Consider the following 72,089-nt stretch of genomic DNA (forward strand, 5'->3'; position numbering starts at 1 on the left):
AATCTAATTTTCTCCCCCTCTCTCTCTCATTTGCACCTCTCTCCCACTCCCCCCTCTAGCAACAAGAACTGTTCTATCATTTATAATGGCACTGACATAAGGAAAGCTAGTAGAACTTCTATTAAAACTTGGGCTGAAATCCTGCCCAAGCTGAACAGCTTCAAAATATAGAACAGATACTTGTATTCGTTAGGTCACCTTGGGTCTGATCCCAAGCCCTGGACCTTCAGGATCTAGTGCTGAGTCAGGCTTATCCTCTTTGGTAAACACAAGTAACAATTCAGAGGTAGTGTTTTTTCTACCAAAGAGGTGATCATATTTTTCTGCTAATGCAGTAAAGCATATGAAACATGACTAAACAAAATTAAGGCCCTGATCCTGCAAAGAGAGGCAGGTAGGTGCACCAGAGTGGCAATGTGCATTGTTCCCAGGATCAGGCCTTAAAATTGGATGTAAATGTTATAAAGATCAAACAAAGTGCATTCTCTTATTTATATTAGGACCTACATCTCATGCCAAATTAGGAGATTAGATTTCACACTACATGTCATGTCATGTTTTACTTCTTAATGAAAGAGTTATTTAAATGTTTTCTTAAACATTTATTTTCTTTCTGGTGGTAAAGATAATTTAAGTGTTGAAGGTGTACAGATCCATTTGATGCTGAGAAAATAAAAGATTTGAGATATGAAGAATTTTAAATAAAAATATATCCCCAGCAGTACTGAACTCAGTACACTATCCTTTGATATGTTATCCATGATTCCGCAAAGTCTTTAGTTAACAGCCGTGCATATTTATATGGTGTAAATTAGCTAGTGGCCTCTCATATTGTTCTGGGAATGCAACAGAAACACACAAAAGAAAAAAAAGAAAAATTTGAATATAAGATTATCAGTTCAAAGTCTATTCCTTAGTTCATACCAAGAACTAAGTGCATGCAAAATGTCATGCAAATTATAGTGCTCCAGATGTGTTCCTATTTCAACAACAACAAAAAAGTGAGATAATGAAAAATGAGAATTTTCCTTTTGCTTTGTTGTAAGTTTCTATGTAGCCAAATTACTTTGTTTTATAAGAGGGATAAAAGAGGGATTTGGACTGTGCAGAAATAGAATCAGAATAAAGGCTCAGTGGTTGGTATTTCCAGAGCAATCAGATATCTATTATAACTGCTAATGCAGCAAATGACTTAAGTAAGCACTTCCTTAACTTTAAGTACAGACTGAAGTCCCGTTGAAATCCATGGGAGCAGGATAGTGCTTAGATGCTTTGCTGAATTGGAGCCTATGTTAGATAATGTTTACGAGAGATGATCATGATTTTTTTCATCTGGCTCATTGCTTTTATCCTCAATAAATGTATATCACAATTACTTCGACTGGGACAGGGACTGTCTTTTTCTTCTCTGTTTGTACAGCGCCTAGCCCAATGGCATCCTGGTCTATGACTAGGGTTCCTAGGTGCTATGGTAATACTAATAATAAATAATAAGGCCAGGCTACAAACTTTTTCAAACCTCTGAGCAACATAGTTTTAGCAACCTAGCCCCAGGTGTGGACAGCGCTATGTTGATAGCAGGCTTCTCCTGTCCACATAGCTACCACCTTTCGCAGAGATGGATTAACTACGGTGATGGGAGAAGCTCTCCCACCGGTGTAGTAGCGTCTTCCCTAAAGCACTACAATGGGGCCGCTGCAGCTTTTTAAGTGTAGACAGGCCCTAATACTATACACAGTAATAATATATGTATGTTCCACTATGGCACAGATGATTATGTTCTCAACAGGCAAAATCCCACTGATGTACATATTATGTACTCTGAAATAGAAATGGGTGAACTTTTTAAAGCAGAAATTTTTGCAAACATCTCAAACAATTTTTTTTTTGGCTCAGAATACTAGTTCTCAGCCTCTGAAATCTTCCATTTTTTTATTCCACTGTCTCTCTAAAGAGAAGACGGGTCCAGTAACGTGTGTTTAACTTTCTAACCTACAAAGCTGAGTGGGTTTAAAATTAGGCAAAATGTGTTAGTCCAGTCCCAAAGGCAGGCAGCAGGAGTTACCTGACAAAATGTGAGCTCCTACTTTTCTTAGATGTTTCCTTTCATTTCTTTCACTCTTATTCACATACATGCATGCAGACAGAGTTGTGAAGTCATATTCAAACCTAGTGGAAATCAGGAAACTATCATTGTCATAGTTATTTTCAAAATTCAGAGAATTGATTTGTGCACTTGTAACAGGAAGGGGTGATGGGTTGAGCCCTGGAAATGCACGACTATCCGCTTTATATCTGCGGATATGTGCATCCATGGATGAGGATGTGATTGTATTGTTTCCCATCTTTGCGGATTGTTTGCAGCAGTTCTCAGTGAGGATCCTCAGCCCCCTGGGGGGCTGCAAGCCTTTTTCAGGGGCTTAGTGGGACTGAAGCCCAGAGCCCTGCAGTGGGGACGGTGGCGGGGAGAGGAAACAACCCAGGCTCAGAACGCAAGCCTTTTTCAGGGGCTTGGTGGGACTGAAGCCCAGAGCCCTGCAGTGGGGACGGTGGCGGGGAGAGGAAACAACCCAGGCTCAGGACTCTGGGCTTTAGCCCTGCTTGGGGTGCTGGAGTTCAGGACTTCAGCCATCATTGAGGGTGCTGGAGCTTGGGGCTTCAGATCCACAGGGGGGCACCAGAGCACAGGGCTTCAGCCCCACATGGGGGTGCCAGAACTTGGGGCTTCAGCCCCGTGGAGCCCTGTGGTCCCCCTGAAACTGGGGGGGGCATGGACCCCCAGTTGAGAACCACTGCCCTAGATGGTGTTGGTGTGGGTGCACATGTGGATACATAGCAAAGGTGGAGTGCAGATCGCAGGTCGGATACAAGTTAATTATCGTGGATGCAGATTGGATGCGGATCAAAATTTTTGTATCTGCGCCGGGCTCAAGAGATGGGTGTAAATTTTGAAGCTCATAATCAGAAATTCAGTATTTTGTGGTGATACATGAAAAAGTAGGATATAACTGACCAGTGGTTTTGTCAGAATTTTTTCAAACCACAAGAATTACAGTGAGTTTCAGTAACAAATCTCCTTCAACCTGTACAGTTTACAAACTCATAATTTCCATCCTAATTTGGACGGCGTTAAAGCAACAACAATAGATTCATTCCCACTATCACAGACTCCTCCCATGATCACAGCCGAGCCTAATCATAATCTCAAATGCTCAGGTGCTTGCACATCACCACTCATCTGATAAAACTGGCCATGGCACATGCGCAGTGTATTTGTCACAGCCAATGTATCTGAGATTAGAAGCAAGCTGAATACTCTTAGCTACACAGGTTTAACTGTCAAGTTCATAGAGGGTTCATTTACTTACATGAAAATCTATTTTTGGGGAAAGGTCTTCACAGATCCCTTGTCTGTAGTAGAATCCCTATATCTTTCCTTTTCTCCATGTTCCGTATTCTCGTTTATTATTATTTATATTGCGGTAGCACCATTGGCCCCTTTTCTACAAACACAAAATCATGGTCCCCAAAGAGTTTACAGTCTAAGGGCCTAGTACTTCTGTGAATTCTGCATGAACAGACACCTGCACCTGTATGGAGCTCCTTCGAAGCCAATGGGTTCAGGGGTCCACCTGCACCTCATCGCAGAATTACGGATTTAGATGTAGCTTAGACCCCTGCATATAAAACCAATACAACATAATTACATGGGTGTTTCAAGACATTATAGCTTCTGGGTGGAGATATTATGGAGCCCAACTCTTCATTCTTTGCTCCGGCAAAACTCCCATTGGAGCCCAGGGTCCTCATTTCCACGAATGCCCTAGCACTGGTGTGTATGCTATAAAAACCTCCTCATTCATGGGATTGAATCAAGCCTTGGCTCATGGGAACAATCAGGGCATGCAGTAATCAATCACATTAAAAAACTTTTAAGGAAGAGAAAGTTATAATTTGTAACTAATGCCAGAAGTGAAGGAGACAAATCGATAGCAGAATATTAGCAATTTTAGGCAAGAGGCACCAATGCAATATTAACAATGGGATAAACACAAAAGCTATAAGAATGATCCCATGCTTACAAAAAATAAAACACAAAGCTAAATTATCTCTGGAGAATATATACCCACAGGACAGATATATACCCATAGGAAGAAAAAAACTAACCACCACTACCACAAAAATCTGAAAGAAGAGATAACAGAAACACTTTCTTTTTACAGCCAGGCTGTAAATGGTGAAAAATAATTTGTTTTGTATATTATATTTGCTTGATCTCTCTCTAGCTCAAGGTATTCCTCTTCACTGCTCAGGAGATGTGTGGGTACACAAAGGAGGCAGCTGCACACAGAACCTACTGCTAAAGGAGAGCAAAAACACCCAGCACCCTGGGAAAAGCGTTTAATTCTATCTGTTGAATTAATCTCCACAAATTGGTGTAATGAAGAACAGCTGAAAATCCAGTATTTCAGAATTCTTTTTTTGGTTGTTTTTCTCATTTCAGTTAATTGTCTAGCAGCACAGTCAATGTAGCAGGCTGCCTTTAGAAATTCCTTCACCATGGTGCTGTACCACAAAGCAGACAGTTTAACTAGATGATTTTATTAGGGATGCAATTAACACTCAGAACCCAGCCTCCCCTTTCACCCTCTTAACTAATCCATCTTTTTATTCAGCCCAAATAAGCAAATTCTACATCAGACTTCTGCAGTAAAGTCTCTGTTACTCTTAGTGGATTTCTGACAAGCACTTCAGGTTTTTAAAAGCACATAATAAACCTGTTTAGAAGAGCGGTGACATCCATGATCTACTTCTTCCTAATATGGAGGAACTGAATGAGAAAGTGTAAAGTACAAACGACCTTGGAACTTGAATTCAACATAGTGAGAAATGGGTTCACAGGAGAGCTGTGCCAATAACTGATATTTCAGTTCATTGCCACATTAGGAAAAAAAAAGGAATATGATTTCAGGTTGAACTGAAACCAATTTTTCTCAGAATTTTCAGCCAATTGAAAAAGTCAGAAATATTTCCTTTGAGGTTGAACAAAAAATAAAATATTTCATTTAGTTTCTTGGCATTTTAATCTTTTTCTTAAAAAATTAGGAGCAGAGGAAATCAAAGGCTAGTTTCACAAAACTGAGGAGGAAGATGGTTTCCCCAGTACCCAATGGTCAGGGCACTCATTGGGGATGTGGGAGACCAGTGTTCAAATCCCTGCTCTGGAGTGCTAGGCTGCAGAGTCATTCTCTTTCTGGCACAGTCACAGGTATTTTCTAGAAAGTGGCCTGGCTTCAACGGGAGAGACTGAGGCAGTCCTCCACCCACTAGCCTGGTGGTTAGGGCATTCCTATGGGAGGAAAGAGAGACTTGGTGTCAAGTCCCTGATGAAGAGCAGGGATTCTAACACACGTCTTCCACATCCCAGTTAAGGGCTCAAACCATGGGGCTACTGTATAAGAGAGACATCTACTCATTGATTTTGTGACTGGAGAGTAAAGCCCCTCACGACTCTAGCCTGAAAAATCAAAACATTTCATTTTCACATTTCCGGTTTTTTTCCTTTTTTTTAAATTTTGTTTTGATTGAAACAATTTGACAAAATCAATCCAAATTCACAAAACAAATTTGTTGACCCAAGTCAGCTTTTTTTCAGCCCAAAAAAGTTTTGGCTAAAAAGTTTTGCCCAGCTCTAGGTCAGTTTGTTATAGGAAATTTTGCCTGAACTATGTCATTAGAGCTTGTAAAAAATATTTTGTTTGTTTTTCCTGCTGAAATTTTTTATTTTTCATTAAAAACAAGAGCAACTTTTTGTCTGAAACCCCAGATCTTTGTGGTTTTCTGTCTTTTGATGAAAACTTCAGATTATTTACAGAAAGCAGACACTTAAAAAAAATCATTTAGTCGAAAAAACAATTCTCAGTCAAAGAACAGTTTTGATGGAAAGTTTTTAACCTACCATATATGGCATGCTATGGCACTTCTGTAGTTCTACAACTGCCTGTTCTGTCTGTCCAGGAGTAACAGTAAAAGGGTATCAGGTTTCAGGAAAGAAGAATTTAGAGCATTAGAGAATCTAAAGTAAAAGGAGCGATATGAAGAAATATTGAAATTATCAAGTATTCAATAATGGAGGATTCTTAATATACCACAAGTAGGGACTTGTGTGTTCTGAAAGTCTGCAGCAATTGAATTTGCTGCAAAATATTATTCTTGTGATCCAGAACCTAAGCCCTCATTTTTAAAAAACAGTCCATTGTTTTAAAGAGAATTTGCAAGTGTCACTGGATGCAGTGCTGCATTCCTGAGACTACAGAAAGCTTTGGAAATGATAAACCACCCTATTCATCTTAGTAACTCTGAAACCTAACGATGGCAATTTAAATGTCAACATTATTAACTGTTTAATTCCTGATCATTTTTAGATGTGTTTTTCACACAATCCCAAACAGCCTCCTACCCCTCTCCAGGTGCAAAAAGCCTCACCAGTCTCCAACTACTCTAACCTCCAGCCTCCCTGCCCTATGATTCTGTGCTGCAGTTGTTTGTGTCACAAATACGTGGTACAATGAAAACCAAAGAAAAGTGTATTAAGGCTAAGGAATAAGGCAGAGAAGTTGAGAGAAATAGGAAGGGCTTTTACAGGGATATCGAGAGAAAAAGGCACAGTAAGGAAACAATGTCCATTAATAAAGAAGAGGGATAGAATTAATAATGGCTCAGAAATATTACATATTGAACTTCTTTTTAGAAAATGTACTGTAGGGAACAATCCTGCATAGACACAGAAATGGATTGAATGATTTAAAAGCTCTTTTTCCAGCACGTTTCTGAGCCTATGAATTTTACAAATGGTCCCTATCTTTAGAATGGACCGAACCAAACTCTGGATGTGAAATCCCCCAAACGTTGGAACAGGCAAGGGGAATTTCAGAATCTAAATCCAGATTTAGGTCTTGGGTCATCTCTAGTTAGATAAAATTACATGAAACCAGGCTTCAACCTCAGACAATAAATCACTCACTGATACCCAAAAGTCAATCATGTTTGCTTGGAATTTGGCACTATTCTCTTGCAAAATTGGTGAACTTTGCAAACATGGCCTATATTTGGTGTTTGCAATAAAGGCAAAAACAGTGAAGTTTTCCCTGGTTTCAGGTTTTGTTGGGAAAGATTTGCATAGCTCTCCTGAGATCTAAATACAAAGCTTGACCGAAGTGCTGTTGTGTGGTCGTTGAGATTTACACCCAGATTCTTAACTCCAGTTCTGTCCACAGTTGTCTAGCTTAGAAGTCCTGTGATGGAGGGGACAGCAGAGACAGCTCCTACACCAACTTTCTCTGACAGGTATGTACATATCGATGGGAGGAAGCACTGGGGACTCTGGCCACCTATGGCAATTCTCAGCTTATCTTATTTATGTTAGGACCTGGGCAGTTTTAGAATACATCTCCCTGACAGCTCCACCTCCTTCTCACCTATCACATATATCAGTCTGAGCTGCCATGGTGCATCATGGGTGATATAGTTCAGCCTTGGAGCCTGGACCATAAGGAAGAACTGTGGCCATTCTGTGATAAGTTTTGATATTTTAGCTTTTTGACCTGATTTGAGACATAAATAAATGTTGCAATAGTGGAATTTCCCTCAGGACAAAAATCCCTATTTTCGACCAGCTGTTTCTGGCCCTTAATATCTTAAATTTAAAATACACTTCAAGGTGTAACAGAACCTGTCTGCAGGATACATTTCCCCCCTTTTCTTTCTATTAAGGCTATGAAAACTAGTGTTGAAAAAGCCATTTATTAATTGTCATTGGCTAAGTAATGCGTATCCAGCTGTATTACAGCCTTATCCATGATATCTTGCCAATGACCTTAACCTCTGAGGGTCTCTTCATTGTGTGACCTAACTCTTCTTGGCTGCCACACACATTTATCAATGGGCAATTTCTAAATGAGGAAAAATATCCATATGCGAGGGTGTTAAAACCACTACACTGATCTGGCTTAGCACCTCAGACTTCAACCCATAGTTCTGTAAGCCAAACAAGAATGATTTATCCATAGGGTTGTTTGCCCTCCTCCCCTCCACACAACCCAGAAGTCCCGGGCTCAGCAAATGATGTATGTCCATTCAGTGTGCCCATATCATCAGAGGGCAATTGATTCAATCCCTTATATTCACTGGAAACAAAGCAGCCATATGGCAAGCACTCCACCTTGAAATAAAATGAATCTGCGTAGGCACTGAAGTGATATTTCCCCAGGTGTATCATACCACTACACCACCCTTCTTGGCTAAACAGTTTTCTCCTAGTCATGGGGAGAACCACAAACAATTCAGAGTTCAAGGTTTGATCTTAAAAGTTAAGATGCTTATCTGAACTATCCAGATCTCCTGAGTCTGCAAAATTGGAATGGAAATTTCATAAGAAAAGGCTTGCTTTTTTTTTTTTTAAATGTGTGTGAGAGCCTTCTGTTACTTCCTGAGGCTGGAAGACCCAGAAATAGAAGGAGGAAATCAACACCCTTGCTGCATTTTTGCTCCATGTGCCATTCATACTTTTGGCACTAAAAAAAAAAAAAAAAAAAAGGGAATTAATGGGGCAAATCTAGCCACAAATTGATATAGCTCTGCTCACTTCAATGGATTTGCTACGTTGATTTACAGTAGTTGAGGATCTGGCCCAACACTATTAACATTTTGTCTTAGGATTTCTTTATACAGCAAGTCAGCAAGCAGCTAGCTGGGGAGTAAATTTATAGTGAATTGGCCTGCTGTGCACTAAATTGTCATGTGGACCCAGCTACTCTGCACTAAAAGGTCTGTAGCAGTAGATCAAAGAGCACTACAGAACTTTTAGAGCTCAGCAGCAAGTCCACACAGTAGTTAGTGCAAGACAGGCTAGTTTGCTGTAGATTTCCATCCCAGCTTGCTGCACATTAAGTTTTTGTGTGGACAAGCCTTAAAATTCTTGCTATATTAGGACCCTACCTTGTGGGGTCTTATCCAGAACCAGAAAATGCAGAGGTTTAAAAAAAAAAAAAGTAAAATAATGTGTGAGGTAAGCCGGGAAATTCATGACACTTTTTGAAACCTCAAAAAAAGATTTTCTTTTTCTAGTGAAGGCTTTTTTGAGGAAGTTCTTTTATTAATGATTATTATTATTATTGTTTTAGTTTTCACTCAGAACTCACAATTTCTACAACAGCTGTGCAAAACCCCTTGTGGTTCAGAAAATGCCCAATATTAAAAGTAACCAGAGAAATAGTATTTGTTTCTTGTAATGAGTTAAAACTGTGATTGCTCCTTCGTGAATTTTTGTGATTTATCTGAAAAACCATTTATATTACACATATGCACTTGTGAACATTTAAAAATGTGCCAGTTTTACCTAAACTAAATAGATCAGTTACCTCCTTATTGACAATATTTATTTGTACGTCTCTGTACTCAATAGGAAATGCCTTGAATGCCCCAAATACTGATGTTATCTAACAGCAAACGCTTGCTTAGGTATCTAAGGCAACTGGCAAGTTTTTACAGTTTTCAACTGTATACAGACAGATATACATTGCTGCTCATATTCTCACTGTTCCTTACCCATCTGCTGATATAAAATGTTAGTGGCCTTTAAGGACAGTAGATATTTGAGTGTGTTTCAGTCTCAAGGCTAATGTCTAAATGTCACTTGAGGAAAGATAATTCAATCAACATATATTCTTAAACGCTCTCCTTTTACTTTCAGAAAATCTAATCCTTTACAGTTTGACTTGCTGGGTTTCAAAAGTGACCCCACAAGAGTATGCATGGGCACTTTCATCTCCTTTTCCAAAGTGATACTCAGAGAGTCATTTTAGCCCAGAGATTTCTTGAAATTACTTCTTCATTTTAGATTTGCACAAATCCTGGGCGGGGGCAAGGAAGGGCATGCCACAAACCTAATACCTCATCACTGATGATATTTCTCCACTGATCTCTGTTCCCTGTGATAGCTCTCAGGGTTTCATCTTGTCACATGAGCCTAATAGCGTGATGTTTTATTATGAGATTGTTAGCTTGGGGATTTCCACTCCCATTATTGCATGATTTTGTAAGGTCTGGAGTTAGAATCTGTGGGGCTGATTCACCACTGTTACACCTGCTTTAGGCAGATGTCAGCCCACTGGTTTCAGGAGTAACACCATTGACACAGGCTCTGCCTCATCATTTACGCCCATACAAAGTGGGCACAGAGTGGTCCTACCAAATCAGACTTCCCCCCCCCATTAATAATTGGTGATAGAGCTTTACACTCACTTTACACCAGTGTAAAGGACTGGGAAAGGTCCAAGAAAAAGATGAATCAGGCTGTGTTAATCCAGGTCCCTGCAGTCATAGAATCATAGAACCATCGGGTTAGAAGGGACCGCAAGGGTCATCTAGTCTAACCCTCTGCCAAGATGAAGAATTTGTTGTGTCTAAACCATCCAAGACAGATGGCTATCCAGCCTCTCCTTGAAACCTCCAGTGAAGGAGCCACCACAGCTTCCCTAGGAAGTTATAGGTTATTGTGGGGACAAAATGTCTCCAAATAGAGAGTTATAAGGAAGACGCGATGTGATGTCACAACAAAACACTGGAAAAACAGATGTATTGACCCCTTTCTTCGAGATCATGTTAAGATTGAGAAGATATTCAACACAGCGTGTCTACATCACACTATTCACCCAACTTGGATCTCATATATTCAAGACCCTTATTCTCACCTCTTTTACGTGGGTAACTCCACTAACTGCAGTCGATTTACGCCACTGTATGTGAGAAGAGAACCATGCCTAGTCCTGTAATCAAGAGAGTAAAGAAAATGTCATGTCAATTCTCTTTGATTCACTCCAGTACAAGTGAGAGGAGCATCACGCCCAATGTATTTATTTATGTACTTATCTAGTCTCGCTATTCAGTCCTGCAGTGGACATATGTGCATTTCTTAAAAGACTTAGCAGTGCTGGGTTAATGTTATTTGAATACTTTATTAGAGATTATTTTTAATGGATCAGATTACGTATACCTTCAGGATCCCTTGGATAAATTAAATCTAGCCCCTTAGGAACTGTTTCCGTTGGAGAAATTTGGGATGGCTGCATCCATGGAGCTACACCCAGGCAAAACCCTAATGTAGACATGCAACACACGTGAGATTTACTGTTGTAAATTAATTATATCAGTGCAAATTTCCCTAATGGTGGTGAGTCCAATGTCCCAGGATTATAATTGCTAGCTGTGGAGTTGCTGTTCTGGGGGTGAGAAAGGTTATTTCTAGACATGCTTTTACTTATTAGCAATCATCTAGTTGTCACCATTATCTGGTAGAGACCACGTGGATGAGTTAATATCTTTTATTGGACCAAGATCTATTGGTGAAAGAAGAGCTCTGTGGAGCTCAAACATTTGTCTCTTTCACCAACAGAAAATGGTCCAATAAAAGATATTACCTCACTCACCTTATCTCTCTCATAGCCTGGGACCAACACAGCTACAACACTGCAAACATTATTTGGTAGGCAGAAACCTTTTGTGCAGCCAGTGGCAAAGCAAGTTCAACCAGAGGGAAGAGCCCAACATCGGGGGGCGGGGAGTCTGAGATAGACCAGACAGAAAATTGGGGGGGGGAGGCTGTGCCCCTCCTTGCCATGAGGCTCCACCCCCTCCATGGTCCCACCCCCTGGCCTGGTCAGAGGCCAGAAGCTGGAGTCAGGCAATGTGGGGCTCTGGCTGATCACAGCCAGTAAGAGCTGCCTGAGCAGGGGGCCCTGGCTGTGATGCCAGCAGAACCATCTGGAAGCAGTGACCATGGGGGACAGGGTCCAGGAGCCTGGGTCAGAGTGGGTCAGTCCAGGCCACTGTGGGGAGCCCTGGGCCCTCCAGTTGCACTGGGCAGCGCTCTGGCTTACATCTCTGCTGCTGTTGGAGCTGGGCATTGGGCCAGCAGCCACCGCTCTCTGCCTTCAGAGCTTGGTGGCTGGAGAGTGGCCGCTGCTATGGGGTGGCTAAGGCAAATTTTAGGGTGGCTATAGCCTCTGCAAGCCCCTCTTAGTGCCGCCCTGCCCGACATGGGATTCTAAACTAAGGATATGTCTACACCATAAATGAATGTGTAATTGTAGCATGGGTAGACATACTTATGCTAGTTTTAAACTAACTAGCATTGTTAACAACAGTAGTGAAGATGTGGCAGTACAGACCTCAGGCATGAGCCAGCAACCCAGATACATACCCAGAGTCCCTCATGGGCTGGTACTGGGGCAACTAGCCCGCGCTGAAACCCACACAACCATGTCCTCTCTACCACTGTTACCCACACCAGCTAGACTCAAGCTGGAGTGAGTATACTTACTCGCACTGCAGTCACACCTCCATTTGTAGTGTAGACATGCTCTAAGAGAAGGTGTGATGAACAGGCCTCCTGCAATGAGTGAGAAGTGTCACTGGAAGTGTTTCTGCTCTCACTAACACCGGCTTTTCACCAGTAGGACTCCACTGACTTTAGTAGAACTACTCTTGATTTACACTGATGTGAATTAGAATCAGGCCCAGGGTCATCAGAGAAATGTGACAGAGGCAGCCCTTAGCCTACACAATTGTGTGGGCAAAGGAGAGCCCAGAGTTGGAGTAGGGCAGATGTATACTGGATATATATGTATATACAGGTATAGAATGTATATCCTATGCATATTTTGCTGTCACCTCTTTTAGAAATGGTAAAATAAAATTCCAGCACTGAGGCTCGGACAAAATGTCCACAGTTCAGCTGAGCACATTTTTCAGCTGAGCTCTGCTAGAAACATATTTAGGGCCTTACCATTAGACCTGGGCTGCTAAATTCATTATTTTGGACATTAACAGAATTCAAAAGGTATCTTAACATAGCATCTTAATTTATACTGTGCATTATATTGTTAACATCTTGGCAGCTATGATTTTTTTTCTGATTAGCTCCATTATTGCTTGCTGTTTGCTGTTGTGTGACGTTGCCCTGATACATTGAGGAGAAGCCCTCTAAATCCTGATTCTTTCTTCCAAATGGGCAGACACTGAATTTAATACCATTTCCTTGGGCTGAAACACCCCCTCCATCACACGGTTACCTCTACTGATGTTACACTGGTATTAGGTTTTTAATAACAGCTCCATCCAACATGCTACACTTAACATTTTTTAAAATCAGCTTCTGTATAAACTGCTAAATGTTTCCAGATAGGGAAAATTAAATTTTTTCCCCTACAACGATAATATTTCATGCTTATGAGGCATACACATAGCAAAATAATCAGCTGCAAAGTCACAAAATTAGTTTAGTGCATCTTTAATATATTAAAGTTTTGCTTAAAGAAAATCCTACAATGAGGAAAAAATTATTTGTTTTGAAAAAAAAGTAAGAATAATATATTCTGATCCTTCATCCAATATATTACTACACTGCTCAAAAATGCATAGCTCATGATTTATACAAACATTAAATTTTGCTATGTTGCAGGTTTTTTGAAAAATGTATGTCTGACTTAAGACCTCAGATATAATCACCATATAGCAATCTTTCAAGGCATAATGAAAACATATAGGATAATGCCTAGCCTACTGTATAAGCAACAGGTTAATCTGGGACTTGTTTCTTATTTTCAAATGTAAAATCTATTAAAGTAGTTTAAAACCCATTTTTTTTAATGGAAAGCTTGCAAATAAACATTTTTAATAAGTCAAGCTGAGCAGAGTCTAAATATTCCTTTAGAATTTGTGAGTTGTCTCTCTCTTCCTTCATGTTCTTAAATGTAACAGGAGCTGCCAGCCTTGACTATTTCCTGTCTTATTTGTGACCTTCATTAGGTTTCACTCCCAAGTCTCCAGAAAGGTAAAAATGAACCGTCTTCACATAATTCCATGACATTGTTAAAGCTACAAACACATTCTCCATAACTATCCGACTCTGTACTCAGGCAGCTCACAGTTCTATTGGTAAACTTACATTAAACACTACACTGCCTAAGTTTGCAATGGACCAAGATAGTTCTCTTAACAGCATAGGAGTTTTTATAGCAAAGCAGACCAATGGCCCGTATACTCTAATATCCTATTTCTGGTAGCAGCTAATGCCCGATACTTTGTGGAAAGGTATACAAATAATGACCCCAAATTAGCAAGACACTTACACACATGATTAACTTTAAACAGGTGCTTAAGGCTTTACTTTAGCCTTCACGACAAAGAAATTCGTGACTTCCATGAAATTTAAGCATTTGCTTAAGGTCCCAGTTCAGGATAGCATTTAACCATGTGCTGAACTTTAGGTACAAGCTTAAGTCTCTCAATAGGAATTAAGCTCATTAAAGCTAAGCATGGACTTAAATGTGTTCCCAAATTAGCACCTAAGTAATTTGCTGAATAGGAACAGACTTGAGTGCACAATTAGGTGCTGTGATGACTTGGGGCCTAAGGACCTGATTCTTATCTCAGACCTATTTTACACTTTGTAACTCCCTAGACATTTGCTCCTGCCTGCATCAGGGGGTGATCAGAAGAAGGCCCCAATAATACACTCATCTGCACAGTTCTAAACCACAGGGAGAAATTTCATCTTGGCCCAACCAGGTTTTGCCCTGAAGCATAAAAACTCATATCCCTTGCAATAATATAGTGCTCCCTTATGTAACTGCAGATGCTGTACATATCCATACAAATCCTTTTTTGACTTGCATTAAGCTATTTGCTTCAATAATACTCACCAGCAGTGAGTTCCACAGTTACTTATGCACTGCACTGTTTCGTGTTAGAGAATGTTATTTGATTTGCCATCAGATAGTGAAAACAAAGGTATAAACATACAGCTGCAAAACATTTTCTGTGGACTTTGCATGAACCAGTCGAGTAATTGGACCCTCATAAAAATGTGATATTTTAGAAGCTTGCAGTTAGCTCCTGGATTTTACCTACCCAATTTGCTTTAGGAGTAATCACTATCTCAAGTCATAGTCTCAGAGTATATTCTCCTCTATCTCTTTAAGTGGTGCTTCCATTCATAGATTCCAAGGCCAGAAGGGACCATTATGATCATTCAATCTGGCCTCCTCCCTAACACAGGCCACAGAATTTCCAGAAAATAATTCCTAGAGCAGATCGTTTAGTAAAACATCCAATCTTGATTTAAAAATGGTCAGTAATGGAGAATCCACCCAAACCCTTGGTAAATTGTTCCAATGGTTAATTATCCTTACTATTAAAAATGTACACCTTATTTCCAGTTTGAATTTGTCTAGCTTCAACTTCCAGTCATTGGATCGTGTTATACCTTTCTCTGCTAGATTGAAGAGCCCGTTATCAAATATTTATTTCCCACATATCAGCATCCTTCTTGAATTGAAGACACCAGAACTAGACACGGTGTTCCAGCAGCAGTCGTAACAATGACAAACACAGAGGTGACATAACCTCTCTGCTCCTACTGGAAATGCCCCTGTTTATGCATCCCAGGATCACATTGGCTCTTTTGGCCACAACATCACATTGGGATCGCATATTCAGGTGATAATCTACTATGACCCCCAAATATTTTTCAGAATCACTGCTTTAATAAATGAATTTACTTACTGTTTGGGGAGAAGAGACTTGTTATAAGTGTCTTCCTGAATTTTGAGTTAGCTCTTAAATGACCTTTGAAAAATTCCCCTTTTAGTAATGTTTATTGATTCCACGAGGTCTAGTTTAGGGCTAAATAAACAGTGTGTGTGTGTGGGGGGGGAAGATTTAGAAATATTCATTACATTTGAAACTGAATTTTAGTTTGACCATGTCTGTGAACTTTGTGTTCACTTTCCAAGAACCTGCGAGGAGTCAAGCTTTACAAGCATGAAGCATAAAAAAAAGTGAACTAAAAGCACAAATGAAATGATTCAATGTGCTGATCTGCCCTTCCCAGGACCCTGTGGAAGTTCCTCTGTAAGGCTGGGAATCTACAACTTACAAGGGTGCCAGCCAGTGAAAGAAGGGAGATTTGGAAACATGCCTTGTTCTTCTTCCCCACACAGAAATCCTGTTGAGAACGGATGCAGTCTGATGCTAGATTCTCCTTCCACTGCCCCTTCCTCATGAGGAGAGGCTGAGGAAGCTGTGGCAGCTCATCTTCATTAGAACATCACTGGCCAGAGAGGGGAATGGGCCTTTCTTTGAGCTGACAAGCTGACATGTAAGTTGTGACGAAGTGGGACTGTTCTTAATGTTTCCTCTGAATAGTGTGGGGGTGCCTCAGTTTCCCCTAGGCAGTTCTTAAGTATCTAGGGGGTGGAGTAAGGGTGTATGATCATTGCAGAGCCCTAGAGGGCAGGTGTGTGCAGGAGTCTGGACACAGAGAATGGCCGACACCCTGTTTCCTGGCAACTGATGGCCTGGGCCCTTCCCCCCCTGCGAGGTGAGAGCTAAAGGGTTGGAGAACAAAGGAATCAGGTGACCACCTGGCCCGGGAAAGGAACAAAGCCCAGAGGAGGAGGGGCTGGAGGGAGTTTTCAGTTTGGGGCTGGCTGGGACATGGAGTGAAGTGCAGACGTGGTTGTCTGGCTCACTGCCCCCCAAAATGGACCCAGCTGAGGGGTCCCGTTCTCTGCACCTGCAAGCTCTGTTTTAGACCATGTTCCTGTCGTCTAATAAACCTTCTGTTTTACTGGCTGGCTGAGAGTCCCGTCTGACTGCGAAGTTGGGGTGCAGGACCCTCTGGCTTCCCCAGGAGCCCTGCCTGAGCGGACTCGCTGTGGGGAAGCGCACGGAGGGGCAGAGGATGCTGAATGCTCCGAGGTCAGACCCAGGAAGGTGGAAGCTGTGTGAGCTGTGTGTCCTGAAGACAGGCTGCTCACAGAAAGGCGACTACCCCAGAGTCCTGACTGGCTTCATGGGGAGCAGTTCCAGAGCATCGCCCAGGGACTCCGTGACATAAGTATGAGTTTGGGTGTGACACCACTGTCCACTCTGACGATGGGGACTGACCCTGAAGAGAGCAAACCATGGACCTCTCATGAAATGATTTGAAGAAAATTGTGAGCAGAATATGGAGGGATTTCCCCACCTTTAATAGCTCTTCCCTCTCATTTTCCCACAGGAGGGAGCAATCAAGCCTACAGTGTTATCAGGTCTCGTAATTTTATCACAGGTCTTGTGATATTTTGTGTTTTACTTAAGGCACCAGCTCTAGGTAAGAATCTCAGCTTTCTTTCTTTCTTTCTTTCTTTCTTTCTTTCTTTCTTTCTTTCTTTCTTTCTTTCTTTCTTTCTTTCTTTCTTTAAAGTAAGTTTCTAGTTCTTGTGGCAGTGGAAAAAAGCTTGAAAACTTCATCTGAGTGCATCCTAAAGGCTGAAAACCAGAATTCAAATGAAAAGACCCAGCTTTTATTATTTTTTAAAAAGCCTATTATTTTTAGCCAATCTCATAATTTTTGAGGCCTGTCTAATGATTGCAGTTACTTGAGTTTGGCAATACTGCTGGTATTTAAAAAGGATCCTGAACACCTGACTTATATATTGTAGACAAAATAGCAGTTACCATCCAGCATCCAATGAAACCAAGTGGGTAATATTGTTTTGTTCCTGACAGTGATAGAGGTCTATAAAATCATGACTGGTGTGGAGAAAGTAAATAAGGAAGTGTTGTTTACTCCTTCTCATAACACAAGAAGTAGGGACCACCCAATGAAATTAATAGGCAGCAGGTTTAAAACAAACAAAAGGAGGTATTTCTTCACGCAATGCACAGTCAACCTGTGGAACTCTTTGCCAGAGGATGTTGTAAAGGCCAAGGCTATAACAGGGTTCAAAAAAGAACTAGATATGTTCACAGAGAATAGGTCCATAAATGGCTATTAGCCGGAATGCAAAACCATGCTCTGAAGGGGTGACACTGGACGAGAAGCTGGATATGAGTCAGCAGTGTGCCCTTGTTGCCAAGAAGGCCAATGGCATTTTGGGATGTATAAGTAGGGGCATAGCGAGCAGATCGAGGGACGTGATCGTTCCCCTCTATTCGACATTGGTGAGGCCTCATCTGGAGTACTGTGTCCAGTTTTGGGCCCCACACTACAAGAAGGATGTGGAAAAATTGGAGAGAGTCCAGCGAAGGGCAACAAAAATGATTAGGGGTCTAGAACACATGACTTATGAGGAGAGGCTGAGGGAGCTGGGATTGTTTAGCCTGCAGAAGAGAAGAATGAGGGGGGATTTGATAGCTGCTTTCAACTACCTGAAAGGGGGTTCCAAAGAGGATGGCTCTAGACTGTTCTCAATGGTAGCAGATGACAGAACGAGGAGTAATGGTCTCAAGTTGCAGTGGGGGAGGTTTAGATTGGATATTAAGAAAAACTTTTTCACTAAGAGGGTGGTGAAACACTGGAATGCGTTACCTAGGGAGGTGGTAGAATCTCCTTCCTTAGAGGTTTTTAAGGTCAGGCTTAACAAGCCCTGGCTGGGATGATTTAACTGGGAATTGGTCCTGCTTCGAGCAGGGGGTTGGACTAGATGACCTTCAGGGGTCCCTTCCAACCCTGATATTCTATGATTCTATGATTCTATGAAGTGTCCCTAGCTTCTGTTTGCCAGAAGCTGGGAATGGGCGACAGGGGATGGATCACTTGGTGATTACCTGTTCTGTTCATCCCCCTGAAGCACCTGGCATTGGCCACTGTTGGAAGACTGGGCTAGATGGACCTTTGGTCTGACCCAGTATGACCATTCTTATATTCTACTATTGGGCCATTTTCTACCCATACATCTCTAAGCGGAAGCTTCTTGAGTCAGTTGTAGCTGGAAAGATTTTTTTATATGTACTATTTGATTCAAGCATTTCATACAATGGAGCTTCACTTGCCCTTTACTCAATCTTTCATACAAAGATCTGATCTCAAATGCATCAGAGGAAAATTAAGGAACAATTATAGAGACAACACTTGATACTGAATTCTTTAAAACAATAACTGCAACAGCAACAACTCTGTAAATCGGAAAGTTTGACCCACTTTCCAGAGCTGCTTGTGAGCAGAAGAAGGAGCTCACGGGAACCTTTCACATACCAGGACCCCAGCACCAGCACTTAATTTTACTGCTTCACTAGAATATAGCGAAGATAAAACAGAGCTAGCAGATAAAGGATGATTTACAACCAATCAGCTAAAATGTATGTGTGTGAAAGAGAGAGAACAGGGAGCATGGCAGATAGAAGAATTAATTCCATATTACTTGTTTCAGAGGCATTTTGAGCCCATACTGCTAAACAGGTCTCCGCTACTCTGTAGGCCCATTATTTTTACACCCAAATTTATTTCCATCAGACATAACTCTCCCGTTATCCCTCTGTCTATTTTACCTGACTGCATCAAAAATGCTGATTCTTAAAAATGAGATAATATAAAATATTAAGCTTATTAAAGAAATGATCCCCCAAATATTTAGAGATCCATTTTTTTTTGCTGCTCCACTCCACGGGCTGTTCTTGCCCATAACCTACCTGCCAGTCTTTCCTCTGGATCTTTATCATTGTTATATGCTTTTCCAGACACCAAGAACAACCTTCACTTCTTATCCGAGTGACTTGTATTTTAAATTAAGGAAAACAAATAAACTGGAAAGGACAGATATGAAGTCTCCACATCCCACATAGTAATGGAGGATTCAACTATCCCCAGTGTAGACACAGCTACGCAGCTAGAAGAGGTCTTTTGCCAGTATAGCTAATGTCATTCGGGGGAAGTGGATGTAGCTATGTGGCAGAACTCCTTCTGTCGGGGGGCTCTGCCAGCATAGCTATGCTGGCCAAGGCTCTGTAACAGACCAGCCCAGAGTCAGAAAGACTCCTTAGAAATGTCAAGGTACATAGACAACAGTCATAACAATTCCATAGCAGTAATAGACTAGAAAGAACAGAGGCCAGCATTTAGTTTGTGAAGGACTGAAAACTACTGCTCTGCAGTCCTCACACACCAATTTTACAGTATCAGTTCCACCCAGCCCAACCTCCCACTTTTCTACTAAACACACACAATTCTCATTTGCCCATTTCTCTCTGGCAACCAACTATCTCCTACTTCGGAGCAGACTCTCACGAGTGCCTCTCTATCTTTAGAGTAGTGCCGTGAACCTTAAACTGTCAGCCTGGTGGTCACATTATAGTGGTTTCTCCAGCTAAATAGGCCTTTTAATTTTACTTTTCCCCTTAAGCAAATACTGTAGTTGCCACAGGGATATTACATAGTCAAGAAAGAGAGGTGAGATGGTTCATGTGATTGCAAATGAGAGGGGAATTGGTTCACAAGGAAATCTTTGCATTATCCTCTCTTTACTTCCTCTCACATGCACATACTATGAAAAAGTTTTAAAGCCCCTGGACAAGTGCCTATTCTCTGGCTGCAAAAGACAATCTCATATTTGCTAGACATGCCCTAGGAACTACACAGTAGATTGCACAAGCCCAGTGGATAATTACTGCCTTAAATCTAGCACTTTGGCTGGAATATAGGTAGAATATTTTGTACTTTTAACAAAATAGGGAGGTATAACGGAAAATGCTACTTTCCATAGTCAAGGCACAGTCTGTTTGGCAATCTTAATATACCTTTCCCCAGCAGATCAGATTTCATCCTTTAAAGCTCTTTAGAATAACACAGGAATATCCATTATAATATTGTAAGTAGTATTATTACTGTGCTCTGTTTTCTGTAGTGGGGGTGGTTAACTAACCTTGTAAAAATGACTTCTCGATGTTGCATTTCCTTTGTGAATATCCCCTCATTATAGTTACCTTTAAATTCAAAAATGTATTCTACCTTGTAAAATCAGTTCGGCTTTTAAGCTATCAAATCCTTCCCTGCTTGCTTTATATGTCCTCTTTTTAGTATTAAAACTTGTTTCTGGGCTACCTGCTTTGGCTGTTAGGCCCAAATGCAACCACCTGCTCCAGACTCCAGCAACTGAGCTGGGAGCTGCAAATATTCACCGGGGAATAGGCGGCTGTGGGAGGGATGGGAAATGCTCCCCTTAAGGCTTTGGAGTGGCTGTGGAGCTGTTCAGTGCTGCTGTTTCTCCATGGACGCGGCCGTAGCTCCAGCAGTCCTAACATGACTCTTCACCAGAGACGAGAAGGGGGATGGGTATGTCTGAGTAGCAGAAGAACTTCCAGCCCAGACTCTGCCTCACTCCCCCGTGATCTCTGTGCATTGGATGGCAGAGACACACAATAAACCTGAGAACCCCATTGAAGACATCCATCCTTGGTGCAGCCTCCTGAAATATGCCCCACCTCGGCTCTGCCCTCTCAGACAGTGGAACTACACGTGCTCTGCTATCAGCAGGTCTTCGGCAGACACAGAAGCCACCCTTTAGTTAGGAGAAATGCAAAGTTTTCAAAACAGTCTTATTCTTTTGCTTCTATCCTACCTAGTTTGACCTCAACTTTAAATGGGATGTGAGGATGTGGGGAATTCCTGCACTTTTCAACAATATATTGGCAATTGACTTTCATACCCTGTGATTTCCCTGATCATTTTCCTCTTTCAGCATGACTGTCAGTTACTCATGGATGTTGTGTTTTGGCTAAAATCAAGTGTAGCCGGAAGCCAGACCAGGGCAAGACCTCCAAGGTGACATGCAACCACTTCCTCCTTGGGGGCAGCTTCACCCGATTTGCTGATTGGAGGTTCATCCACAGGACCTGGCTCAACTGTGTCCTGCTGAATGGAGCCATACGCAGAAATCCATATTAATACACACATACACAGCCATACACAGCAATCAGGACAACAGATGCAGGAAGTGCGGCTATGATGACGAGATGCTAACCCACATCTTGTGTCGCTGGAAGCCCTATTCCAGAACCTGTCAGCTGCACCACGATGACATCCAAGATCGCCTAGTCAGAGCTATCCCACCACCTGTAGGGAAGATGACCGCGAACTCTGCCATTCCTGGAACGGACAGCCAACTGTAACCGGACATCGTCGTCATCAATGAGGAACAGAAGTTTGTCATGGTGGATGTCACAGTTCCCTTTGAAAACAAGACCCCGCCCTTCCATGATGCCTGATCTCGAAAGCTGGAGAAATATGCCCCTGTAGCCAACACTGAGAGAGCCAGGGGTTACCAGGTTCAAACTCAAGTGCTGATTGTCGGAGCCCGGGGTGCATGGGACTCCAGTAACAAGCGTTGTGAGAATGCAGAATTGGTCAGCTCTACACTTGGCTGATGCAGCAACTCATGGTGTCGGACGTCATCAGGTGGTTGAGGGACATCTATCTAGAACACACCACCAGACACCGGCAATACCTGGAGTGCCGATGAGAAGCAAAGTCAGGAAAGTAACTGAAATATTTCCTTGATGCATTGTATTTTCTAAGGAACAACCTATCCTAAATTCTCAATTACTGAGGGACAATCTACACTCATTGCTATATTTTCTTTCTACAACCAACTCTCTGTATAACTTTTCATGAGTAATGTACCCAAATATTTGGATTCTAATATCTAAACTGTATCATTAAATTTATTAATCTATTATTGCTGATTATTTACTGTATATATTGTATGACTTTTAAACCAACCTTTGTACTTTTGGATAATTTAAGCATTATACCCAGATGTATAGACACTCTTTAATCTGTATACTATATACTTTTAACATTAGCTCTAATAAAAAAAAATGTTAAATCTCTTCTTATCACAGTGTAATATCTGATGTGCCTTTTATTGGAGTTTTTTATCCAGTCCAAGCAGCAGGATGGATTTAATGACTTAGTGGATCTTTCCCATGTTTTGTGTCATCCTATCATTCATTTTTAAGAAACAAAGAGAAAATTAAGTGTGGGACTTTTTTATGCCCGTCTTTAAAGGCAATAGGTTTAATTAGGTGACCAGTTCTTAGAAATTCAGGTTAAATAGTAGGGTTATGATTGTTGAGACACCTCAACTGGATACTGCTCCCAGGTTCTCTGCTCCAGCCTAGGAGACTTCTTTCACTTGCACCAGCTGTGGATCAACTGGAGCTCACCGCACTCCAGCCACTCTCCCTCCCCACCCCATAAAATCTCTGCTCTGAGCCTAAATAATTTGGGTGGTCTGTCAGGGAGCTCTGCAGGGGATGAGGGAAGAATTCTACCTCAGAATACAGAGAGGTGTAGCAGAACTACTCTATAACTGTTATGTCAGGAGTAGCCTCTGCAGCCATTGCACCTCCATTCAAACCAGGGAAAAGGACTGGATGATCAGACAGACACAAACCTCCAGTCGTACTTGTAAAGAGCTGCTACACTGAGCAGCAATAGTAGGCCTGTGGCAGGAGGACATGCCCTGTGTAAAGCCCTGGTACGTTGGTACTGCTTCTGCCACTCAGATAGTAGAGCTGCTGTGTTAGGGGCCCTCTGAAATGTCTGAATTTGCCCCAAAGGAACAATAATTATTATTATCACACACACTTACAGGGTTTGGTTGAATTTAGCCGTGTTAGGTTGATTTTTTAATGAATGAGTCTACACGAGCAATCCTGTTCCATTGACCTAAAGGGCTCTTAAAATTGACTTCTTTACTCCTCCCCGGTGAGGGGAGTAGCACTAAAATCGACCTTGCTGGGTCGAATTTGGGATAGTGCAGACACAAATCGACGTTACTGGCCTCCAGGAGCTATCCCAGAGTGCTCCAATGTGACTGCTCTGGACAGAACTTTCAACTCCGATGCACTAGCCAGGTACACAGGAAAAGCCCTGGGAAATTTTGAATTTCATTTCCTGTTTGGTCAGCGTGGGGGCTCAGCAGCACAGGTGACCATGCAGTCCCCCCAAAATCGCAAACGAGCTCCAGCATGGAGCGAAAGGGAGACACTGGATCTGATTGCTGTATGGGGAGAAGAATCTGTGCAGGCAGAACTCCAATCAAAAAGAAGAAACGCTAATATATATGCCAAAATCACACAGGGCATGATGGACAGAGGCTACAACAGGGACACACAGCAGTGCCACATGAAAGTCAAGGAGCTCAGGCAAGCCTACCAAAAGACAAAGGAGGCAAATGGTCACTCTGAATCAGAGCCCCAGACATGCCGCTTCTTATGATCAGCTGCATGGCATTCTAGGGGGGCACTCTACCACTACCCCACCACTGTCTGTGGACACCTGTAAGGGAGGAGTCTCATGCAACATGGAGGAAGATTTTGTGGATGAGGAGGAGGAGGAGAATGCGCAGTAGGCAAGCAGTGAATCAGTTCTCCCCGGCAGCCAGGACCTTTTCATCACCCTGGTGCCAATACCCTCCCAAGGCGGGATCCCCGACCCTGAAGCAGGAGAAGGCACCTCTGGTGAATGCACATTTGTAATTACAGTACAGGGTTTAAAGCAATAGTTTAATGTTTGATTTGCCCTGAAGACATGGGATGCATTCGTGGCCAGTACAGCTACTGGAAAAGTCTGTTAACGTGTCTGGGGATGGAGAGGGAATCCTCCATGGACATCTTCATGAAGTTCTCCTGGAGGTACTCTGAAAGCATTTGCAGAAGGTTTGTGGGGAGGGCACCCTTATTTCATCCTCCACGGTAGGACACTTTACCACACCAAGCCAGTAGCAAGTAGTCTGGAATCACTACAGCACAAAGCATGGCAGCAAATGGTCCTGGGTTTTGGTCGCATTCAAGCAACATTCGGTCTTTATCTTTCTGTGTTAGCCTCAGGAGAATGATATCATTCATGGTCACCTGGTTGAAACGAGAATTTTTGTAAGGGAACAGTAAAAGGACCCATTCATGCTGGGCTGTTTGCGCTTGGCTAAAAGTGATCATCCCACAGCCACGCGGCGGGGAGAGGGGTGAAGAGATCATCCCAAATAGCCACGCGAAGGGGTGGGGGGAGGTGGGTGCTTCACATCCACCTGAAAACCGCAGCCCCTCCTTTTAAATGGCAAACCCAACCGGCATTGCTTGCTATGGAAAAGGAGAGTGCTGCAGTTTGAAACCATTCCCACACGTTATGAAGGCATTAGAAACCAAACCCACATACCCTTTGGCTTACCATGGCTGCCTGGAAACCAAATTCTGTTGCCTAGCCATGTGTGATGTGTCACCATACCGGCAGACACTCAATATAAAAGGCAAAATGCGACCTTGTACCTAAAACACATGTTGCTGTCTGCTGTGAATTGCTTGATTCACTGTGAAAGCGTCTCCCTTTTGTTCTCAGCAATGTATCATCTTAAATTTTACTCTCCCATTTTATCCCCCTGTAGGTGTAAATATTTCTATTCTCCATCCCTGATCTTATTGCAGATTAAAAGGCGAAAAAAAAGCACTCACAGTGACATGTTTTCTGAGCTCATGCAGTCCTCCCGCACTGATAGGGCACAGCTGAATGCATGGAGGCATTCCGTGGCAGAGTCCAGGAAAGCATTAAGTGAGCATGATGAAGAGAGGCAGGATGCAATGCTGAGGCTAATGGGGGAGCAAACGGACACGCTCAGGAGTCTGGTGGAGCTGCAGGAAAGCCAACAAGAGCACAGACCGCCACTGCATCCACTGTAGAACCGCCTGCCCTCCTCCCCAAGTTCCATATCCTTCTCACCCAGATGCCCAAGAACGTGGGCAGGGGGAGGCTCCAGGCACCCAGCCACTCCACTCCAGAGGATGGCGCAAGCAACAGAAGGCTGTCATTCAAACAGTTTTGATTTGTAGTGTGGCTACAGTAAGCAATGTGCCCTTGTCCTTCCCTCCTCCCCCACCCACCCTACCCCACCCGGGCTACCTTATCAATTATCACCCCTTTTTTAATTAATAAAGAAAGAATGCATGGTTTCAAAACAATAGTGACTTTATTTCCTTTGCCAGCTGTGATCAAAGGGGGGAGGGTGGTTGGCTTACAGGGAATTAAAATCAACATAGGGGGTGGGTTTGCAGCAAGGAGAAACACACATAGCTGTCACACCATAGCCTGGCCACTCATGAAACTGGTTTTCAAAGCCTCTCTGATGTGTAGCGCGCCTACCTGTGCTCTTCTAATCATCCTGGTGTCTCGCTGTTCAAAATTGGCAGCCAGACGATTTGCCTCAACCTCCCACCCCATAAATGTCTCCCCCTTACTCACACAGCTATTATGGAGCACACAGCAAGCAGTAATAACAATGGGAATATTTTTTGCACTGAGGTCTAACCTAGTCAGCAAACAGCGCCAGCAAGCTTTTGAACATCCAAAGGCACATTCTACCACCATTCTGCACTTGATCAGCATATAGTTGAACTGCTCCTTGCTGCTGTTCAGGCTGCCTGTGTATGGCTTCATGAGCCATGGGAGCAAGGGATAGGCTGGGTCCCCAAGGATAACTGTTGGCATTTCAACATCCCCAACAGTAATTTCCTGGTCTGGGAAGTAAGTCCCTTCTTGCAGCTGCTCTAACAGCCCGGAGTTCCTAAAGATGCGAGTGTCATGCACCTTTCCCGGCCATCCCACGCTGATGTTGGTGAAACGTCTTTTGTGATCCACCAGTGCTTGTGATAGGATATAGATATTCAGGCCTGTTTGTAAAGGCCTATACTTTAAGAATTTAGGTGTATTTTTATTACTTAGCTAGTTATAGAAGTATAAAAGAAAGAATTAAAATTACTGTTTGCTGGTGTAAGGGCCTTTTTTTTCTGTGACAGTCTAAGGCCCTGTTTTTAGGCTAAGATTTCTGGCTAAGCAGCAGAGGCAGCCATAAGCTGGGAAGAGAATGGTCACATCTTTACATTTCAAACTAGTTACACTGAAATAAGGTGCTATTGGGCTGTTAGGAATACAATTTTGTTCTGATAATGCCTATTACCTTCAGAGAAAGGGAAGTGCCTAGAAAAATGTAAAAGGAAAGTTAGTTTGATAGCATCCTGTTTGGCAAGAACTTACTTATCAATAGCTAGGATGTGAAATCCTTATTTCTGTGTTGTTCTATCATTGTAGTCCCCATTTCCTTATTGTTTGTCTGTATAATCTCTGTCTGGTTCTAAGTAGCAGCTGTGTTAGTCTGTATTCGCAGAAAGAAAAGGAGTACTTGTGGCACCTTAGAGACTAACAAATTTATTTGAGCATAAGCTTTCGTGAGCTACAGCTCACTTCATTGGATGCAAAAAAGAAGGATTCTGGGTGGATTCCTCCTGAAGGTTGAAACAACAGACTGGACTTCTACATAGAGTGCTTCCACCAATGTGCACGGGCTGAAATTGTGGAAAAGCAGCATCACTTGCCCCATAACCTCAGCCGTGCAGAACACAATGCCATCTGCAGCCTCAGAAACAACTCTGACATCATAATCAAAAAGGCTGACAAAGGAGGTGCTGTAGTCATCATGAATAGGTCGGAATATGAACAAGAGGCTGCTAGGCAGCTCTCCAACACCACTTTCTAAAAGCCATTACCCTCTGATCCCACTGAGGGTTACCAAAAGAAACTACACCATTTGCTCAAGAAACTCCCTGAAAAAGCACAAGAACAAATCCACACAGACACACCCCTGGAACCCCAACTTGGGGTATTCTATCAGCTACCCAAGATCCATAAACCTGGAAATTCTGGACGGCCCATCATCTCAGGCATTAGCACCCTGACAGCAGGATTGTCTGGCTATGTAGACTCCCTCCTCAGGCCCTATGCTACCAGCACTCCCAGCTATCTTCAAGACACCACTGACTTCCTGAGGAAACTACAATCCATCGGTGATCTTCCTGAAAACACCCTCCTGGCCACTATGGATGTAGAAGCCCTCTACACCAACATTCCACAAAAAGATGGACTACAAGCCGTCAGGAACACTATCCCCGATAATGTCACAGCAAACCTGGTGGCTGAACTTTGTGACTTTGTCTTCACCCATAACTATTTCACATTTGGGGACAATGTATACCTTCATATCAGCGGCACTGCTATGAGTACCCGCACGGCCCCACAGTATGCCAACATTTTTATGGCTGACTTAGAACAACGCTTCCTCAGCTCTCGTCCCCTAATGCCCCTACTCTACTTGCACTACATTGATGACATCATCATCATCTGGACCCATGGAAAAGAAGCCCTTGAGGAATTCCACCATGATTTCAACAATTTCCATCCCACCATCAACCTCAGCCTGGACCAGTCCACACAAGAGATCCACTTCCTGGACACTATGGTGCTAATAAGCGACGGTCACATAAACACCACCCTATACCGGAAACCTACTGACTGCTATTCCTACCTACATGCCTCCAGCTTTCATCCAGACCACACCACACAATCCATTGTCTACAGCCAAGCTCTACGATAAAACCGCATTTGCTCCAACCCCTCGGACAGAGACAAACACCTACAAGATCTCTATCAAGCATTCTTACAGCTACAATACCCACCTGCTGAAGTGAAGAAACAGATTGGCAGAACCTGAAGAATACCCAGAAGTCACCAACTACAGGACAGGCCCAACAAAGAAAATAACAGAACGCCACTAGCCATCACCTTCAGTCACCAATTAAAACCTCTCCAATGCATCATCAAGGATCTACAACCTATCCTGAAGGACGACCCATCACTCTCACAGATCTTGGGAGACAGGCCAGTCCTTGCTTACCGACAGCCCCCAACCTGAAGCAAATACTCATCAGCAACCACACACCACACAACAGAACCACTAACCCAGGAACCTATCCTTGCAACAAAGCCCGTTGCCAACTGTGTCCACATATCTATTCAGGGGACACCATCATAGGGCCTAATCACATCAGCCACACAATCAGAGACTCGTTCACCTGCACATCTACCAATGTAATATATGCCATCATGTGCCAGCAATGCCCCTCTGCCATGTACATTGGTCAAACTGGACAGTCTCTATGTAAAAGAATAAATGGACACAAATCAGATGTCAAGAATTATAATATTCAAAAACCAGTTGGAGAACACTTCAATCTCTTTGGTCACTCGATTACGGACCTAAAAGTGGCAATTCTTCAAAAAAAAAACTTCAAAAACAGACTCCAACGAGAGACTGCTGAATTGGAATTAATTTGCAAACTGGATACAATTAACTTAGGCTTGAATAGAGACTGGGAGTGGATGGGTCATTACACAAAGTAAAACTATTTCCCCATGTTTATTCCCCACCCTCCACTGCTCCTCTGAAGTTCTTGTCAACTGCTGGAAATGGCCCACCTTGATTATCACTACAAAAGGGTCTCCCCACCCCCTTCCTGCAGGTAATAGCTCACCTTAAGTGATCACTCTCGTTACAGCATGTATGGTAACACCCATTGTTTCATGTTCTCTATGTATATAAATCTCCCCACTGTATTTTCCACAGTATGCATCCAATGAAGTGAGCTGTAGCTCAAGAAAGCTTATGCTCAAATAAATTTGTTAGTCTATAAGGTGCCCCAAGTACTCCTTTTCTGTCTGGTTCTGTAATTGTTTCTGTCTGCTGTATAATTAATTTTGCTGGGTGTAAACTAATTAAGGTGGTGGGATATAATTAGTTAAATAATCGTGTTACAGTATGTTAGAATTGGTTAGTTAAATTTCAGTAAAATAATAGGTTATGGTATAGCTAAGCAAAACTCAAGTTTTACTATATAGTCTTCAGTAAATCAGAAAGTAAGGGGGGGGAATGGGAACAGGGAATGGGGGTGGGAAAATTGGAATCATGTTTTGCTAAGGGGGGGAAATGGGAACAGGGACACAGGTAAGGCTCTGCGGTGTCATAGCTGGGAAGGGGGACACTAAGGAAGGAAACCGGAATCATGCTTTCTGAAAGTTCACCCCAATAAACATTGAATTGTTTGCACCTTTGGACTTTGGGTACTGTTGCTCTCTGTTCATGTGAGAAGGACCAGGGAAGTGAGTGGGTAAAGGAATAAGCCCCCTAACAGCTTGCAGCACCATTGAGAAGTACCCCTTGCAGTTTATGTACTGGCTGACAAGGTGGTCCGGTGCCAAGATAGGGATATGTGTTCCATCTATTGCCCCACCACAGTTAGGGAATCCCATTGCAGCAAAGCCATCCACTATGACCTGCACATTTCCCAGAGTCATTTCCCTTGATAGCAGCAGCTCAGTGATTGCATTGGCTATTTGAATCACAGCAGTCCCCACAGTAGATTTCCCCACTCCAAATTGATTCCCGACTGACCGGTAGCAGTCAGGCATTGCAAGCTTCCACAGGGCTATTGCCACTTGCTTCTCAACTGTCAGGGCAGCTCTCATCTTGGTTTTCCTGCGCTTCAGGGCAGGGGAAAGCAACTCACAGAGTTCCAGGAAAGTGGCCTTACGCATGCAAAAGTTTCGCAGCCACTGTGAATCATCCCATACCTGCAACACTATACGGTCCCACCAGCCTGTGCTTGTTTGCTGGGCCCAGAATCGGCGTTCCACTGTATCAACCAGCCCCACTGCCACCATGATGTCCCAATTGCCACATCCCATGCTTTCAGGAACGTCTGTGTCCACGTCCTCCTCACAATCGTCCTCATGCTGCCATCTCTTAGCCAGTTTCTGCACATACTGCAGTATAATGTGCGAGGTGTTTAGAATGCTTGCAACAGCAGCAGTGAGCTGAGCGGGCTCCATGCTTGCCGTGCTATGGCATCTGAACGGGTAACCCAGGAAAAAAGGCGTGAAATGATAGTCTGCAGTTGCTTTCACAGAGGGAGGGAGGGGAGACTGACGACATGTACCCAAAACCACCCTCGACAATGTTTTTGCCCCGTCAGGCATTGGGAGCTTAACCCAGAATTCCAGTGGGCAGCGGAGACTGTGGGAACTGTGGGATAGCTACTCACAGTGTATCACTCCATGAGTTGATGCTAGCCACGGTAGTGAGGATGCACTCCGCTAACTTAATGCGCTCAGTGGGGACACACACAATCGACTGTATAAAACTGGTTTCTAAAAATTGACTTCTGTGAAATTGACCGAATTTCATAGTGTAGACATATGCTTAGAATGCAGCTGCACCACTGTGAGATCTCCCATGTAGCTTCTCTATGTCCATGGGAGAGAGCTCTCCCATTGGCCTAATTAAACCACCCCAACGAGCAGCGGTAGCTATGTCAGCGGGAGAGCGTCTTGGGGCAACAAAGCGCTGTCCACATCGACGCCTCTGTTGGTGTAACTTATGGTGCTTGGGGTGGGGGGTATTTTTTCACACCCCTGAGAAACATAAACTATACCGACAAAAGTGCTAGTGTAGATATAGCCTCAGTAATTTCCTGTCTTGTCTTCAGTCATTTGGATTTTATTATTTGAAGCGGATGCTGTTGTCTATGAAAAAAACAATCTCGGAGCTGAAGGTGTTTTGTTATGTACAAAGATTGCAGCGGCATCGTGACAAGCCACAGTGTATGTTTTTCTTTCCTGGTAATTCAAGATCCTATGGCAGTTTGCCTAAGAGGAGGTTGCTAACCACGGTGTCCTGGACACATTCCATTTTGAGTAAATACATTTTCCCTATCAAATTTCATACTGAATGCATTATTCTTATTCACTTTCTGTCTTAGAGCTTTGTGCGGTGGTGTTGTGCACTGTTGAATCACTGATTTGATCCACCCACAGGTCTCTGGATTTCCATGTATATGCAGCCCTATTGTGCATTCCTTGTGCACCCAAAAATCTTGCCAGAGCCAATGACTCTTGGGAATGTAGGGAATATGCAGGACTGGATTTATGCAAGCCAATGAGAACCAAAGGTGTTCAGCCTCTCTTAGGATTGGGCCCATGATTTGTAATGTGCATTGGGATCCTTTGACATGAAAAATGCTATATACTTGTAAGCTAATGCTAGTTATTACATTGACCTATAGTTATTAAATTGACCTGTTACATTGACCTATACCAATATACAAATTGGCACTACATGGTTTTGAGACCAAGGCTATGCTGTGTTTTTAAAGGGAACTTGGGAGGAATAAAATCAAACTTTACTAAATAGCAAAGAAGCTAACATAAAAGCCTTGGGTGGTTGGGATTTGGAAGCTGTAGATAACATTTGATGCTTTGGCATTTGGAGAGATTCGAACTTTGATTATCACATCGATCAGTTGATTAAAATGTCACCCGAAACTGGGTATTATGTATGGTGCTGGACAAGAAGAGATATTGTTTGAGCCAAGAAACAGGAAAGGTTATTGCATCTCGAATCTTAAGTCCATGCTTAGACTATGGTGATGCTATTTATATGATAGCGGGAATGCCATGTTTGAACAAAGCAAAAGTTCTGTAAGACCACATGTGTTGCTGACTTATTCCAGGCCGTCAGAAATTAAAACTTTGGAAACTGCGGCCATGAAGAAGAAAGAGTATATATTATATAGCGCGAGGGAGAGAGCCCGTTCTTGCCAGTTTTCAAGTTGCATTATGCAAACTCGAGTGTTTTTTCTGTGCTTATCTGAACAGAACTTGAACAAGTTTCAGAGATGATTTTGTGGTGGTGTTGTTGTTGGATATGGTGGTGGTGGTGAAGAATTCAGCTTTAACATTTTGCATTTCCTGACTTTGGGTGGTTTTAACTAAGTAAGCATAGGGCCAGATTCTGAAATCCTTGCTCATAAAGAGTGGGCATTTACTTGTATAACACCCAATTTAATGAAATTACTCTCCAAGGTAAGGAATTCATGCTCTGCCCTTAGTGTGGCGTTATCACAGTAGGTAAATTTAATTCTTTACTTTTTTTTTTTAAAGGAACACATTTAACACCCCCCAACACACACGACTACAGCTAAGGAGTAATGGACTCTTCTGCTGCCTCCTATCCCCTTCAGGCCAGGAAGTGCACATCTATGTGAGTTCAGCTGCTACATCTTCCCAAGGAATGCGCACCTGTTTGGGTAAAGAGCCACAAAGCTGCACAAACACAGTAAAGGAGTTTTTCCCATTTGCTGCCTCTTAGTCTCACCTGTTTAAGAATGGTGGCAATTGTGGTACAGAGGCACCAATGTGCCAAATGACGTCTTGTCTCATAATTTCTAATATATAGGCAGTATGCACTTTAAGAGTGCAAGTGGAGAGGCAACACTAGGGCTTATCCCAATAGCTTCCTCTGAATCTAGACAAAAAGTGCTTATGCACATGCACGCCTCGTAATCTGCATCCCTATTAACTGAACTGGAACTTTCTCTTGCACAAGGTCAGACTGGGTGTTCCAAATATTCCTACTTTGTAAATAAATTAAAAAAAAATCTGTTTTTTCAGACCAAAGGCCAATGAGTACTATAGACTACTATAGACTTACTACATGCCTTAGTAAGAATTTACGGCATCAGTACCTACAGTATATCCAGGCCTCATCATAGCTAGTTTCAAACTTCAGCCAATTGTGCTGCAATCCTGTTGAACTAAAAAAACAACTGCTCACATTTGTTGCTCAGATTTTCCAAAAGAAAAAGAATCACTTTGTGGCTGAGACCATGCACAAAAAATTTCATCACAAAAAGTGACCGTTTCAAAGTTATGAGAAGACGAAAACAAGGGGTTATAATGGAAAGTATTTGGCAACCTAAACTACAGCAGACCTATAGGTGACTACTACTCTATAACTACCAGTATGGCTCCAAAACAGAACAATGGATCCAAATCTCCCCCAAGCTTTGGTGAAGTTCAAATCTTCATCTGAATTTCAGAACTGGAGCCCATCTGTAATATATATATATATATAAACACACAGTATAATATATAATGAGTAGTTACTGCCCATAAATATTCATTTGACTGGCATTCTGGGTAGTAGGAGGGTTCTAACGGTTAACTTGTTGTTTATGTTTGAAATAGTTACCATATGATCACAACTGGGAGACCCGCTGGTATGTTTTTTTTTAGGAAAATAAGTACTGATTTAGGAAGGTTCCTGATTATTTTAAAACCTCTTCTTTTGACAGAAATATTGCATTTGTGGTTTATGAAAGTCCAGGCATCTGGAAATCTACTTGTCCTGGACATTAGAAAGGGCGCGGGGCAAGGAGCGTTTTCTTGTTTAGCACCTAAAGATCAGAGCAGATTCTTGCAACATTTGAGATCTCTAAAACTTTCTTCATATTTTCATCACTCTGGTGTGTTAATGCACTGGGTTCACAATGGACAAGATCTAATAAACATAAATCCATCCTACAGCATTACATTATCTATATTAACTATTACTGTACAGATTTCAAGACCATGGCTGTAATTGTGCCTGACACTCTGCAGGTCTCATTTCAATAAGAATCAAACCTCATTTTCACTAGCCTGTGAATGAAATATTTGACTAAATAAACATGAATATAGTGAAATCTGTTTTAAGCGAAAGGAGCCAACAAAAGATGGTTTCTTAATGTAAGTGATCGCCCAAAGAATGTGGAGTATAATTGTACTTAGTATGTTTCTGGATACATTGGAGTGGTCATTTATGGGTGGAGAGGCTGCCAAGTAAGGGTGCCTTTTGCACAGGTTTCACTGGACTGTGAAAAGGCACCTCCTGCTGGCATTTCTCAGCTCCTGTTATGTGTTAGATTCTTTCAGGTAAGTATCAGTATGGGTAGGAATGGAAATACCCTCCCCAACTTTGACTGTAACATGAAATTCCCTCCAGTATCTCGAGTTGAGAATCACCCATTTGTGACCAAACAGTGAGTCACTGCCAGGATGACTAAGGGAAATGAGAATCAGAGGAGCAGAAAAACCATCTTTCCCCTTCCCATCCTGCCCTCCCTCCCCCGACCAGACACATCCTCAGCTCAGCTAGAACTGAGGATCTGGCCCTACATCTCTGGCAGGGAGGGAGGGAATATTTCTGAGTGAGGAACAGAAATTGTGGGCCATATTCTGGCTTCCCTTGCACGGCTGAACAAATGGGAGAAAGGGACCTCTCGTCATCAGTCTGATCTTCTGCATGGGGCAACCAGAACTCCTGCCTTGAGCTCCCTGGCTCTCATTCACCCCCTGCAGCACACATGTATATTTCATTGATCTCAGTGGCCAGTGCTTGTAACCCGCAGAGAGAGACTTTAGTCTCCTGAGTGCAAGAGAGAGTGGTCATTGCTCTGAAGCCCCCTGAAAGGGCTGCAATTTAGTTTTGGCTCTGTCTCCACCTTCTCCATACATCTGTGGTTTGGGGCCAGCACCCAGTGGGGAGGAGTCATCGCACTTGTAAAGGGTGTAGCAGTCACCGCTCCTGTGTGTACCAACAGCTACAGCTGCTGGTAACCCTCTTGCTCCTCCCAACCTAGCAGGGGTTTCTGCAGCTGCAGTCTGGACCTGAGAGGCTAGGCCAGGGAAGAGATAGGGAGAAAGAATGTGTGTGATTATGAGACAGAGAATGCATTCCCTTAAATAACCTCCTCTGCCTGCTGGAATTATCAGAGCATGCCTTTCTAATGCTGGTTAATGACATGTTAAGTTCAGTAGTTCAAAGCTGTGTATTTTGTTTGAGGCTTCTCGTAATTGAACAGCGAGCTCATGAACTGCAGCTTCATTCAAGGGGGGCTGGAAAATTCCATCCATGTAAAATGACAAGTTTAAAAGTGGCAAAAATAATCTTGTTCAAAGTATGAACCCTAATGGTCACTTGCTCCCCCCCACGCCAGCAGCAGGTACGTTAGGAAGTGGAGCAGCTGTTTAGTTCCTTCGATAATCTATTTTGTGTGTGTATGTATGTTTGGGAAAGTCTAGCTCTTCGCTGCTCGCAGATGAATCACTCTGCTAATGGACTAGCAAGTGCATGAATAACGTTATCAATGATGCAGACCATGGTTCCTGTTTTGCCTTAATATGCCTCCAAACCAATTTGGTAGATTACTTCCATTATAGGATTTAGACAGTATCCCATTAAAGATCAGGCTTTTGGTAAAATGTCATTTCTTTGAAAGATATATGTTTACTATTAGGTGTCAAGGCTTGTTCAGTACTTTCATAAGAGAATGTACAGTGTCCCTGCTTTCTTTATCTATTATTTTAAGTGTTCTCTCTAATACTTAAAAGATGGGACCACAAAAGCCAAGAAGTTCAGTGACACAGACTTTCTTTCTTCTGTATAAAATGCTACCTAATTTTTCACTGTCTTGTCACTGTGAATAAGATAAATGCACTACTCTCCTTGTCACATACTGAAAATTGTTTCCATAGTGCATGCATTTGATAAGCCTTCAAATTAAAGGGACATACCATCATAAAATGATATATATTAGAAAAATATTACTTAATATTAATATTAGTATTAAAAAGACTGACTTTTCACCACTTATGCTGGCTGTTTACTTTTGGCACTTCATTCATTTTAGACAGTGAAACTACACTGGTTTCTTCGCTTTCAAGTTGCAGACGGCATCATTATATGGTTTCCATGGACTCGCACCCTTCTGTCATGTTTGGGTTTCCTGCACTGAAAGGGAATCTAAATAAAACACCATTTTAAAATTGCTCATGAAAACTTTTCTATTTGTATTAGATAATATAACCTCCATTCCTCTTTTTAAACAAACCAAAATTTTGCTATTTCCACTACTTGACATTGTCTCTTTCAAATGTCTCTATTAAACATTGAGTTTACATTTAATAAAAGATGCATTTTGTTTTAGTAAAGTCACATTTGATTTTTTAAAAATTATAGCGTATGGGATGCTTTATTCTGTATTTAATATTTAGTATTTGCTGCATCTTATGAAAAGAGATTTGAAAGCTTATGGTACTGCGTGTTATTCAAATGCTAAACTTCCTGATCATTACAAACATATTGAGATGTAACTATGTCAGAAACCAGTGTTTCATAAAGAAGCTGTTAATCCTTGAAGAATGTTTCATTATAATAAAACCCCCCAATCAATTAGTAACTTTGTTCACATACAAAGTAGTTTAATTATCATTTGTATTAAGTAAGTATTTGGAATGCTTCCACTGATTTATCTTTCATCTTAAAAATATTATTAAAGAAAACATGCTATTGATATTTTCATTTGATAAGAAACTAAAGATTGGCAAAATCCATTTTACTGCTAAGCTAGGAGCTGAGATCAATCTTCATTGCACTTGAGAATTGAAAGTAGAAAGCTTCTGGCTCTGCTGCAGCTTTGTCAGCCTGGGCAATTTGCATTATGTTACCCATGATAGTAGTGTAAGAATTCATTGCCACAGATGTAATTTAAGAAAACACTTTCAGTTCCTTTTTCTCCTTCTCAGTATTTTCAGGCAGCTGAAGTGCCTTTTGCTATGGGAAGAGAGATTACTTATTTCCTGTATTTAACTGAGTACAACTCTTGAAGGCAGTAACTTCTTAGCTCCTGAAAGAACCTTTTCCTGGTCTTTTTAACAAAGGAAAAAAATGAAGGGGGATTTTAGCCCTGATGAAAGGTGGTAGATTTAGAGCCCTGGAGAGTGAAGTTGATTGATCAATGGAACAGGAAAAGCAGAGGTAGCAACGTCACAAGCTTTCCCCACCGCACCCTGCCAATTTCCATCAACCTTGACTCGAGGGACCACCTCTTGGGTCCAGAAGCTAGTTGAGCCTTTAAGCTCAATTTATTTAATTCTGGCATTAGTATGGCTTTATAATTCTGCAGCTTGAGGGTGCTATGAGAAAAGGCAGAAGCTCGGGGGCTCTCTCTCTGTTTTGCTGACTAGAAGTCAGAGGGTGAATTCCTGTCATTGGAGGACAAAATTCCCATTGACTTCACCGAGACCACGATTTCACTCAGTGTCTGATGTTGTACAGTACAGGAGTGTTAACCATCTCTTTACAAATATAGTATTCTGTTGATGAAACAGAGTTCGACATCACTGCATTTACATTCAGTCTCTGTTCCTGCTACATTACAGCCCAACATTCTCCAGCAACATGCCAGCAAATCTGGTTCCAGCCATGTCATATGTTTCCACAGCACTTATCTGAGTACATGGATTACACAACTAACAGCAGACTTGCTGCTCGTGTGGGAGGCATAATATGATGAGTTTGATAACTTTCTAAGTACTTCTGGCATTCACTGAAGAATGAGAAAGAATGGGCCATCCTTATCTATTGCCTTTGGGCAGAAGGATGCGATAACTCTGACCCCTGGTCTTTGCTCCCAGCTACAAGCCAGACACTGTACTAACTTGTAACCCTATTCAGTGTTTGCAAAAGTAAGCTCTTGACAACATGACAGATTCTTCTGTTTACCGACAGCACCTATGTGAGGTAGAAGGGACACATCACAGGGGAAGTGGTAGATTCTCCATCACTTGATGTATTTCTGGAAGATACGCTTTAGTCAAACATAAGTAGCTGGTCTCAGTACAGGGGTAATTGGGTGAAATTCTATGGCTTGTGGTATACAGGTCAGACTAGATGGCGTAAAGGTCCTTCTGGACTTGAACTTTATTCATCTATAACAGTGATCCCCCATTTTGTGGTAATGATGATCTCTCAGGACCATGAGAATTTGGAGAAGTGTGCAACTTTCTCCTTTAGAACCATTTAATCTATACCATCCATGATTAAGACTACAATTTAGTCACGGGTATTTTTAGTAAAAGTTATGGACAGGTCATGGGCAATTAAAAAATTCATGGTCCGTGATCAGTCCATGACTTATACTAAAAGTTAAAAGTATAAGACTTATACTAAAAGACTTATACTATGACTATGATTAAATCTTGGGGGGGGGCGTCACTGGAATGGGCATGGGGCCAATGTTGGGGGGGCTCCTGGGGCCAGTGGCACCAGCTGTTAGGGGCCGCAGCTGCTCCGGCCAGCCAGGAACCCCGCTGATCCAGCTGGGATCCCACGGCTGCTCTGGCCAGCTGGCCATGGACTGCTGCCTCGGGCCATGGACCGCAGCTTCTCCAGCCACCCCGGGACCACTGATGGGGGCCACTGGAGCAGCGGCTAGTGTGGCTGTCCCCAGGGGCCACCTGAGAAGCTCCTTGGGTGGCTCTGGAGTCAGCCACACTGGCCCCTGCAGAAGTCATGGAGGTTGCAGGAAGTTACAGAGCCCTATCCATGATCAATGCCTATGGGATTTGCATTGATTGCATGGTCTCAAAGACAGGACACTGGGTTAGGAGTAATCATGAGATCTGGCTTCTGTTCCTGAATCTGATACTGACCTGCTCTGTGAAGGTGTTTGAGGAAGGGATGCTCTGTTGCTATATGTATAGTACCCAAAACAATAAGCCCCAAATCTCTTTGTTGGGGTCACTGGCACTACAATATTGCTCTGTGCAGTATTTGCAGAGAGGAAATCGTAGCAAAACTCATGACGAAACTGAGCGATACACCACATCTACCGTTAGTCTTGTTTAATTCACCACATGATCGTCTGCCTTCACGTCTCCCGTTGTGGACAAGTTTACCAGGTGAGGGATTTATGGTAGAGGACACATGGTGAGCTACATGGTCCACAGAGAAAGTGACAAATAATTATCTTGTCTCTGACCCCACTCAACCTCAACCCAGGTTTGATTTACCGTGAAGGCAATAGAGCTTTCTAAATTTGTTTCGCACCAGATATTGCATATGTGCTGCAGCAGAATTTTGGTGGCATTTTAGAGACAGTCCACTATGTCAATGAGGACAGCCACAAACTGTGACGAATATTTTTAAGGACTGCAAAATGATTCAACGTCCTGGAGGTCTTTGTGCCTTGAACATTGTTGATCAGAACGCCGTGGCTTGGCTTGACCGGAATGCATACGCCAAACAATAAATAACGAGGCACTACTATAATACAATAAATAAAAATGATGAACTAGAAGTGGGTGGCTGACATGGCAGTAGAGTTGGATGCCATGCTCCAGGGCAAAAGTACTTTACTTCACTGCAGGCAATAGACGACATTTTCCCTGGAGTTCCTACCACACAAATCTAATAACGGGACTGATACTGCCTTGCAGTATCCTGCCTTACTATCACACCTATTACAGAAATGACTCCTGGGGAGGAAATAAATAATGAAAGAGATTCACTTAGCCCCTACCTGCCACAACCGCAGAAATCATGATGTTAAGATCCATGGCCGGATCCAAAGATCATCAGAATTGATTGGAGTCACTTCAATAGGCTTTGGATCAGGCCCCAAAAGACCAAAGTGTCTGCTGGATCACTTAAGATCACTGGTAACCCTGCTTGAGACACCAGTGGCAAAGATGAGCCAGGGAAGGCTACAAATCCTTTGTTAATATCATAAATACCACATAACATGCGTTCACTCACTGCCAACTAGCACATATTACCAGCCTACTTTTAGTAGATGCTGGTGCCGAAGTCTCTCTTCTTTGTTGCAGTGCCTACAGGTAACATTGCCCCTGAACACACCCGTGGTGCAACTGCTGGCCTATAGCAGAGCTCTGACTTTAACTGTAGTCTTTTCCCCTATATAACAGTGAACCTGCCTGCGCTGCTTCACACAGAAGTAATATTATGGGGTTTGAGGTATTCGAAACTCTCAAATGCCAGTTGGTGGATGGCTTAGATGGGACTGAGACCAAGAACTAACTTTACACAAACTACTAGGCAGCCTTCAGATGGTAATGCATATCAGCCACTCGTGAAGAGATCCTTGTTTATGAAGTACACCTGACTGTATGCTGGAATTTTGCTAGGCAGGACTTCCAGCAGGAATGTGAGTTATTGTTGCCTCGGTACAGTGACAGGTATTTCTTAGCCACCTCACTTATTATAAAAGGCAAAAGAAAATGAGAAATAACTTTAAAAAAATGTTTTCCCAGTTTCCCCAGGTCTAGAGTCTGATCAATTTGTATGTGAGAATATTCCCAGATTCTCCTAGTCCCAGCTGAATCCTGTATACATGTAAATTTTTGTAAGGAAAAACAAACAAGTAGCAAGTGATACATAATGCATATCTGTGAGGAAGATCAGGAGAAGATCTGCAGAAAACATAAGAACTCTCCTGAACATAGCCTATTTCTAGAACCAAACTCGATCCAAAAATTTGTTAAAATTCTGAAATGTTTAGTTAAAATTTTTTAATGTAATCCTGCCTTTGCTCTTATTGGTTCCGGCCTACATTGAAGCATGACTACAGGAAATCTTAAGAGCATCTATTCTTGAGAGATTTTCTATCTTGGCTTTTGCAGTTTCAAGATGCAGATAAGTTTTGGATATAAGCACCCCAGTCTTTGAAATCTGAAAACTTTTGAGATCTGAAACTTTTAAGGTTCAGCTAGCACTATGGTATTTATCATTACAAATGACAGACAAATGTCCAAATGTGCAGGTTCCAAAGCTCACCGGCATATTACTAATACCATCTATTATTTATTTAGCCTGAATAATGAGCTTGACACTGTGTAATGCACAAAAGTAAAGCTCTTCAGGTCTCATTGGTGAACACACAGAAGGTGGCTAGCACACAGTGGGAAATTCAGAGATTGGGAGAACTGAGCAGTAGAGCGGGTCAGGGATTTTCTGTCAAAGCTCTCCAATGAAAATGCTGATTCATCAAACAAAAAAATGTTTTCTAGAAACATCCTGGGTTCAATGGACTTTCACTGAATCACAGGCACGATTCCAAAGGGGCTCTGCCTGGATTCCTGGTGGACTGCTGGGAAGTCTGGATTTCCAGGATCTTTGGCTCTAGGGCAGTCCCACCATGAGGACTGCTCTAAGGCTGGGTTCCCCAGGGCTTCCAGACTCCCAGGACAGCTTGCTCCCCATTCTGTCTGACTCCCAAACAAGCAGCTCTGGAAACCAGCTGGCCTGGGCTTCTGGAAGCCCATGGTACCTGACCCTGAAAGTCCACATGGAGGGGCTGCCCTGGGGCCACAAACCCTGGGAAGCCTGGCAGTGGCTGACTAAAACTGACATAATTCTTCTCAGTTTCAGTTAGCAGATGCTGGGGTCCAGGAGAGCATATTTCCTTTAATACCAGGTGTCAGTGTTTCCAAAATGAAAACGTTTTGGAATTTTCTGTTTGCTGGAAATGTCAAAATATTGAAATTTCCCACAAACCAGAAATCCAGAGTTTCACCGAGTTCTACTCTGAGGTTCGTTCTTTCTATAATTTTCACTGTCAGAATAGATCCAGGTACCAATATTTCTAATGATCAAGGCTCCTTTCACAGAGTCTCTCCATGCCTCACATCTGTAATCTCTTCCCCTGAAGTGACCTCAGCACATGTGGAATGACCTACCTCTACCTCTATTGGAAATCGGGTCCCATCTACCGGAATTATCCCCCTCCGCTCTACTTTTGCCCCTACCATCATGAGACTGGCTTTGTCATCTGCAAGATTCCCATTTCTGAGACAGACCTGCTTTGGAACTGAAATTATCCGTTTCGCCTTTCAGTTGCCACCATCATACCTCAAAATGCAGTAAGTTTTAGGAGGACTTTGTGTTGCAGTAGGTAGGCAAATACTATTGAAAGAAGCCTCATTTCATAGCTATTTCCCTGCATCCTTAATGTTGAATTCTGAGACAATTTTGTTTTATACCCCGTTGCAGTGCTATGGCAAGCGTAACTTAATTCTTTGGCCAATTACAATATGAGGAAATATAACAAACATTATGTGAATTGGTGTTGAATCAGCACATTTTCCACTCCATGGTAACCAATAGGATACAGTGGCAAAAATGTATTAACTGAGCAAAATCTAATAAACATAATGCTACTTACAGATGGGTGCTATTTAATCCCATGAAAGGATTTTATGCTTCTGTTCACATGGAGATATCAGATATCATTTTACTGAAATCAACACTGGGACCGCAGTGCTCATCTGACTTCAGGAAGATAACTCTTTTCTTTTAATGTTTGACTTGTTTGGTAATTTATAAATGTGGGGGAAAATAACACATATAGACCACAGTTGCCAACTTTCACACAGCAAATAAGCACCCCGACTTTCACAATAAGCCAAAAATCAAGCTAATCCCATTTCAAAACAAGGCCAAAACAAGCCAATGCCTAAGAACCACAACACTCCATGTGACTAGATCCCCTGGTGTGCAGTCTGGGACTGTGGTGGGCCCGCTGTGCACCCTGGACTCTCTCCCTCCCTTGCCCCTGCTTGCCCCCCCTTACCCCTGCTTGCTGGGAGCTGATCAAAAAAAAAGAAGCAACAAGCAACAGGCTACAAGCCAAAAACTAGTCAACAAGCAACTCACAAGCCAATTAAGCCAAAACCAAGCCCAATTTCTGCATTTTCTTTGCAGGTTTGGCATGTCTGATATAGACATTATGGGCTTGGGCCCGCAGTCACGGGGAAAACACTCCCAGTGACTTCAGTGGGATTTTTGCTTGCAGGATTGTGAACTCTCTGGGGAAGAGTCTGTTTCTACTTGTTCATATAGGGTATGTCTACATTGCATTTAGACACTTGCAGCTGGCCCAGGTCAGCTGACTCAGGTTCACAGGGCTCAGGTTGCAAGGCTATAAAACTGCTGTGTAGATGCTCGGGCTGGAGCCCAGACTCTGGGACCCCATAAAGGGGGAGGGTCCCAAGGCTCGTCTGGAGCTCAAATGTCTACACCGCAATCAAACAGTAGACCTACCTACAGTGCCCAGGTCAGGTCACTTAACCTTATCTGTTGCTGCTTGTTCATCTGTAAAATGAGGGTAAAAATACTTACTCTACCTGAAAGGGGTGTTGTGAAGATTAAGGGTGACAGACTGGCTCACTGAAGTCAATGGCAAAACTCCTAGTGACTTCAATGGGGCTAGGACATAACCCTAAGCAGTTAATGTTTGTACAGAATTTTGAAGTTGTAAAGTGCTCTATAAGTGTAAGTATTAATTAATTGTTATTAATTATTATGACTGATTTTGACATTCTGAAAATAGTGTGAGTACAGTCTCTTTCTCACAACATTTTAGCCCTTGTGCTGCACCCAAGAAGTTCAGTGATGAGCGAAAGTTCAGTAATGAGCAAAAGTTTGGGGGCAAAGTGTTAACTAGGTTTTCTAATTGTCATTAGTACACGGATGCTGGTTGGCTAGATGGGTACAGAGTTATTGGAGGTGGGAGTTGCCATATGCAATGTGATCTTTCACAAGTGAACAATTATTTAAGAGAGCTCTGTGTGTGAATATTTTTCCACCTCCGCTTTATATCCATGTTTTAACACTTAATTTTTTCCTAACGAACTTTCCCTTATTTACATACCTAGGAGGAACCTTAGCCATGAGGTAATGAAATTTTTGTCTATTAATAAAAAGAAAGAGGCCTGAGGTGCACGATTTACATCCAAATGCAAACTTTTCGAAAGTGTAGGGATATTTAGTTTCCATTTGACCTCATCTCTAATTTTAAACATATTTTGGTGTGTTTGATGCTCTGGAAACATGGGGGGATCCCTAGTACTTGCCCTAAGAAGCTTACATTAGGTCCTGATCCAAAGTGGAAAGACTCCCTTGATTCTATGACTGAAAGCAAGCCCTAAATTGGACACATTAAACATTTACATTTTAGAGTCAATATTTCTAACTTCTCATTTTCATTCCAAAGATTGTCAGATTCAAAATGAGAGCTGGCTAGAACCCCAATCACACCTACTTACTGCACCTGTGTGTACCACCATAATCTCCATTATATCAGGTGTATGTCAATTATGAGTTCTGATCTTTTTTAAACTACAAAATGGATTGTAAATTTTGTTTTTCTCATAAAAAAGTGTTTGATAATGAGAGAGAGTTCAAAAATCTCCAAATCAGTAGGTTAATTTTATTTGGTACTAATAAGCCACCTTTTCATGTATTAAAAAAAAAAGACAGAAAAAAATTTGGTATACTCCAAAGACCTGGCGGCGGCTAATTCTTGTATTTTATATACAGTATCAGATAAGTGAAGTGTAATAAAAACTTGAGATAACAGTTGTAAGTAACTACATTATCAAAGAACAATTGGTTGATGCAGCAAAAATGTAATCCCTTCTGTTTCTTCGGTATGTACCAACATTAAGGGCTAATGCCTCTGCTGAATATGTTCTCATGCGTTCACAAAAAAGCATGGTAAGCTCACTTTTAGAGAATCATAGAAACATAAGCCTGGAAGGGACCTCAAGTAGTCATCAAATCCAGTGCCCTGCACTGAGGCAGGAGCAAGTAAACCTAGATCATCCCTGACAGGTATTTGTCCCACCTCTTCTTAAAAACCTCCAATGATGGCGATTTCACAACCTTCTTTGGAAGTCTAGACCAGTGGTTCTCAAAGCTGGTCCACCGTTTGTTCAGGGAAAGCCCTTGGTGGGCCAGACCAGTTTGTTTACCTGCCGCGTCAGCAGATTTGGCCAATCGTGGCTCCCAGTGGCCGCAGTTCACCGCTCCAGGCCATTGGGGGCGCGGGAAGGGTGGCCAGCCAGTCCCTTGGCCCGCGCCGCTTCCCACAGGACCAGCAGTGGACCAGCTTTGAGAACCACTGGTCTAGAGCTTAACTATCCTTATAGTTAGAAAGTTTTTCTTAATATCTAACCTAAATGTTCCTTGCCGCAGATTACACCCATTACTTCTTGTCCTACCTTCAGTAGACATGGAGAACAATTGATCACAGTCCTCTTCATAACCGCCCTTAACATATTTGAAGATTGTTATCAGGTTCCCCCTCAGTCTTCTTTTTTCAAGACTATGCAGTTTTTATAATGTTTCCTCATAGGTCAGGTTTTCTAAACCTTTTATCATTTTTGTTGCTGTCCCCTCGACTCTCTCCAATTTGTCCAAATCTTTCCTAAAGTGTGTCGCTCAGAACAGGACACAGAACTACAGCTGAGGCCTAGCCAGTGACAAGTAGAGCGGGACAATTCCCTCCCATATCTTACACATAACACTCCTGTTAACACACCACAGAATGATATTTACCTTTTTTCGGAACTGCATCCCATTGCTGACTTATATTCAATTTATGATCCACTATAACCCCCCAGATTTTTTTTCAGCAATACTACTGCCTACCCAGTTATTCCCCATTTTGTAGTTGTGCATTTGATTTTTCCTTCATGAGTGAAGTACTTTGCACTTGTCTTTATTGAATTTCATCTTGTTGATTTCTGACAAATTCTCCAATTTGTCAAGATTAGTTTGAATTCTGATACCTAATACCTCACCCTGCTCAGCCATATTTCTTAACAGAACCACTGCAACTCTCTCATCCACCCTACTGTTGCAGCCTTAAGGTCCCCATTTCCTGGTGGGTCAGCCTGAGAGAATTTTGGGTATAGTGGGAAAGTCACACAGGAGTCACACAGTGTAGCCTTTTACTATCAATATGGTAGAGGGACAGGATAAATCATAGGAATGGGAACTCACCAGCTCAATAGGGCTACAGCTCTAGCACTGTTTGAGTTTATTCCTCACAAAAACATAGGCAAGTTACATCCTGATATTCTAGCCCTGTGGTTCTCAATCAGGGCTACACATACCCCTGGGGGTACACAGAGGTCTTCCAAGGGATACATCAACTCATCTAGATATTTGCCTAGTTTTACAACAGGCAACAAAAAGCAATAGTGAAGTCAGTACAAACTAAGATTTCATATGACTTGTTTATACTGCTCGATACACTATACACTGAAATGTAAGTACAATATTTATATTCCAATTAATTTATTTTAGAATTATATGGTTAAAAATAAGTAAGTAAGCAATTTGTCAGTAACAATGTGCTGTGACACTTTTATGTTTTTATGTCTGATTTTGTAAGCAAGTAGTTTTTAAGTCAGGTGAAACTTGAGGGTACAGTAGCCTGAAAAGGTTGAAAGCCACTGTTCTAGCCAATATTGGTTCTTATACTGTGCTTATCACTATAGTCTCTGAGCACCTTCAAGTAATGATGTAAGTCACATCTGTCTTAACACCTGTCACATGTTGTTTGCACTCTCATCCTCTCCCCAGGGGGAGAAGCATGTTCAGAGGAGTATTTTTATTTTGTTTTAAAATACGTGTGTTGCTGTGTGTCTACGTCAGAGACATCAGGTCAACAAAATGGAATCGTAGCTCATGCTTGCACTCTTGGATATCTCAGAATCAGAACTTTCTAGTGAAATACAGCACAAAACAAGAGTCTCTTCAAAAACCTACAGAAGTCAACAGAAAGACTCCTACAGATTGGAGTGAGCTTTGGATGGGACCCTATATGCAGATACTGAAATAAAGGCATTAAAACATACTAATACTTTTGGAAAACCAAAAATACCACAAAAATTAGCTACCTCCAAAATTAAACAATAAAACCACTTACACAGTCAGTATTCATTCTGACAGATATAGTAGTTGCTGGATCATTCCTGCAGAAACCAGTTCAGAAGCTCAGAGCACAAGTGGATGTTTTCTTTTCAAACATTCTGAGAGGCAGTACCAATTAAGTACAAGAGAAGAAATAATTTCAGACATAACAACGACTAAAGAAATTCAGCAAATAAACAAAAGAAAAATCTAAAGGACTAAACCTAGATAAGCATAGCAACCACCAGTAACTGAGAAACCACAGGTATTCTTATTATATATATATATCCTTCCACAACCTTAACAAGTGCATACAAAAGACAACTATTCCTTTACAATGTACAATTAAATTAGTCAAAATAAACTGTGGGTGCCTGGGAGATAGTAATACTCTTGACCCTAATTACATACAATGAAAACGAATATGTCTAAATAAAACAAGACAAACTTCTATATCAGACTAAAAGGAGAGTAAGGTGGGTTTCTTGGATTCCCTGAGTCTTCTCAACATGGTCAAAAAGGAGATTACCACAGTGTAGGGTAATTCTGTAAATTCCCTCTTTTAAATTAAACTAGTCTCCACCCCTCCAATAAAAATGTTCCAGTTTTTACGGAACCAACTGCTTAAGGAGCCAATGCCAACTTAAAAAAACCAAAACACACACACACCTCTGTCTGAATTTTTGTAACCCACTATTGTTATAAGTAAAATTTAAGATTACCATAACTGAAAGGGATTGGAACAAAAAACCCTACTTTTGGGGGGAGGGGAGTTTCCAGTTTATTTACTTTATGCCATTGACATCATATTGTATAATTATTTGTAGAAGTTTTTGCACAGTCATTTTTTTACAACCATTTAAATCTAAAGAAATAATAATACTCGGTTTCACCACTTCCAAAATACAAAATAATTTAGTTAGTCAACTTCCCTTGTTGTTTGTGTGTGGGTCTTTTATACAGCAATAGAGGAAAGGAAACTTTCTTTAAACAGGGAAATGTGATTGTAAAACATTATCTGAGGAGCTTAGGGGCAGGTGAAGTACCTGAAAATATGTTTAACACAATTTTTAACTGACTATATTTCCAGTTGCTAGTGCTCCTTTAATTTTGATTGGTCTGCATACACTTCCAGATGCCTGCTAATACTAACCTAGCTGTCAGTAACAAGAACTGAATGAGTGTCAGGGCATTCTGAATAGTATCGTGATCTATAAACTGAATACTTAGTAGAACCATTTGAGCCTCTCAAATAGCCTGCTATCTGTTCAGTTTGTTGAAAGCTAGCTAGCCAGTCAGAAATAATTCTAGGGCACATTGCCATATACGAAGAAAATCTCCAGCAGCGTTGCAGTTATGCCTGCAGGTATCAGATAAGAGTCAACCCCATATGAAACAACAGTCTTGGCACGAGATGTGAATGATAGTTAAATGTATATTGGATTTCCAAATGCGCTGAGGAAACAGATAAAATCTTAGCTGATTTTGAAATAGACAGCCAGGATTTTTGGTGGATGTAGCTGTAACATCTTTATTCCAGTGTGTGGTGGGGAGGTGCCCCATCCCCATGCCAGATTGGGCTACAACAGGCCAGAGTGGCTGCACAAGGCGGCAGCCAATCAGGGAGGGCCTGTTAGAGAGCCAATCAGGGCCAGTATTACAGCCAGCCAATCAGGGCTAGGCTAGGCCCTATATAAAGGCTGCCCAGGAAGGGAGCAGGCAGGTTCTCCTATGCTGTCAGAGGGTGAAGGTCTGTCTCCTGTGAGACGAGACGAGACGAGACGAGACGAGACGAGACGAGACGAGACGAGACGAGGGCAGGGGGAGCTGAAGGGAACTCCTGCCTGGTACCTGCCGGGCTGCGGGCCCTGAGAAAAAGGGCCTAGCTGGTGCAAAGGGGCCGAAGGGGAAACGGCCCAGGGAGAGAGACAGACAAAGGGAGAGAAGGCAGGCAGGAAGGCTGTCACCAAAGGGTCCCTGGGTCGGGGGACTGCCTAAAGTAAGTAAGAAATGTGGTTAGTTTATAATAGGGGAAAGAGGAAGAAAGTGGGGTTTTGTTTAAGGTATCTAGACTCCTTTCCAACAAGGCTGAATTGTGTTTGTGTGCTTATTAAAGTTATTTTATGTCTTACAGTGTTGGTGAAACCGCTTGCTGGACATTATCTCTGGTTGACTGAAATATTGGGGATGAAGCCCCACAAAATCATGCTCTTTTAGCATTTCAAAGGCACTAGAAATTTAGAGCTGATGCAAATCTCAATGGTTTTTAAACCAGTAGAACTTCTCTCCATTTACTTAAAAGGAGTTACTCCTTGATTACTCCTTGGAAGTTTACCGTTGGAATTGTGTTGATGCAAGTTTGCAGGGCTATTAAGCGCATCCTGCTCAGAAGAACTGTGACTCTGGGTAATGTGCATGACATTGTGGCTGGCTTTGCACAAATGGGTTTCCCTAACTGCAGAGGGGTGATAGAGGGCATGCATATTCTAATTCTGGGACCAGCCCACCTAGCCTCCAAGTATGTTAATTGGAAGGGGTATTTCTCTATGGTTCTCCAGGCACTTGTGGATCACCATGGGCATTTCATTGGCATTAACGCAGGCTGGCCTGGAAAGGTGCATGACACACATATCTTTCAGAACACTGTCCTGTTCAGGAATCTGCAAGCCGGGACTTTTTTCCCAGACCAGAAGATCACCGTAGGGGAAGTTGAAATACCCATTGTGATCCTTGGAGACCCTGCTTACCCTTTAATGCTATGGCTCATGAAACCCTACACAGGGAGCCTTGACAGCAGCAAGGAGCAGTTCAACAACAGGCTGAGCCACTGTAGAATGACTCCACCGTGGAGTGTGTTTTTGTCCATTTAAAGGGCCACTGGTGCTCTCTGTATGGGAAGCTGGACCTGGCCGATGACAGCATCCCCATGGTTATCTGTGTGTTGTAGTCTCCATAACCTTTGGGAAGGGTGAAAGATTAACTCAGGCATGGAACTCGGAGGTTCAACACCTGGAGACTGAATTTGAACAGCCAGAGAGCAGGGCTATTGGAGGGGCCCAGCACGGGGCTGCAATAATTAGGGATGCCTTGCGGAAGCAATTTGAAGTAATATCTGGTGCCCTGCACGGGAGTGAAGTGCAGTGGTTCCAATGTTAGTAGGAATCTGTGTTTGGTACGCTGATTTGCAGTGCCTGTTTCTTTCATGGGCTAAGATATCTTTTACTTTATGTAATAATAAAGAATGTTTTCAAAGCCAAAAAATCCATTTATTGAAAAGAAACACAACTGCTTGGGAAACAGAAAGGGCAAGGAGGTGGGGAATGGTACAATCACAGATTTGTGTATGTCCTGTCTGGAGTGCTGTGCAATGAGTGCTGCACTTCAGGATGGCGATACTGCATGGTGATGGGGGTTGAGTGCAGTGGGTAAGGGTCGTAGTTCTCAGGGTTGAGTGGTGAAGCTACAAGTGTTGGAGGCAGCTGGTGGCAGTAAGGACCCAGATGTTGGGGAATGTGGGTTGGAGGTGACATGGGGGCACAAGGGAAAGAGTTTTGTGACAATGGCTGCGGGGTGGGGGGGGAGAGACAGGCACCTTTCACCATCATTAAATAAACACATCCACAAAAATATGTCTTTTGGCTGGATCCAAGGAAAGGCTGTCATATCAGCTCATATTTGTCCATCCCATCTAACACCGTGGCTAACCATTCTCTGAGTCACAGGCTGATATCTGGGCTAATTAATCCACCCATTCTCTAGGGACTCAAGCCCCCGGGGTTTGCATAAGTCAAAAGTACTTTTTTAAAGCATCACTCTATTTACGTCCAATGAATATTCCTCGCCAGCTCCCAAACTCAAATGCAGCACGAACTTAACATGGCCATTTGAACAAACTGGATGGAGTGCACTACAAGAGCACCTGTTAACACCAGCTTTTACTCATGCGTAATCTAGAATAACAGTTCTGTAGGTACCTCTGTGAGGTTCTGTTTCCGATTTTCTGAAAGCCTGGGCAGGTTTATAGCATATATTCTAGGTGCTTATTTGTTTCTGGTTATTTTAGCATACCCTGGATAGTACAATTCAAATTAATGGAACTCACTGGTTTTTTCCAATTAGGAAAGAATTAATAAAATAGTGCTCCCAAAAAATCACAAAATATTGACATATACAATCTGCAGCTGTCATGTAGCACAGCACAGATGAACAGTTTGCTTGACAAGTCCTTTTGATAGCCAGTCATGTGCTTTAACCAATAGACCCTGCTTCCTCATATGACATGTACAGCCCACCCATGATTGCAAAATATTTCTGTTTTCTCAGAAACTGGTTTTTTGAGATACTTGGAATTAGCTAGGTGTGGGGGAAGGGAGCAGGCATACACTTCCCGAGCCATCTGTCAGAAAGAATCTTCTAATGTTATCTGGTTGTGTAGAGGTATGTCTGTAATTTTGAGTAAGAAGTAAGCCTTATCAATTGGAAGTCTTGCTTAAAAGAATGTATTTCTATAGTGAATTTAGCACTTGACTGACAGCCCTGGAGCCTGAAGCCTTTTATTTACCCCCTGAACAGATACGGCACATGCAATGTTAACGTGAGCTTCCTCATACTGCTTCCCTAACATACTACACCCCTGAAGGTTTGCTCCTCATTATAAGCTTGATTTCAAACCTCTACCCCCAACATCTCCAAGAAGACACTGATCTTCTGGAGATTTTTTTACATGCCCCAGGGTGGAATTCTTCTGGGAGGTTTGGTAAAAATCAGGGGGAGGATTTAAAAGTTGTTATGGCTTATTGAAAATGTAGGTGTAGTTCATGCTTTGGCTCATGCTGCTTTGGTGCATGAGGTCTCTAACATAAGCTTGGCCTCAAAACTTTACTTTTGAACTTTTAAAATTTTAAGGGAAAGGGTACAAAGATACTAGCTGTTCTAAGGATATAATGAACACTTACAGGTGTCAGCTAACCTTAAAGCGACTCCAAATATGGGGCTCAGCCAGAAGTTTGGTGGAGCATGGATTTGCGGGAAGGACAATGTGAGAAACGTACGGGGCTGGAATCTTAAAAGGAGCATGGATTGGGGGGGGCATTGGTAGGGGGAGCATGTGACCAGAAATGACGTGACCTGCGGGTACAGGACTGGGGCACAGGGCATTGTGTCATGGAGTCATTTTTCCCAGCTTCAGAATAGGGTATGGAGGGAGGATTGAGGAATAGACACATGGGGAGAATTAGGAAGGAGAGGGGTTGTAGGAAGGAGTAGGAGAACATAGTAGGGAGACTAGAACTGAGGCAAAGGAGAGAGGACATGGAAAGCAAGAACTGGCAGCCCTGGAGTCTGAAGCTCTCTGTTTATCCTCAGATTGGGTACAGCATGGGTACAGAACAAGTCTCCTTATTCTGCTCCACTATTGTCCCTCAACCAGACCCACAGAGGCCGCTGTTAGGAATGAGGGTCTGACTGTCTCTGGCTCACTCAGTCATCTGCTTCTCAGCTGAGACAACTATCAAATGTGTTCAGAATAACCAGTTGTAAAAATGTTTCTTAGTGATGTAAAATGTGGGAAATAGGCTGAGACCACCAAACTCATTTCATGTAGGACACCAAATTTTATACTTGACAGTCGACATATTATTTTTGTTTTTGCGGTGCGGGGAAGCTTGGTATTTTAACTGCATCTTACAAACTTAAGCGGCTGCAGGAACAGCATTTACATCTAGTTGTAATTGACCCTGCTGATTTATGTATATGAACATCTCGATGAGAATTGTTAATCAGAAACTCCAACAAAACAAAGAAAGCCCTCCAAAGAAAAGAAGCAAGGATCTCACCTATTTTCCTTACAAAAGGATTGAAGATGATGGTGACAATCAAGTTTCAGAATTCAAGTTCCTCACTGCAGATACATTCACAGATAAAGAATAGCTTGTTCCAGCAAAGAATAAGAGCAAGCTTAAATCCAGGTTTGGACCAAACTAAACTGAATCTAGACAGATGTTTCTATTTGGATCAATTCCATTGAATATCCCATCTTCCTCTCTCCAAACTCTAAAATGCTCCCTCAATTTTTGTTTTAAGCCACCTGGCACAGAAAACCTGCCAGGATGATTCTTATCTTCAAATTATGCAAGCTGAAGAGGTTCCCTAGGTTCAGTGAGAACAATCTATCCTTGGGCACCTCCGATACAGGCAGACACAGGGTATGTGAGATTTGAAAACAGCAGCTGGGTCCATTTGCTGAATCCTCAAGATGTGCCTAGTAAACACTAGGTGTTGCTGCGGGAAGGAGGACTGCAAGGAACAGATCCCTGATCCAGTGGACAGTTTTTCCCCTTCTCCACTCTCAGCATAGTTTGGAGCAGCATTGGGGCTGCTCCAAATTACATCAGCTACTCAGAAGGGATAACTGAAGCATTACCATGTTCTGACCATACCCTTCCACCCCTAACATGCCCCTTATGCCAAGCAGGGTGGGAGGGAGTGGTATAGAGCTACACCAGTTCTCTGCCAGACATGGATTCTCCCTGCTTAGAGCAGCTTTCTGGCTGGCAGCAAAAGGGGGCCAGGATCAGGCCTGTTAAAACCACAGACTGATGGATTACACTAAACATGGTGTCAGTGAGAGGGAATCAGAGAGAATCTGTCGGGGAAAGGGAAGGTTTAGGAAAGGGACCTAACTTTCTATCTCTGCAGGCCAGATAAGGATGAGGGATATGGAAGAACAGGGTGACAAAGGGGAATTCAACATTTCCCTATGCACCTAAATTTTATGGAACATCGCCAAACTTCTGAAGCATCTGCAATTTATCCATTAGTAACTAGAGCACAGTGAGTTACTCTACACAAGGGTGGAATAGGAAGAAATGTAGGGAAAGGAAGAAGGTCCTTAATGCGTATTTTCTTTTATTGTTCTCTTCTTTCCTACATTCTTATGAGGAGATTAATAAACTCATTTGGCAGATGGAACACAATCCAGGCACTAGAAACCTTCCTGAGTAAATCTTTATTAACTGTAATTATGCCTACAGGTGAGGCACTAGCCAAGCGACTCAAGTTTCCCTGCTGTTTAATTTAATCAAAGGAGTCGTGAATCCTTTAACAAGTCCTTTTAGAAAAGGACAAAGATAATTTATCCTTATTATTGAGTTACATAGGACACAATGAATCCATTACACAGCATTTAATATACACCAAGAGTATATGAGGGGAGAAAGCAAAAAAAGAGTAGGGAATGAATAAAGCTAGATAAAGGCTTTATGGTTCTCAGTCTGGAATTTTGCATTCTCTTCTCATATGACTTTGCTGGTGCAATTTAGAGTCTTTTTAGATTTCTCAAAGTTGCCAAAACAACCATGATTGAATTTAATTAGAACAAAGACTGACTTGACTGCTTACTACTTGCAATCTATAGTAGCTAATACTAATAACATTTAAAGATGGACCAAAACCCAAACCCTCGATCCTAAATCCCACAAACTTTAGTGGGAAAGCGACTAGAATCTGGATCCAGATTTCACCATTTCTGTAATGGGCCAAAGTCCCATATCCAAAATAGCCGTAGACTTGAGAGGCCTTGAGAGCTGGATCCAAATTAATTCTGTACCTAGGGCTCTCCCCTACTTGACACTTAATATAGGCCTGTTCAACTTCAAATCACTTTGCCTCACAATGGTCCTGGGATATAGGAGAGTTATATTATTGTCATTTTACAGATGAGGAAGCCTGATTTTATTACAAGGTTCTGTGATTAGCCTAAGAAAACAGAGAGTCAGCACCAGAGCCATTACTAGAATTCACACATTCTTAGCCCCAGACCTGTGATCATGCTATCCCTTTCTATTCCCCATGTAGATGTCATTCATAGGTATCCAAGGCCAGAAAAGACCACTGAGATTATCTAGATTATCTGTATAACAGGCCATAGAACTTCCCCAAAATAATTCCTAGAGCATAGCTTTTAGAAAAACATCCCATCTTGATTTAAAAATTGTCAGTAAATTCTTCCAATGGTTAATTATCCTCACTGTTAAAAATGTACACCTTATTTCCAGTCTGAATTTGTCTAGCTTCAACTTCCAGCCATTGGATCATGTTACACCTTTCTCTGCTAGACTGAAGAGCCCTTTATTAAATATTTGTTCCTTTTATAGGTACTTTTAGCTTGTAATAAAATTCACCCTTTCACTTTCTCTTTGTTAAACTAAACAGATTGAGCTCCTCGAGTCTCTGACTATAAGGCAGGTTTTCTAATCATTTAATCATTCTCACAGCTCTTCTCTGAACCTTCTCCAATTTTTGAACATTTTTCTTGAATTGTGAATACCAGACTGAACACAGTAGTCCAGTAGCAGATGTATCAGAGCCAGACAGAGAGGAAAAATAACTTCTCTACTCCTCCTTGAGATTCCTGTTTACGCATTGAAGGATCACATTGGCCCTTTTGGCTACAGCATTGCACTGGGAGTTCACTGGAGTTAATGAATGCCATTAGATGGAAGGATAAAGAAGCCAATAAAGGGAAAGAGGCATGGACAAACCTCTGAAAATGGCCTGCAATCCTGATACTTGCAGTGATCTGCATTGTATCCCTTGGCAACCTTCCTATGCCATCTGTGTGTTGTCAAATGGTCCACTCCTATTACTATTTTTACTACAGGTAGTGCCTAAGAATCCTCAATCTCAAATGGAACCTCAATGTATAAGGCAATATCTGTACACACAGAAAGGTAGTCCCTGTCGCAAAGAACTTAAAATTTATACAGACAAGACAAAGGGTCTGAGTTCACAATTTAAACAAAGAGAGGTGAAGTAACTTGCCGAAGGTCACAGCAGGTAGGTGGCAGAGCCAGGAATAGAATCCACATCTCCTGACTTGACCATGGTGCCTCTACATTGTTCCAGGGTTCGTTATAAAATCTAGCAATCTGATATCCCAAGCAGAAATATTATTGTGTTTCACATCAACAAGCTTTGGAGCAAGAGCCTAGCTATAAAAACCCTATTATGTTAAATGTCAACTTGGTCAATCATATCATAAGCTATGGATAATAAGACTTATAAGATCACCCATTTTCTTCCTCTGGGGACCAGTGCAGGATTGGTGCCTACAGAACACTTTCCAGTGTTTTATCTAAGCTGCTTTCAAAACTCCTAAGCAATGGCACATCTACAAGTTCCCCTGGGAGACTATTTCACAGCTCATCTTCAGAAAGCTTTTTACCTAATATTTGGGTAATTTTTCCCCTTTTAAAACTTCATCTCCATCATACTTGGGTGTATCACACTAAATAATTCTGTTAATTCCTTCAGGTTTACAAATGTTCAGAGAGTGTAGACTCTTCTCATGTCTCTCCTTAGTCATTGTTTAGCCAAGCTGTACATATTTAGCCTTTTTAATCTTTCCTTTTAAGCCAGGCCCTTCAGCTCACCGATTATGTTTGTTGCTTTTCACCAAATTCCCACTATTTACTTATCTTTCTGGTAATGTAGTGCCCAGAACTGAACTCAGCATTCCATTCAAAATTCAGCATCCAAAAACACAACCTGCTGCTTATTTCCCTCCACTTACCTTTCCCAGGAAGCCCAAATTTTCACTGTTGATCTCATCTGCTTTTCAGGGCACCCTCCCAGTTCCTGCACTCCCTTCAGTGTCAGGAGACCACTGTGCACCAACCCCCACTAGAAGCCATTGGGTGAATTTTCAAAAGGGCTCCTCATCACAACCCCCAATCCGAGCCACATTTTCCTCAGAGCTCAGTTCCCCTTTAGGCATCTCACTAAGTGGCCAGGTTTTCAGGAGTGCCCAGGACCAACCACTGCCACATTTGTGGCGAGATTTTCAAAATAGCTCAGCAACCAATGTTCATCCAATGTGCTCTTAGAAGAAAAAAAATTGGCTACTTATTTAGATGTCTACATGTAAGATGGAATCTTTGGAAAATCTGGCCCCATTTGTGGGTGTTCAGGTCTCGGCAACCTGATTCAAATGGGAACAGTCTGACCCCATTTTCAGTGCGCCTGGTACACCTTCATTCACCCTATCTACTGACAGCAACTAGAGAAGTTCTATTGTGAAGGATATTTTCAGTGGACTCATGCAAGCCCGGGGTTAAAATAAGCGAGCAGAGGAGAGAAGAAACACAGCTCATCTCATGAAAGTGAAGGGACAATTCAACCTCTGTGGGTGGTGCTGCTGTGGTGGCAACTCCCCCTCCTGGTTCAATTTATTTTAATCACTGCTCCTATAGCAGCTGGCTTCCCTATCTCCTCTGCTGTAGAGGGGCCTGAACCCCTGGCGCCACCAGAAGAATTCTGGGTTAAGGCTGCACATTTCAAACATTTGGTGTGAGTAATCCCTCTTTATTTTAAAATGCCAGAATTTTAAATCTAGGGATTTTAGGGTTAGGATTTTGTTACTCAGGTATTGGGATAGGTCTGCTTGTTTGCGCTGGGGAGGCTACATTTCAGTAGTGACTGAAATTAACCCTATCATAATTGCCTGCTATGGTAAAGCCTACATCAGAACATCCATTTTCAAATGCTGATCATTTTCCGAAAAAAAAAAAATCTTTGCTATCCGGAATTTTCCCAGGGGTGATTTTTTGTGTGTGGAAACTTTTAGAGTTATGGAATAGTTTTTAACTCTGGGTCTGAGAGCAAGTGAGTGTGTGTAGGTGTATCTGTATAGGTAGAAAGATCTACATAGATGCTGAAATACAGAGATCTCTATCTAAACATAGGAATCAGATGACAATGTTCTAATCATCAGCTTTAGAAATACCTAGATTCTTTGGAATTCAGGTGTCAAATACCAGCGTAGATGAGATTCAGCCTTTCATCCTTGTTATATAGGCACAACTAATTTTCATACAGTTTACTGGTGTGTGAATGTACAGGTGTAAATAATATTTTTTAAACTTGAGATCCCTATACGATGTGTGTGTATGTTAAGAGTCAACTATCAAATGCCTCACTTCCTTTGTGGTGAGCACAGTTTTTGTCAGCATGTATTTAAGTTGTTTGCAGACACAATTGTTTGATGTCAAACACCTGGCGGCCTGATTTGCCACCCAACTACCAATATTTGCATTTACAATTTATTTGCAGCCACGATCACCTTGGCTGAACATTAGAACATAAAGATCCCATACTCTTTTTTGGTTGTTGTTGTTGTTTTCTAAAGTGTGCGGATTTGTCCCAGTAGCCTGGTCAGACTTCTCTTTTATACAATGTGCTGGGCACCAGCCGGTTGTCTTATGCGTGTATAGTTTACCAAGTGCTTCAGGATCATTCAAGGTGCTGGCACTATATAAATTAATATATATAGGGACACATACTGAACCTACAGTACATGCATGGTCTGCAAAGCACTTTGGGGTCTGGTTCTTGAGTGTTGTTATAATTATTTTGCTTGTGTCTGGGCAATTTCATCATTGGCTTTTGCCATAAAGCCAACATGATTGCAAGCACCATCTGACCTACGTATTTCTAATTCAAATCACCTGCTGAAACTCAAGGCACCTGTTCCAAACTAACAGGATTTGAAAGAAAGAGTATCAGAGGACTTGACACTTTGCCACCATATTGGCATCATATTTCACTTAAAACCAAAAAATGTGTCTCAGTCCATGTGACAGACGCATTTGCCTGAAGCTGTTAGCAGGAAGAATGCAGAACACCTTGTCAGATGCCAGACCATTTTTTTTTTTAAATCTATAATCTCAAGGGAAAAATGTAGACAAAATGTACTGATCATCTATTTCCAGAGGCGGATAAATCCTGCTGTTATTGAACTGTTTAGGTTTGGAATTCACAAGCTACATGCACCTTTGGACATCTGCACTGTGGTGGTTTAGACATTTTCTTATGGGACAGGGAGGAGAAGCTAAGATTAAGAGTCTGTTCTCAATTTATTTTTAATTTTAATACTGCAAATTCACACATGAGCTGCAACACATTGGGTGTGAGGGAGTCCCTACAGCCGCATGTTATACCTTGTTATACCTTTCTGTTGACAGAAAGTTATTCAAAACTAGAAGGGAGGGTTGTTATTGTTTTTGAAATCAGTGACATTATAATCCCAGTGTTTATAAACCCATTATAAACCCAGTGGGGTTTAAAGTATCAATCCATCTGCTCTGGTGGTTCAGCCTTCTTATCTACTGAGATCAAATTCTTAGCTAGTGGAATTTCAAATAGAATTAATCTTCTGCTTCTTTGGGGGATCATTTTTTTCTCATTGATGGAGTGTGAAGGGATTGTATATTTATTAGCCTGCTTGTTCAAACTTCTGTAGTGGATGCATGGTGTGACAAGTAGCTAGTTGTGAAACTGAAGACAGAGTGGCATGGAGGCTTCTGGGGAATTGTTGTAATGGGTCCATTCCCAGCAATAAGTTTGCTGTAAGTAAAGAGAAGTTTTGCAGTTACATTGTGACTAAAAGTAACAATTACATTAAAAATTAAAAAGAAAAGATAAAAAGCAAACATTGTTGTTTATCTTCTGTGACAAAGTTCCTGCTCTACCTTGGTGGGTCTTGCGCTTATTGGCGGATTTGCTTGTCTTGGAGCTTGACGGCAGCCCTCAGCTTGGCCATTTTTCTGAATTCACAGTCCAGATCGACTCCTCCTGTGTGTGACCAGGAGTTGTGAGGAACCCGGGCCCGCCCTCTACTCCGGGTTCTAGCCTAGGGCCCTGTGGAATGCAGCTGTCTAGAGTGCCTCCTGGAACAGCTGTGTGACAGCTACAACTCCCTGAGCTACTTCCCCATGGCCTCCTCCCAACACCTTCTTTATCCTCACCATAGGACCTTCCTCCTGGTGTCTGATAATGCTTGTACACCTCAGTCCTCCCAACAGTCGGCGTTCTCACTCTCAGCTCCTAGTGCCTCTTGCTCCCAGCTCCTCACACACACCCCACAAACTGAAGTGAGCTCCCTTTTAAAACCCAGGTGCCCTGATTAGCCTGCCTTAATTGATTCTAGCAGCTTCTTGATTGGCTGCAGATGTTCTAATCAGCCTGTCTTAATTGTCTCCAGAAGGTTCCTGATTGTTCTGGAACCTTCCCTGTTACCTTACCCAGGGAAAAGGGACCTGATTAGCCTAGGGCTAATATATCTGCCTTCTATTACTCTCCTATAACCATCTGGCCCGACCCTGTCACACTTCTTACTAAGTGAGGAAACTTTGAGCTTGGTAGTAGCAGATATAGATTAGGAGTAATCGTTAGGCATGCTAGGGGTTCAAATTAAATGTAAACATAACAAGACAACCATACCAGTGACTGGAAATTCTGCCCTTCACTCTCACTCAAGCAAATATCTTAACACTGCATTCTGAGTTCTACTCTCAGCATGTAGAATTTGTGTCTGACTTGCTTCAAAGCAAATTTAGTTATCCTGACAAATGGACCACTGACAGCTCTCAAGACCTTTGTTTAACCACACAGAGACACAACATAAATAGTGCCACACACAGATATGTTGTGTCACCAGCGTACCTAATCCCTGATCTGAAGGGAAAACCAAGAGCTGTAAGAAGTTAGTTCAGTCTTCATGATTTGAGCCCTTGATCTTTCTGCAAACGTTGGGTGAAATCTCAGCCTGAGGTGAAGACAATGGCAGACTGCCACTGACTTAAAAGGGTGCCAGGATTTTAGCCACTGTCAACCAGGGAGTCAGTCAGTGCCAGTTGTGAGACTGATTTTTCGAGTGTAAACAAATCCCTCTGGAAACTGGACTCAGACCTAGTTTAGGAAATGGCCAGATTGCCATACCAGCAAACCCTCCTATTTTTAGATGCAGCTTATACTAGCACACTGGTTCCCCAAATGAAATAAGCTATACAAAAAAACCCAGTATAACTGTCTGTACACTAGGTCTTTTGCCAGTAAAGAAATGACATAGAGAATCACCCCCGTATTGGACAGGACTATCCCAGCAAATGTTTGTAGTGTAGACCTGGTCTTCAACCACAAACTATCTTCAAACAGGCCAATATGCCAACAGGATCAATTTCTAGTGCCTATGAAACTGAGACAAATTCGACCCAGTGATCTAGAAACAAAACGCTCCATAGACCATCGCCAGTGCTCTGAGTAACCTGGTTCCTTGTTGTAATATATAATTCCTAATTCATAAGGATGAGTAACTGTAGGCATAGGTGAGATGGGATGCTGGAGGTGCTGCTGCACCCCCTGGCTTGAAGTGGTTTCCATCATATACAGAGTTTACAGTTTGGCTCAATGGCTCTCAGCACCCCACTCTATACAAATTGTTCCAGCGCCCCTGACTGTAGGTCTTCTCATCTTCGAAGGAAACAAAATTACCCACTCTCTTCTTTATATCTCCCACAGTCCCCTAAAATACTCAGGGTTATCACTAAGTATTTTGTCTAGTCTCTGCAGGTCAGCATGATCAATTGTGCAGAATCCCAAACCACATCATACTGACTGAGAGAACAGAACCTATTTCCTTCTGCTTGCAACATTTGTAATTCTGTTCCATGGGCAGTTACTGACTGAGGTGATCTCACTAATAAAAGGGGGAAAATATATTAGAGACTATTATATGGAATGACATAGGATGGAGCTCCTAAGACTGACTGAGAAATTGTTACTTTAAATGAATGGAACAAACCCCACGTATGTGGTGACAGGAGGATATTGCCTTCAAAAATATATTGGTAGTGAATACCAAGCTGTTATTATGTGTAAAGCAGCTGCAGAGAAAGTGATAGTGTTAAAGGCATTAGAACAAAGATTCTCTGCTCTCTGTAATTATATCTTTCCCCTTACTTTACACCAGATGCCTCTTCAGGTCACTTGAGCCCACTTTAACATCATTGTTAAAACTAGCCTGAAGAAGTTGGAGCCAATCACTGGAAACCCTTAAACCCATGGGGACTTAGTGGCTCAGTGGTTTCCACATCGCTCTCTCCTCTGAAGTGAGAACAGCTGAAACCTGCCTTGATCTGATAGCTCTTAAAAGATCCTTAGTGAGGCTGGAACTGGGGTGGTCTCTACACAGCTCCCACTTAACTTACATCTCTTGTCATTGACCCATCACACATTTGGCATAAAAACATACAGACCTCTCTTTGTGCTTGAATCAGATAGAAATACCCTCATTATTATTATCTATCTCAGAATCGACGCCCTCCCTAAAGGGCAAATGCTGCTCTGAAAGGAGAAATGTAATGCCAAAGTAGGCTGTGCTTGGATGGTGGTATACTGGCATCTTCATTAGAGGAATTTTGCAAACAGAACTGCAGCAAACACAGCCTCCCCTAGATTCCAGTTTACTGTTCTTTTAAAAATGTCTACCACTTTAACCATCCTACAGTATTAACCTGGCTTTCTTTGTACCCACATTCGCCTTTAACTGGTGCTGCTGTAATAAGAGAAAACCTTGCCTATTATTCACCAAAGAATTTCAGCCTGAAGCAGATGTATAGGTTTAAAATGGGCATAGGACTTGGATGGCATAGGGAATTGGTCATGGGATCATTTCCAAGTGACCCGTTTAAATATGAAAAAAAGTTGATGCTGTTTGGTGGATTATGAGAAGTGAATCATTGCTTTCAGTCCTGTTTGGAGGGCACAGATACCCATGTCAGCATTAGAAGTCTGAGCACGAGGCTAAAGATTGAATGGCATGAAGACTGAACTGTCTTTTCCCCTTGGCCTTTGGGTCAGGGTTGGTGGGACTGTATAAAGAACTTAATGTCTGAGGCTGGTCTGCATTGAAAGGGAAGGAGAGCAGCTATTTAAAGCAGGAGCCTGAGGAGAAAAGGTTGACTCAGCACATTTTTGCCATACTAGCCATATCCTGGCTTAAGCTAGTGCACTTTCTTTTGGTGCAGCCTTCTAGAGAAAAGCAGATGTGTTCGCAATTTGTTTTGCTTTTGAATTCTCTTAGTGACCGCTCGCAAAGCTAGGATATCACTCATGAAAACTTGTAGTGCTCTTAAAAACGTGATTTTGAAACTCACATAACTTGAAGAAGTAAAATATGAAGTAACTCTCCTCTCTCAGGCTCTTTAAAAGAGACAAAAAGGCATTTAAGTGAGAAAAGCTCTGCCGGAGCCACAATTGGAGTGATGTCATGCCAGAGACTCAGAACAAGTGCTCAAATGGTGGAGAAAGCAAGGTGCCCTCTTCCCCGGGTGGGAGGTGAACTCACACAGATGCACCTCTGAACCCTACATCCTCACTGACCAAGGACAACCACTATGAGTGGGGTATGGTGAGGAAGCAGAGAGGGGCACAGAAAAGGAACTTTTGGTTGTAGAACCCAAGAACATGAGGCAGAAGGCACTGCCCCACTCACAGTCCTGCTCACAATTTTATGATTATGAATCCTGCTTATGGCATTTTCTCTAATTAATGTTGGGTGACTTCCCTCCTTTCATTAAAAGTTTCTTTTCTACACGCAGACTGTACGCTTGTGAATGGGGAAGCATTGCCCAGGGGTGGTGTGTAATTTTCCTAGGTTACTGGGTGGGGGCTCAAGCTGGTTCTATGTTGTACTGTTGAAAGAGACATGCTAAATATTGAACCCAGCCCTGGTTGCTGCCAGCTCTACCTGGCAGAAGGTAGAATGGTAGACTGGTAGAATGTTTTCCCAGTCTCTCTTGTGGAGCCAGGGTGGGAGGAATGAGCAGCAGGTGCGTGGGAGTGGTTTGTTTCTGAGGTTGGAAGGTCTTCTAAATTATTTTCTTCCTTGGAAGGTCTGTTAAATAGTTGAGGATTCTAAATGCATGGACAATACATCAGATGAGCATTTTTATTGATTTAAATACATTGTATTATTATTACCATACCATTTAAATCACATCTGAAAAGGATATTCAAATCGAAACAGATACATCTGTCAGATGTACAGTAGAGATTGCTTAAATTTTCTTCAGAAAACCCTCTCACACAATTTTTAAATATGTTGTTTTCATCACTCTTAAGTTTATGGTGATGTATTCTTTTTCTCCCCATCCTCCTTTCCCCTTTGTTTTGCATTGTGTCCTTTCCTTTGTCTGGTGTTTTTCCAGAAAGTATGTTACACTTCTGCAGTTTGCTTATTAGCATTCTTTTTGTTGTGTTATGTCTTGATCCACTCTCTCTGTTTCTGGTATCTTTCCTCCTCCTTCATTTGCCATTGATGTTGCCCTTTTTCTTTGTCTGTTCTGTGTTCCTTTTCCTTCTTGTGTGCCTTTCATTCTCCTTCTATTGTGATTAAGATTTTATTTTTATGCAAATTTCAAAGCAAAATGTTGTTATTCCCAAGTGCCACACACAGAGACATATCTGAATGAAACCCAAGCATACTTCAGCCTTTACCTTTTGTTGTAGATTTTCCCCACCTTGCAGCTAGGGTGTCTTTCTGTCTCTGTGTTAATCTCTCATTTCCTTCTTTGATGGTATTTTCTCTAATGGCAGAATTGTTCTTCTTTTATGGTATATTAAACTCTTTTTTCTTTAATCAGTCTTTTATGTTCGATTGATGTTGGCCTTCTTTTATAACTGTTTTCTTGGAATGTCTTTTTTATTATTCATTTAATTCTTGGTCCACTGCTTGATTTGTTGCACCACCATTTTCCTTTCATTCTGGACGGTCCTAGAGTAGGCTACTCCATGGGTGAAGTCAAATTCTGGTACCCAAACTTGTCCTTTCCTGACAAATCCACAAACACTAAAACCAATATACTGACCTTTCTAACTTACATTATGTGAGCCTTTGTTTGAACCAAGAAACCTCCCAGATTTTACACCTATGCAAAGTGAGTGGAAAGTGGGTGCATTCTTGTTTGGTGCATTGGGAATTGAACCCCGAACTCCTGACTTAACCAGAACATCATTTTGGATACCAAATAGAACATATGTTGTCCCTCTGACAAAGCTACTAGGTCTCTAATCAGTGCACTGGAATACTGTTTTTGAACTTTTATTCCAGAGAAGAATGCCACAACATTCAAATTTCCATCATGCATGGATGAATGCAATTTTCCATCATGCATTGACAAATGCAAGTTTGTTTTAAGAGGTTCAGCTCCGAGAAGTCAGAAATCAGCAGGACAGAAATTAGGCACTACTCCGATTTTGCAGTTACCAGCAAAAGTTCAGTTTTGCTCACACACTTAGATACACTGGGCATGAACTCATGTATGCTGGTGTAATTCAGGAGTACCTCTTCTGAAGTCAGTGGAGTTACACTCATGCAGGGGAGCCTTTTAAGAAGGGAATGGCTAAGGAAGAATTAAAGCAACAGTTTTGCTTCTATAAGTAACAGCTCCAGAGATGATAATTCCTCACAAATAATTCAATTAATTGGCTAACAACCCCAAATAGAACTCAGCCCAGTCTTCCAGCTCTTGCGATGTTACAGTGATATCATATTTTCAGGAAGTTATAGCACAAAGCTATTCTTACTGAGTTGATCACCACTAAATCTAATGGAAGTGTTTTAAGAAATTAAAACAAAAAACTCAATCCCAACATGGCCCTAGAATCCTGAGATTCCTGATCTACAGAATTAACTCATCTTCATAATTAAATTTAGGTATTTATCATCACACAGTTGGATGATCTATGGCCTTGCAGTCCACATTTTTGCTATATCTTCATCTCTCTTTCCTTTGCATATATATCGTTGCATCATTGGAACCTCCCTTAGTCAAGTAGAATCTGGTTGTTGAAATTTTACAGCAATTTTTGCATAAATACACGCACATTATCTGACTAGAATTACCTATATGGAAAGGAGTTTCTAGTGAGTCAACTAGTCTATTCACCTTAGTCCTCCATCACTTCATAAAAACTGAGAAAGGGAGATGTATGCAGTAGTTGCCCTTTAATCTTGTCAACAAATACCATATAGTTACTACAGCTATTTCTTATTTTGCATGTAGGGGGAACTATGGTATTGTAGAGTTATTGTAACAGTTTTTAATGGTGACCACTGCATTTACAATATATGCATGCCAAACAATTTTGGAGACACATAGTCACATGAAAAAGTGCATAATTTATACTGATCTGACACAATGTGAAGACTGCCCAGAGCTGATCTGAAAGTTTATGATAAAAAAGTTTAAAAAACCAACACAGAACTAATTAATAAAGAAATCCTACAAGAAATACATTAAGATGAAGTTAATTTGAGAGAACATATCAACAATTTAAGGCTGAATTAAAAATCCTATAAGAATTACGTAATTAAGTAAAATCAAGCATTATAAACTCACGTTAAACATAAAAGAAATCCAAACATGTTAAGGAATGGAAATGCACAGTTAGGTCACTGAAATAACCTTAACTCTGCCCTGATACCATGCAATAACCACGTAACTATGATTAATATATTTTAGTGGTTTTGGTCCTAGTTTAAATAAAACTGATTTTCAAAAAGTTGTTAAGGCTTTTTTCATATTTGTTTTTTCCTCATGGTGTCACTACATGGCAGAATTAATAACCGTGCATATACTAGCTGTGTTTTTGACCATCACCTAGAATTCAACCTGTGTAGCAACAAAGTTTGGTTCCTGTTTAAACTAGAATTTACAATCATTTTATTCAACAGGGCTCAAAACATGATAAAAACATCACATCTAGATATGCCCTTGGTTGGGCTACACCAGTTTACTCTCTTAGGATACGTCTACACTGCCCCACAATTCAGACTATGGGGATGTGAATAGCAGTGTGCATTGGAGTACTGTGCTGTAATTCCCACATGTGGACACTGCAGGCATGAACTCAAAGGGTCCTAGTATGACATTGCACTCCATATGCTTTATGAAAATATGCTTATGAATGTGAATGATGTAACTGGAATATGCTTCATGCAAAAGGTCTCTTGTAAGGTATATTACAAAGTTTATAATCTACTGAGTGTGTTCATCCTATTTGTTTGTATGTATTATTGCTATGTCTGGAGTTAGGAGAACAAGATATAAACTTGTATTACTGATGTAAACATATTAAGTAGAAGCCATTAAGAGTGCTTTGGACTCAATAAACTGTAAATGGCTCTGTTTACTTGCAAACCTTCCTGTGTAAGGGCCAGCACAGGAAGAATGGAGGCTGGGGTCTCACAGGACATGTGACCACGTCACATGATACTGGAATCCATCTTAATCCTTGTACTTTTCCATTGATGAGGCGGGGGTGGGGAAAAACACAGACAAAAGATTCCCGCCTTGTGCCAAAGCTATAAAAGGGGAAGGAGCAGGACAAAAGGGGCTGCCAGTCATGAGAAAACCCCTACTTACCACCTAAGATGTCCACTGGAACTAACAAGGACTGTACCAGGAGAAAGGATTGGGCCTAGACTAGGAAGGAGTCTAGTCTGTGAAAGAAGCTTACTGGAACATCTCTGAGGGTGAGATATTACCTGTAAACAGTTTCTTAATGTATTAGGCTTAGACTTGCGTGTTTTTGCTTTAATTTGCTTGGTGACTTACTTTGTTCTGTCTGTTATTACTTGAAACCACTTAAATCCTACTTTTTATACTTAATAAAATCACTTTTGTTTATTAATAAACCCAGAGTAAGTAATTAATACCTGGGGGAGCAATCACCTGTGCATATCTCTCTATCAGTGTTATAGAAGGTGGACAATTTATGAATTTACCTTGTTTAAGCTTTATACAGGGTAAAATGGATTTATTTTGGGTTCAGGCTCCCAGAAAGGCTGAACACTGGGCTCTGGGAAAGTCCCTGTTAACTGAGAAGCCCCTGGGCTGAGTGAATCTCAGTTTCAGTGAACTGCAGAGAGGCGTGGCCCAACCTCTGGGTCTGTGCTGGAGCTGACTGGAGTGTCTAATTCAGCAAGTGGAGGAGCGCCTGTTCTGGCAGGAGGGTTGTTCTCAGTGGTATCCCAGCTCATTGAACGACGGTCTTGAGGGGAGTCTCTGTGACTGAACCCATTACACCTAGTTCGCATAAGTGTAATCCTGAGGCAGTGTAGACAAACCCTCAGATATCTTACTGGTTGTCTTCAGTGCTGCAGTGACTGGTATTTTTGTAAAATACATTTTGTAAAAATCTCTATAAATACGTACAGAGACAGGCAGATTCCTCTGTATTCCACTAGGTTAGCTTCTGTTTACTTCTGTTTGCAGCAGTCATTTTTACATGGATACTCCAGGTTGAAGCTTTGCACACCTCTGGTTTTGAGTGAAATTTTTTTGCCTCAAAATTGCTGCAATCTCACAAAAAACATTTAATGAACCCAGCCCCAGCAAATGTTGAGAAGAAAAACAATCCATTTTCAGTTTTTGCCACCTATGCTCACGTTGTATAGTATCTTACAGTAGAACAAACAACATTATCATGGCTTTATTTGGATGTGTGTGCTTCCCCGAGATTCTTCTGTGCACTTTGGAATTCACCCACTGTGCTACATCTTGGGTTCTGAGATGAAAGTCCCATCTCCAGTTTAGTCCTTTCTTCTTTCTGACTCTCGACCCCACATCCTCCCTTAGAAAATTAAACTCTACTTATTTCTCCCAATGTTTCCTTGCTCAACAAAAATACCAGCAAACTGAGCTTGTTTTATTTGTGTATCTCTCAGCAACTTCTAATAAAGTAAATTGAGCAATATTCTTGGTTTATTGTATTGATAGACTGTAAAGTGTTTTACGATATGCTACTTCTTATATGAAAGATAGTAGACAAACATAAATTGCAGTTGTAAAGTACTAAAATATATTTTCCCTTTAGGGCTCCCTCGTATATTTGGCTCAACAAAAAATAAAATAAAATAAAATAACTAGTTTATTGTGTATATTTTTACTGTAATTAAATGTTTATACAGTTTCCACTCACTCAGAGACTAATCCTTACATTCCCTCACTCAAAAAGTCTGAAGGCTTGCAAATACCCCGTTAGAGCTATCTAATCTGTTCTAAACTATAGGTGGAAAAAGTAGTCTCTTTCTCTGCAAATTGTCTTCAGAGCTTTGTACCTCTCAGCAACCCTTGCCCCATCCTCCCTCGCCCACAATAATTTTAATCATAAAATATATCAAGTTAAAAATATTGGTTTGGTTGTTTTTATCTTTTAAGAATGGGTGGGTCTTCTTTAAAGTCACACTGGTACTATATAGAGGTCCAGTACTTCACCCAAGTGTAAAACAAATTCCTGACCCAAAGCCCTTTGAATTCCATGGCATTTTTTCTACTGACTTCACTGGGCTTTGAATAAGGCCATTAACACGCACTGAGCCTGGATCACAGGGATGGATTCCTTCTTTCAGGGTGAGGAACATCATTTGTGGCAACTCATAGCTTTTATAGTAGCTGCAATCCTCGCCTAGAGATGGAGTTCAGGCCAAGACTTTTGTATTGCTGCAGATACACTGGCCCTGTACCATCCTCCTGCAGTATACTAGTGTCCTGTAGAACAAGGGTAGTTGGGAATCTCTGCACAGTGGGATTACCACAATTCTGGTATATCAATGGTACTTCTAAGGGCATGCTTTGGTCCCTCGGTGATAGTGTTTAGTTCTGTTACCAGCATCTCTGGAGAAAAGGTGAGAAAAATGTAGGTATGGATGCAAGCCAGAGTTCACTGACTGTTAGCACATAGCCTCAAAGGCCTAAAACCCCCAGTTGATTCATCAATGAATGTGACCCCAATTCTGATCTCTCTTGCACCAGTGCAAATTTGAGAAAAATCTACTGAAGTCAAAGGAATTACAATAGTCCAAAAACTAATATAAATGATGCTGGAATCTGGCCTAATGTGTTTGGTTAGTGGGCTTTGTTTAGTAGGTATGTTCCCTTCAGTTACTGCAGTTTCTTGCTATTTCAGTATTGCTTTCCCAGACCTCTTATTCAGACAAAAATGCCCAAAAGTGCTGTTGTAGTGGTTCTTTGAAGAAAGGGTGGAGGTGAAGTAATGGATATTTGGATCAAGAATCCCAACAATAACATGAAGGGAGGTAGTGGATCTTAGGAATCTGGGTAGAGGTGAGGTACTCAAAGCTAACTTCTCGCTCTCTTTGAGTCTCCCTTTATCCATTACCTTCTGTGCAGTTTAGAGCAGCTATTTAAGGCATCTTTGATATTATGCAGAAGAGTGAAGCTTCCCCATTACACTTCGACAGGTTGTTCCGCTCTGAATGGAAGGGACAAAAACACTTCCTGGAGAAGCTGAACAGAGCTTTAGTGCACTCAGACTGAACCTGTCACAGTTAACTTTTGGTTCTTCAGTCACAGTTAACTCCACTGAGCAAGGCTCTCTTTTCTGCACAGATTCTTCCATGTCTGGATTTGCCCTGAGACAAGACTTTGGACTGGGCTTCTCTGACAGATGAGCAGCTCGCCCAATGGAAGACGAAAGGTCCTGCAGTCACTCCGAATGGCCCATTTGTCATCCCAAATTCTCATTTGTTCCTCCCTCTCATCTTTCCCAGAATGGTGCTATTGTGGACAAATCTCAACTAGCCATCCCTATCATAAAGATGAACTTACAAAACTTCCTCCTCCCTACTATACAGCCATGTGCATACACCTAAATCTTTCTGACAAACACATAGAGACAAAACCACTCTCTCTCTCTCACGCACACACACACATCTGAGCACGTACACACACATACCAAACCACCTGGAAACATCTCTCAAAACCACACACCCACAACCTGAACAAGTTCTCTCTCACACACATGTGTACACCTCCAGAGGATTAATGGCATCAGTGATGTCAGAGAATGGTGCACACCATGAAGTGGAAGAAGGGTTTCACCAAGGAGAAAATGAATTACTTTTGTTTAGCAAAGCCTGGCAAAATCTGATAGTGAACAGGAAGCATTTCCTGAGAGAGCAGGACTATACATGGACCTCAGTTAGAACCCTGGATCCAAACATCACCAGACTTTGTAAAGGGTTCAGAATCAAAACTTGATTGCTACAACTGAGCCTTGTTTCCCATAATGGGCTGAACAACTCCCTAGGTCTGAATAACTGTACTTTTGAGGTTCATAATCCAGATTCAAATTTTGCACTTTGCTCTCCAAGCTCCCAATGAAAATAATTCTTATTAAGCCACTTTTCTATTTTGTGTAAGTATTTCATCAGTTTAAGATTTATTAAGGCCCAGTCCTGCAATCTGAAGTGGAGTAATAAAATCTGGAAAGGCTCATTGGGTTGTCTAATCCACCCTTCACCCATTCCAAGCACTCTAAAATCCTCAGAGGGAAGATGCTGTTGAGGAAGTGCAATATTACTACTATTGTAATAAAAACCTGCTTGGGTAAAGTACATTCAATTAAGCAGTTTCAACAAAAGCCAGAGAAGAGATGATGATAAAGCACAATTAAAGAAATCTAATCAGTTTCCAAGAATTAATGCTCTCAAATACTCACATCCATGCGTAGGGGTAAATAACTCTAGCAAGCTTCAGTTCACCTGATTTCTGAAAATAAAATAAAATACAATAAAATGCCTTCATAATTTGTAAAGCAATTCAGACTTGATTGTGTCTTAAACTGCACCAGTGGCAGGATGTAGGGATCTTGGCAGACCTGATTGCCCTCAGTGCTCTTCTTATTCTCTCCTACCTGGACACTGGCACCATGACTAGATGACAAACAGTATCGCTTCTGGGGACTCTCCCACTCCCTCTTTCTCACCCAATCTGGTTTTTTTCCTCCTGTCTTTCCCCTCTTTGTCTTGGGAAGTTGTTGACCTATAGTTAATGCAGATGCCCTCTCTATTAAGTTACATGGCAATTTGCTATATACATTTGCCCTCTTCCCCTTGGGAGAATATTATATCTAGCAAATGCCCCCTGACAGCGCTCTCCTCTGGATGTTTACCCCCGCCCCAGTTCATGAGTTCACATTGTTCTTGCGGAGCACTGGAGACAGCTATACAGTGCAAGCTGCTGGAGCAGGGGGTGGAGGGCCAGTGAAGGAGAGATACTACGGTTCACCTTCCTTTCCTCCCTT

This window comes from Lepidochelys olivacea (assembly GCF_965140295.1).
Source record: "Lepidochelys olivacea isolate rLepOli2 genome assembly, chromosome: 1".
NCBI classification, from domain to species: Eukaryota; Metazoa; Chordata; order Testudines; family Cheloniidae; genus Lepidochelys; species Lepidochelys olivacea.